The 61,030-nt window shown below is 46.5% G+C and overlaps 3 protein-coding genes across 3 annotated transcripts; 2 read left to right on the top strand and 1 right to left on the bottom strand.

Moving 5' to 3' along the window:
* Window positions 1-6,860: 6,860 nt before the first annotated feature.
* LOC105057006 (exocyst complex component EXO70H1) lies at window positions 6,861-9,085 on the bottom strand. The gene is given in 2 exon segments (XM_010939426.4): window positions 6,861-7,922; window positions 7,925-9,085. Coding segments are annotated over 2 exon segments (1,947 nt in total). The 5' UTR covers window positions 8,982-9,085; the 3' UTR covers window positions 6,861-7,032.
* Window positions 9,086-38,316: 29,231 nt separating this feature from the next.
* Window positions 38,317-40,820, top strand: LOC105041732 (putative NAC domain-containing protein 94). The gene is made up of 3 exons (XM_010918742.4): window positions 38,317-39,173; window positions 39,681-39,982; window positions 40,066-40,820. The coding sequence occupies exons 1-3, from the start codon at window positions 38,993-38,995 to the stop codon at window positions 40,741-40,743; spliced, it is 1,161 nt and encodes a 386-aa protein (XP_010917044.1). The 5' UTR covers window positions 38,317-38,992; the 3' UTR covers window positions 40,744-40,820.
* A 13,475-nt stretch (window positions 40,821-54,295) lies between these two features.
* LOC140853668 (high mobility group B protein 9-like) lies at window positions 54,296-59,729 on the top strand. The gene is made up of 5 exons (XM_073248320.1): window positions 54,296-54,536; window positions 54,689-54,767; window positions 54,880-55,042; window positions 59,349-59,439; window positions 59,606-59,729. The coding sequence occupies exons 1-5, from the start codon at window positions 54,340-54,342 to the stop codon at window positions 59,727-59,729; spliced, it is 654 nt and encodes a 217-aa protein (XP_073104421.1). The 5' UTR covers window positions 54,296-54,339.
* Window positions 59,730-61,030: the final 1,301 nt, after the last annotated feature.

Consider the following 61,030-nt stretch of genomic DNA (forward strand, 5'->3'; position numbering starts at 1 on the left):
ACATCTACAATGGAAAGGACAAGCAGATTAATTGGAAAGACCCTTGGCTCTCAGCCATTCCTCTTTATCCGTGTTTCCCTCATATCTCTCAAGCTCGCCATTGAAATCCAGCACTGCTATCAAATTCTATAATGCCAGAAGCAATGAAATCTCAAGGCAGCTTCTCTCTCTCTCTCTCTGCTGCTGCAGAAGCAGATCTGCCCTTCATCTTAGCTCGGGTCAGGACTCTGTTTGCTGGCAAATAAATCCTAATGGATGTTTCTCTTGCTCTTCACTTTATCTCTTCATCTCATCTAAAGGAATGAGATGGGACCTAGCTTCTAGACTGTGGACCATACAGGCTTGTCTAAAGATTAAGCGCTGCCTTTAGCATCGCTTCTTAACAAAATCAATACCAGAGATAATCTGTTCTGAAAATCTGGTTGATGTTTGATGGCTATATCTTTTGTGGTGACTCTTTAGAATCTGTGACTCATCTATTTTATTAGCTGCACCTTCGCTAATAGCATTTAGAACCTGTTTTGTTCTTGTCTCTCTATGCCTACTTTCCCAAGAAGATTGAGAAAACTCTGCACTAATTGGAAGCAATCCAACTTTCCAAAAGATGTGCATCTTGCCATTCTTATGTTAGTTGCTATCCTAATCGGAGCTGCTAGCAGAAAAGAATGTCTAGATTTTTTTGAGTAGACTTCCTCTCCCACTACCATTGCTTAGGTGATAGCAAATCTATTAAATAACTAGTCTCTGCTGTGTGAGGAGAAGAGTTTGTTTGGTATTATGAGCATTTGGATAGAGCTAAAGTCTGTGTGCTCCTACGGAATTCCAAAATCTCCAGACTAAGGCCCCTTTGCTCCGTGGAAAAGCTTCCTGTGGATATTGCCCTTCCGCTTCTCTCTCTCTGGGTCTTAGCTGGATGGTTTTCTGCTGCTAAATAGTCTACTCCTTTTTTGGTCGCCCATGATATTTTTTTTGAGACAATGACCAAGAATCTTCGCAGCTTGTGAGCCCCTGATCTCTTGATACAATTGTGCTTAACGATTATCTTCTGAGTCTATTTTGGGCCCGCTCCTACTGGCTGTACATTTACTTCTGATGAATAAATTCTGGTGGATAGAGCAATCTGTTAGCCTCCATCTTCCTTAGCGAGAGAGCGAGAGAGAGAGAGAGAGAGAGCGCGCGCGCATCACGCTGCAAAACTTTCTTTTTTTTTTTTTTGTTTTTTGATGTAATGGGATGCTGAAAGCGGCCACCCAGCATTTATTGCGACAAAGAGAGAGTTGTACAATAGAAAGACAGAGATGGGAGGTCGGATTCACAGACGAATAAACGTAAACTGGTGCAGGGTGGTCCGGTTTTATAATTTCAGAAATAACCAGAGGGCAGAAGAAGCACAGAGCACAGATTGAAGTCGGATAATCCCCAATTAACCTCACTAACTTTCCTCAAAAATCTTGCCAAAATCACCAAGCTTGGAAGCATTGCAAAGAATCGATCAATCTTTGATAAGATTAATTTCATTAAGAGATACCAAAGCATGGGAAGAAGTTCTTTGAGAAATTTCTCTATATCCAATCAAAACATAGGAATCTAAAGGAAGACATAGGATGCAGAACCCCCAGGGCCAAACAACAATATTTCCAAAGGTTGGAGAAGAGAATAAAATTTGAGAAGATTGATTGCAAATAACACAATTGCCCAAATTTCGGCCAAGCTTCTTGCTAAGAAGTTCTCTAGTGTTTAGCCTTTTCTTCCAACATAGCCATATAAAATATTTGTCTTTCAAAGGCACGTAAAGATCCCAAGAGAAGCAGAAAACTTACACTTGATACCACTGAATTATTAAACCGATACATTGAAGAAGTGCTGAAGGACCCACAAGTTTCCGCTTTCCAGTAGAGCTTATACTCCTCCTGATCTAATCTCTCCTGTATATTCCTTCTGTAAAGTTAATCTAGCTTTAATAAATGCCCTGTGGCACCTTGACTCCCCTTCTCATCAAAAAAAAATATTTTGCCTATGACTTCATTGTTTCTAGCTATTTTTGTGTTATTTGCAGCAGCCCTTAGAAGATCTCGCTGGACACTGTTAATATTTGTGATAAGATATTTCGTTCAGTCTAACATAAGATAGGATCATTTTTTTTCATGCATTCGTGATTATATTATTCTTCAAGCAGATGCCACTTCTCGATGCATGATAAGACCATGCTTATTGGAGTTGGATTTGGCTAAGTACACCTTTACAACAATTATGAGAAAATATGAGGCATATATGCTGTCTGTGCCAGTGTTGAAGCACAGTTCCTGAGTTTAAATTTGAAGTTTCTTTTTATGCAAAAACCTGTTCTAATTTTCTTCCATAGATATGATAACTTGTCTTTACTTGCATTTTCTGTTCCAGATTGTCTCAATGCAATATATATGAAGCAGGACAGACAAATATGGTTTTTAAATACAAGCCTGCGAAGGTAGGCTTTCTGTTTAGAGAGAATTAGCACATTTTTTTTCGCAATGTTTCTTCATTTGAAAAGGTCTTTTCCAAACAAGTGTACGCAATGTTTTGTTTAAATTTGTATTTGGTGATTGAGATGACTTCAGCCAGAGCTGGGTCACTACAACAATAACGAATGCCTGCTTTTATTAGATCCTTAGTACCAAGGGTCTGACTTTTAGCTCCAAGATGACATGCTCACAGTTCTAGTATAGTCTTAGGACTCCCAGTGCGTTAAGAGTTTCTATAGAACTCTATAAGGATGAGATCAAGCAGTAGTCTGGCTATGCGATGTTTTATTTCTGATGTTCAAACAAGTAATACAGTCTGTTTTTTATGTAAAGGGAGGCTGAAGGGCGGCCAACCAGATTTTATTAAAGATGGAAGAATAGAAGAAAAAATAAGAATTGCAGCACTCCCTTGCATAGATAAAAACTTGAAAGACCAAATTCGTGATCAACCATCTGATCAAATAAGGATTAATCACCTCATAGCACAGCTGGTAGATTTTAACTCTCGTCTGAATTCTTCCAAAAACTGACATGAGATTGGTATCACTGAGAGAAGACCTATCATTAAAAGCATGCAGAACTTCAGCAGCTACCACATTGACTAAGTATTGCCTTTCGAGAATGATTCTTAAATTCTTCTCTCTCCAACATGCCAAAGTTATTGCTGCATGAAGCATGAGAATGACCAGCTAAGCTATTTTGAAAAATTCCTTCTTTCTCCAATCAAGAAGGAAATTTGAAGGAGGACAATGGATGCAGAAGCCATAGTAAGGAGTAATATCCTTTCAGATACTAGAGAAGAAATAACAGTTCGAGAAGAGAGGAGCATGATGGCATCTTAATCCTCCAGGTCATCAATCTTGAATTGAAAAAATCAGCAACACCACCATTTTTCTTTTTCTTTTTTTTTGGGTGGAATACAGGGTTCATAACAACAAAAAAAAAGAAGAGAAGAAAACAGAGTTTTAAACATACACGCCAACACAAAGTATCAGGACCTTTGAAAAGCAACACCATAAGCATCAGCATGTAACAAATTCAAAAGCAACACCACCATTTTTCTTATTACTACACTTTACAACAAGGGAAAGATCAATTGAAGCAGGCATTACAAATTCAACCGTCATAATTTTTCATACCCAAGCAATTTTTTTTACTTCTATATTTCTTCTCCAACAATTTTACTTCTATATTTCTTCTTGTCATAATTGAAGCAGGCATTACAAATCTACAGTTGAGCTGGTAGGCTGAGTCTACGTCATAATTTTTCTTCTAACTGCTGCTACTTGAGTTACCTATGTCTGAAACACGTGGCTTAGACGTACAAGCCCATGTGTTATCATATACCATCGGAAGTTTTTAACTTTCTTAGGGGCTGTTCGGTCTGGAACTCCTGCTACATTGTTTATTTATTAATATTGTATGTTAACGGTATCGGTCCCCCAATGGCCCCATTTAATATGTGATGTTTTTTTTTTTTTTTGGTAGAGATTTAATATGTGATGTTTGCCATGCCGTTCTTTGACTTTTCTTGTTTAACTTTTCTTCCAGATGTTATCTGTTGAATTTCTACATCTCCTATACCTACTGTTTTCTTATAAACTTCTCTCACCTTGGTATTTCATCTCACGGCACTTACACTCCCTAACATCCCCTATGAGAGTTTCTATGCCTTTCGATGAGTAAAATTATTAGGTGAACCAAATCTATCTTGAGTATAGGATGAAATGAATTTATCTATTACAGCAAGCACAAATATAGAGCACACACAGATTCGTACAATCACATAAAATAGAGAAGAGAAGAAAAACAAACACAGGATTTATGTGGTTCGGTTGAAAAGCCTACGTCCACGAACAAGACACCAGAGAAAAATTTCACTACGATGAAAAGAGAGATACAATCATTCAAAACTCTCCAAATCCTAGCCGCAATTTGATTTTTCAAATCTCTCTCACAAAACCTCCGCTACCACCACAGACCTCCCAAAAAATTTCATTCAGGTCGCAACGCGGGCTTTTCGGATCGGATCATAGTTCCAGCCCATAAAAAATATCCAAAAATTCAAACCACATTAATATTATCTAATATTTTTACGAGATGAAATAAATCAATCTATAATGATTTATATATCCTACATCTACATTGGATCAGGTCCATCTAATAATTTCTCATTCACTGACCGTTTATGGTATTGAATTTATAAGAAAGATATATTTACTAAAATCATTTTTTTATAATTTGAAAGAGAGGAGGTGATAAAAGTTCTTACTGGACATTTTATTAATCCATTTATCATGCCATCATGAACGTCTCTAACATGCTTGATATCCCAGATTGGTCTTCTTTCAATGTCTATAGACTTGAGACACTATCCTCAATCAATGAATGTCCTCCGATCGACACTGTGAACATGGTTTAGTATATGAGTAACCAGGCAGACGCACACAAATGAATACACACAAACACATCATGCACTCACGAGCACGGGCGTGCACAGACGGACGGCACTTCCAGACACAACAAGAAACTTTTTACCTGCACCATTAGAACCCTAGTTCTCAACTTAACGGATGGATCGTATCTTTAGAATCCATTTGATTGGAATATATCATATTACAGAATAATTTAATAATTTTTAAAATTTATTTATTTAAAAAAATAATTAGAAAAAAAATAATTTTTATTATATTTGATTGGTGAAAAAATTACTCCAAAAAATAATATTGAAAAGATATTACTATATTTGATTGATTTTAAATTTACATAAGAATATAATCAAATTTATAAATATATTTTTGAACATAAAATATTTTTTTAATATTAAGATAGCACTATCATCTCCGATTAATTTTATATAATAACTATAATCACATGATCTTTTACATAATACTATCTTCATCTTAATTTTTTTTTACATAAGCTCTTTATTAAAAAAATTTGAAAAGACATCAGAATAAATTCAATAATTATATATACAGTTTTATTGAAGATATTTTTGTTAAATATGAATACGATCGTTCGAAAATTTATCAACTATCAATCTTTCATGATATTTATTTTATTTTTTTAAAAAATAAATAAAAAAGTTATTAATTTTTTATTATTATTTTTATATTAAATATGATAAATTGATAAAAAAATTATCTCCTACCAAACGGCCTTTGAGATGAAAGAAAAATTCAACTTCTTTCATGCGAGTCCTACGTGGGAACGGTCCCTTTGAAGTCCATGTAGATGGATGAATAAATGCAATCCAAAAAGCAATCATTTTTTTTTCTGTGCAAAAGATACAACCCAAGGTCCTAGTAAAAATAAAGAGGGAGGCATGGCTTATGATTGGCGATGATTGAAAAAAAGCTGAATGCACTTTTCTACGGAGATATTTTTTAGAAAGGGACATCGAAGAGAGGAAAGTATCTCTGTGTATAGGATAGTGTCGCAAGATTTTAAGCAGGTGGCCCACAGAGATCAACAACACCAGCTTCTTGAATTTTTTTTTAGTTATGGGTTTACCATAACAACACCAGCTTTATTTGCTCTGGGGTCAACCATCGTAAACTATTTAAATATTACAATTTAGTAAGTCTATAAACCATACATAGAATGATATACCACATAGAGTTGTACGATCATATCAATTCAAAATTTAAAATAAATATTTAATAAAAAATATTTATGAAAAATCATATAAAAAAAATAATTGTAGAAGAAAAATTAGAGAAAAAAATAAATCTATTCAAAAAAATAAAAATTAAAACATCACAAAGATATTTCATGAAACTATGAAAAAGTCTTCGCACATACAAATAATCTCTCTTTTTTTTTTTTTTCTACCACAATCTTCTATACAATTTTTTCGTCATCTTTCACACACAAAGAAGACACGAAAGATTTTTTTAAATAAAGCACCATACGGATTGTTTAAAAGTATTTCTAAAAATTTGGAGGAAGAAAAATAATTTACAAAAGTACAATCTTTAGAGAATGCATTTTCACCATCCATTCCGCTAAGATGGTATGAACCTAGAAAAATATTTCCATCCTTTTGAGAATATTAGTCTCTTTAAAGATCTTGCTTGGAGCAAAATCTAACACCGTTTTGAAAAATACAACGATCATTTTCTTTCCATTGCCCTTTTTTTCTCCTTTCTCGTGTTCCAATCACTTTCAGATTATTATCTTCTAGAAAAAGTTACATGAAGAGTTCTGTTCCTTCCGTCTTCCCCCTCCAAACGTTCCGTCGCAAAGAAGACAAACTAAGTGCTCCAAAATTTTACTGGATTCCATTAAATTACACAGTAGCATCTTTAAATTGGGGAGCCTTTTAAGCAGAATTAGAGAAAAAAGTCACAGAGATTCATACATGAACATGGAGTGGATTAACTTCTAAATTTATGAACGAAAACGATGATAAGCAATAATTCACAAGCTGCATTCACGTATGTTCTACTAACAATAAGGAGACGCTAACGGCGGAAAAAAGACAAACACATGAGTAGATTAACGAGAACTAAGCATAGAACCGGACTTATCGCGAGGACCACGAGGACGACTTTGACTCGCCGGAAACAGAGCCATATCCGGTTCGGTTACCGGAATAAGCCTCCGAACCGTCCGAGCCAGAGAAAACCTCCGACAAGCGGCTCCTCACGTCCTCCGGCGAGAACCTCACCACCGCAGAGTCGCCGAGCACCGCCCGGCACTTCTCGTAGAAACCCCGGTACGCTGGCAAGATCATGCCCCGGACCGCTGCCCTCGCCTCCTCCCTCAACCCAGCGTCCGCCACCACCCACTCCGCCTGGTTCCGGCACGCCTCCTCCAGCCCCGCATGGAAGGTCCGCATCCGCTCCCGCATCTCCGCCGGCCCCACCTCCCCCGCCGGGATCGCCGCCGCGACCTTGCTCCAACCCAGCCGCTCGAAGTTGGAAGCGTACTGCCTCGCTTTCGCCGCGTGCTGCGCCGCCCACTCCTCTCCGAGAAGGTGCCTCAGCCGAGTACTCCCCCGAACCTTGTTCACTATATACTGAAGATTATTCGCGAGGAAGAGATAGGATAGCGACACCTCCCGGTAGAGCTCTGCCTTGTCGTTAAGCTTGCAGAGGAGTACAAGAATAAGCCGTGCGAGCCGAACGGCGACCGGATACCCAGGGTTCTCCTCGTAATTGAAGGTGGAGGCGGCGGAGGAGGGAGCCGGCGACGGCGGTGCCGACGCCTGCGACGTGTCCAAGAAAATTTCCGGAAGCGCGGATGGCACGTGAACAGAGGAGTCGGCGAAGATGTCCGCCAAAGCGGCGTCGTAGTCAGCAAGCCAGGCGACGAAGTCCATGGAATGGCGGGTCAACGGATGGATCCCACCACCGGGGATCGGCGATTTCGAGGTGTCCTTCTGCATCGCCGCCTCGAAGTCGGCGATGCTGGCCGGGCCGCTTCGCCGAGTTTGACGAGCGAATTCAGCGCCTGAGTTGGAACCGCCGAGGTGGATTCAAAAGAAAAGACGGGATCGATCTCCGGCCAGAGCTCGGCGATTGCATCGTAGAGCTCCAATATCCGGAACATCTTCTCCGGCGACCGCTTCGATTTTGCCACCAATTCGGGAAAGCTGAGGAATTGGACGGCGGCGTCTCTAGCGATGTCCGCGAAGCATGCCTCCCGGATGGAATCGGACCCGGAGAAGACGTGGTCCAAGAGTTTCCGCTCGCCCGAGAAGAGCGTCTTCACGGCGACCCGAGACGCACCGAGCCAAGTTCGGATTTTTGAGTCGAGCGACTCCCAGTCCAGCTTCTGGATCTGGGACGGGCTAAGCTTCTCGAATCCTAGGCGGTAGAGGCACTCGTCGATGATGGACTTGCGGAGGATCTTGTAGATCCGGAAGCATTCCTTCCCGTACCCGGCCGAGATCATGGTCTCAGCGATTGCGTGGAGGTCAGCCATGGCAACGGTGGCGGCAAGCTCGACATCGCCGATGGACTCCCCGGCGACACGGATGTCATCGTCCGGTGACCCGCCGGCATCGTCTTCGGCGTCGGAGACGCTGGACCCCGACGACCGGGCGGAAACGGACTCCGGGTCGAGGCGGTCGCGGTTGGCGGAGAGGATCTGGTAGAACTCCTTCTCGAGGCGGCGCATGGCGGCTTGCATCAGATTCTGGGCGAGGACCAGCGTGTCGGATCCCGACACCAGGTTCCCCTTGTCGGAGACGAAATCGAGCATGGCGTGATGGAGGTCGGAGACGGCAAGGAGGAAGCGGCGGGCCTCGGCGCGGTCCTCATAGAAGAGGGAGGTGATCTTAGCGAAGGAGGAGGCGTCCGGGTCCCACTTGGTGATGATGGCCTCCACGGCCGTCACCTTGCCCTCCATCATGGTGGCGGAGGAGCTCTGCTGCTGCTGGGGAGGAGAAGGTGGAGCAGGGGATCGGCCATCATGATGACGGAAAGAGAAGTGGGAGGGGAGGAGGCTTCTCATCCCTTTTCTCGGCATCCTTGGTAGGCAAGGGAAGAAGCAAAGCAGCCACCTGAGAGAGAGACGAAGAGAGAGAAGCAGAGGAGCTAGAAGTAGAGAAACAGTCTCTTTTCGGCTCCAAATTCGTTACACTGCAACCACGGTGGAGCCATATATATACACACACATGCAAAGGGGCACCGCAAAATGACGTGGTGGGGGACGTAGCATAATGTAGACAGGGCCCATTTGATGGCGTATCATCTTACAACAAACAACTTCGACTTTTGCACCGTATATCTACGGATGACGACAAACAAATCAGGTCGAATCAGATAGGGGATAGTAATAGAAAACATCAAATTTAAATTTAATTTATTTATTAAATAAATTAAAATTTTAATCTGAATCCAACCTATTTAATAGACAAATCATCAGATTCGATTCTTTTAATCTATTTATTAAATAAATAATTTATTTAATTAATTCTATCTAATCTATTTAATATATTTATTAAATAAATAATATATTTACTAAATCCATCCCGACCAGACCTATTCAATCCGATTGCTGAAGAAAATTGATTGTTTTTGATCCAATACTATTTAAATTTTAATCTGTTTTGTTTAACCTTAACAACAAACTTAAATATTGTTGGATATAAAATACCTCCCAGCCGAAGTTCGTGATAGGGGCAGCCCTCCGGGGATCCTACTGACGTCAGACCTCCGACGACACCTCGCCGAACCTCTCTGGCGGCGAGCCTCTGCAACATTCCCAAGTTCTGCCGATGGATGAACCCCACCAACGTCGACCGGATTCACCATGACGGGCGGATTCCACCCAAGTTCGGCGGTGGTCGACCACCTGCTGGAAGACTTCGTCCGGACTCCTACGGGAGCCGGACTTCATCCCCGACCTCAACTGCTGGAAGGCTTCGTCCGGACTCCTACGGGAGCCGGACTTCGTCCCCGACCTCAACTATTGGAAGGCTTCGCCCGGACTCCTACGGGAGCCGGGCTCCGTCCTCGATCTTAACTGCTGGTAAACTTGTCCGGACTCCTAAAGGAGCCGGACTTCGCCCCTGACTTTAATTGCAGGTAGACTTCGCTCGGACTCCCACGGAAGCCAGATCTCGTCTCCGACTCCGGCCACAGGAAGACTTCGTCCGGACTCCTACAGGAGCCGGACTTCGTCCCCGACCTCAACTGCTGGAAGGCTTCGTCCGGACTCCTACGGGAGCCGGACTTCGTCCCCGACTTCAACTGCTGGAAGGTTTCGCCCGGACTCCTACGGGGGCCAGGCTTCGTCCCCGACCTCAACTGCTGGAAGGCTTCGCCCGGACTCCTACGGGAGCCGGGCTCCATTCCCGACCTCAACTGCTGGTAAACTTCGCCCGGACTCCTACGGGAGCCAGATCTCGTCTCCGACTCCGGCTGCGGGAAGACTCTGTCCAGACTCCCACGGGAGCCGGACCTCATCCCCGACTTCGACTGAAGGAAGACTTCGTCGGACTCCTACAGGAGCCGGACTCCGAGCTTCTCTCAGACGGGTAGCTAGCCACCTCTCTCCTCCAGACACTCCAGCCGAACTTCGGCCGACAAGCCTGGACCCCCTAGCAAGCCGCAGTAACGGCCACGACTCTGCTCCACTTCCTGTAACAGATTCCGCGTGGCTCCATCACTCCCTGGTAGGCCGCAGTAACAGCCACGACTCTGCTCCACTTCCTGCGACGGATTCCGCGTGGCTCCATTACTCCCTGGCAAACTACAATAATGGTCACGATTCTATTCCACTTCCTGCGATGGATACCACGCGGTTCCTCCACCCTCTGGCAAGTCGCGACAACGGACGCCGCTCCACTCCCCGCAACAGACTCCACGTGGCATGTCCCGGTGACGGCCACGATCCCACTCCACTACTCTTCGCAACAAACTCCTCCTGACCCTGGATAGCCCACTACCAGACGGTTACGGATATCGCTATCAGTCTGTTACCCCTCCGCCTATAAAAGGGGGACCCCAGATACGTTACTCTGTAAGTTCTATTTTCTATCCCAAAACTCTGCTAAAATTTCCATTCGAGCACTCCATTCTTGTTGAGGCAGAGAACTGACTTGAGCGTCGGAGAGTCTTGCCGGAGCAACTCCAACTCGATTTAGACTTCTTTTGCAGGTCCCGACGGCGACCGCGACTCCCTCGACTCCAGCTTCTCCGACGCAGGTGGATTTTTATACCAACATGATTGGTGCTAGAGGAAGGACCGTGTCTTCACAGTACCCTTATTCTTAAAGGAGCGCCCAATAGGACCACCTCCGGTCATCTTCTCCGACATCCACTCCTCCTTCCCCCACTAGGTCTTCGCCCGATACCTCCCCACAAAGCATCCACACGGCGATCCACGGCCTCCGCGGCCAAATCTCAGGCTCCGCCTCACCACCAGTCTCCTAGCCTCTACTCCCTCCTCCGCGACAGCGGTTGGTGCGGAGCAATTCGACCTACTGGTGCAGCAGGTCAGAGGCCTCACTGAAGCTGTGCAGGCCTTGCAACAGCAGCAACTGCTGCAGGCATCAGTGCGATCGGAAAGAGCATCGTCAGAACTCCAAAATCCGACGGTGGGACGGGCCACTTGGGCCAGCCGCCCAGTCTTTCCCGGAAAGACGAATCCAAGGGTGGAAAGCCCCCAATCAGACCACGATTCCACCCCTGGAAGATCTCTACCTCCATCCTGCCAGAAGACCCTCGAGACCCGTAGTCGAGAGCATTTTCTGGATCGGAGGCTTCAGGAGATGAACCGGCGGATCGAGGAACTCCGCCACGCTCCCCCGCTTATGGTGAGGACATTTGTACTGACCCTCCCTTTTATCAAATGATCATGCAGGAACCGATCCCGCCAAACTTCAAGCTCCCTCAATTCGAAAGCTACGACTGGACTTCGGACCCGATTGACCACCTGGAGGCCTTCCAGACAATGATGCTACTTCATGGCGCACCTGACGCCATTCTATACCGAGCCTTCCCATCCACCTTGAAGGGAGCGGCGAGAAACTGGTACTCGATGCTGAAGTCGGGTACCACTTTTCCTTTGATCAGATGAGCCACCAATTTGTGGCCCATTTTGTCAGCAGCCGGCATCCCCAGAAGGGCTCGGAGTCCTTCATCAACATCAAGCAGAGGGAGGGGGAGTCCATTCGGGCCTACATCAACCGTTTTAATGTCGCCGCGCTGGAGGTCCGGAACTTGGACCAATCAGTAGCGATGGCCGCTCTGAAGGGCGGCCTTCAGAAGAACGACCTTTTGTTCCCCCTGGAGAAAAAGTATCCCAGAGATTTTGCTGACCTGTTGGCTCGGGCCGATGGATACGCCCGAGCGGAAGAAGCCTTTAAAATGAAGGATGAGGAGACCGCGAGAGAGCGACAGGCGGGAGACTCGAGTAAGCCCACAGTCGAAAAAAGGCCGAGAGAAGCTCGGCCACGTTCTCGAACTCCTTCCGGGCACAAGCGTGTCCAGACTCCTCTCCGGTACGCAGGCAGGGAAGCCCGGATCGTCGGGCTCGGTGGGGTTCTCCCCCAAGAAGATTCCGCAACTATGCCCCCCCTCAACACATCAAAAACTCAGGTACTGATGGAGGTCAGAGAGCTGCTCCCTAGGCTAGAGAGGATACGCACGCACCCAGGGAAGCGCAATCCTAACAAGTTCTGCCTCTACCATCGCGACCACGGCCACGACACGGAGGAATGCATCCAGCTCCGAGACGAGATCGAGGAGCTCATCCGACGAGGTCGGCTCGACAGATTCATTCGATGTCGACCTGAGGGTAGAGAAGATCGGCCAAGGGCCCTGCCGCAGCCTGAGCCACCAAGGAGGGAAGAGCAGCCCAGAGATCGGCCTCCAATCGGGATCATCAACTCTGTCTCTGGAGGACCTCGACAGGGAGCAGACCTTCCACGGTGCTAGAATTTGAAAACTTGCAAATGTATAACGAACGACTCTATTTTAAATCAAGATTCCTTTCAGATCTACACATCTTTTCCTTCTTGGCACGAACTTGTAACGACAGGGGACGACCCCTTCGGGCAACAAAAATAAACCAAAGTCGAAGGCCCGGTTCTCCTTAGATCGGATGGGGGGAGAGGCCCAACAGCGCCCATATGCGCCCCCACAGTCATGTTAGGGACAGGAGGAGAACCTCGCCCTAACATGAGCAAAGTCGAAGGCCCGGTTCCCCTTAGACCGGATGGGGGGAGAGGCCCTGCAACGCCCACATGTGCCCCCACAGCCATGTTAAGGATAGGAGGAAAATCTCGTCCTAACATGAGCAAAATTGAAGGCCCGGTTCTCCTTAGACCGGATGGAGGGAGAGGTCCAACAGCGCCCATATGCGCCCCCACAGCCATGTTAGGGACAGGAGGAGAACCTCGCCCTAACATGAGCAAAGTCGAAGGCCCGATTCTCCTTAGACCGGATGGGGGGAGAGGCCCTGCAATGCCCACATGTGCCCCCACAGCCATGTTAGGGATAGGAGGAAAACCTCATCCTAACATGAGCAAAGTCGAAGGCCCGGTTCCTCTTAGACCGGATGGAGGGAGAGGCCAAATAGCGCCCACATGCGCCCCCACAGCCATGTTAGGGACAGGAGGAGAACCTCGCCCTAACATGAGCAAAGCCAAAGGTCCGGTTCTCCTTAGATCGGATGGGGGGAGAGGCCCTGCAATGCCCATATGTGCCCCCACAGCCATGTTAGGGACAGGAGGAGAATCTCGCCCTAACATGAGCAAAGTCGAAGGCCCGGTTACACTCAGATCGGGTGGGAGGAGAGGCCATACAGTGTCCATATGTGCCCCCGCATCCCCGTTAGGAATCGAAGGAGAACCTCATCCTAACCTGAGCTGAAATCGACCACATCAGAAACAGGGGAAGAACCTCGTCGCGACGCCGACTAAGGTCTAGCAGTTCGAGACCCGACAAGAAAAAGAAAACTTTCGCGACGACCCCTCTACGCCACCATGACCCCCTACCCCAACGAAAAATGGAGGCCGAACTACATTAAAGGCACAAAGGACCTCGTCTCTATGAAGAGGGAGGAAGAGAAAGTAAGATCTACGGTCGCAAACGAAAGGCAAACCGACACGACGATAACCAGGAACCTCCGAACGGCGTCGATGCTGAACCAGAAACTCGACAATGATGACCTAATGCACAGATGAACAAGGAATCCTCGAACAACATCGACATCACGTGAGACAAAAATGAAAGAAGTCCGACGCATGACAGTTCAACACGACATACGGGTAAGATAGCAAAGACCTTTTCATTTCGTTAGCAAAACATGCATTACAGAGCCCTTGAGGCTGAAGAAGAAAGATGATAAGAAAAGCAAGCCGATGCGGCGACGCCTAAAAACCCCCAAACGACATCGACATCAAAAAGAAAAAGAGAAGCTACAACACCAACAAACAAACAAGCTGCAAAAGGAGACATATAGAAGGACGAAAGACAAAAAGAGCCCTAAGGGGGCCCGGCTTCCTCCGACCTCGAACTTTCAGCTTCGACCCTCGTCAGGGAATGCCTTAAACTTTCAACTTCTGCTTTCAATTCCCTCTCTCTCATTAGTATCTCCATGTATCTTCGATGAAATCGCTGGCTTTCGTTCTCTGCCTATCGACACCTCTTTCTCAGGACCTCGGATTCTGCCTCCGCATCTTTGACGGCCTGCTGCTCGCATACCAGCTGGATCTTCAATTGCTGCAGCTCGGCCTTCCCCTCTCCAAGGGCGACAGATAGCTCTTCTACGGTTCTTCTCAGGGATTGGAGTTCTCCAGAATCCAGAGCGGGAGCAAACTGAGCCCCTTCAGCTAGCTGCCTTTGAAGGCGGGCAACCTCGTCGGTCGCCATCCTGAGCCTCCCCTTATATTCGTCCACCTGCTTGCGCCAGCCGGCTCGATACGCGTCATAGCTCGCCTCGGCATCCTGGAGCTGTTGCTGAAGGTCGGAGACCTTCTTTGACCATTCCCAGTCGCTGTCGGCCCGAGTCAAAAGTCGGGATGAGTTTCCTTCCAACTGACTAATCCTCTCTTGCACAGCCGACAACTCCACTCTAAGAGAACTGATTTTGGCAGCTTGAGCCCAAGATCGATCGCTAGCACGCTTCTTGTGTTCCTCGAGCTCCTTCTCGAAGTTTGTCTTTCTCTGACTGTACTCCATGATCCCCTTCACGTGGAGGTTCCGGAAGTGGGTGGCCTCTGCGGTGGCTTCAGAGTGGCTCTTCCTCAACCTGCGAAGCTCGCCTTCCATTTTCTTCGACCTTTTTGTCAAATGAAGAACTTTCTTCTTTAGACGCTGGATCGTGGACTTCAGTGGAATCTCCTGTGGCAGGAGAAGCACTTCGGCAGGACACTGCCATCGGGAGACAAAAGCGTCAAGGCATGTCTCATTACAGAAAGAAAAACAAAAAAGGAGGAGGAAGGAAGAGTGGAGAAGCCCTCCATATGGAGAAATTCAACTTTATTGATTGAATATTTTTTAAAGACAAAAAGGAGAAGAAAAATTACAGTAAAAGAAAAATACAAAGTCAGAGGTTCAGACCTCTGGAGTAGGGGCTGGGGAGCTCGGTGTCCCCGGAAGAGAAGCTGCGGTGGCGGTAGTAGTGGGAGAGGGACCGGCTTCGTCTTCAGACACCTCGCCCAAGAAGCTGAGGTCGAGCTCGAAAAATCTCTGAACCACCTTCTCCTGGCAGAGCTTGAATGCTTTAATGAAGGCCTCTTGGCCGAACTTGACGTTCAGGTCCCTCATCTCCGCAGAGGCCTTGAACTCCTCCACCGCCAGAACCCTGGCCTCCGAGAGCAGGACCGGAATCTGCTCCGCCAAATTGGCGACCTCAGCCTCCACCTTCCTCACCGTCTCCTCCGAGGTCTGCTTCTCTTGCTCCAGGGCCTGCTTTTCTTTCTCCAGGGCCTCTTGGAGGTTGGCTACCTCAGCAACCTTTTCTTGGAGGTGGGCGACTTCGATCCGACGATGCTCCTCCGCTTGGATGGCATCCCTTTTCATCCGGTTCGTCACCTCGATGTTGGCGAGGAGCTGGTGCCCGATCTGCAAGGGCGGCCAGGAGGTCAGAATAAGAGTTGGAGAATTAATTAAACAAAGGTGCGAAAGGAAGGAGGAAGGTGAATCTGTTTACCTCGAGAAAGGACCCTAGGGAGTCTCAAACCCGCTGTTCGGGATCAGCGTGATCAATCCTCTCGACGACCTCGGGCAGGATGCAGCCGTCAATCAACCGCTTTATCAAGTCCCTGTCATTGAAGGGATTCTCCCCCAGCTCTTCTTCGGAACCGTTGGATTCTTCGATGGCGGCCCGACGGCTACTCACCCTGCGGGCCACCGACTTCCTCCTCCTCCCCCTCTCGGCCCCAGGCACCACCTCGATGCGGTCCCCTGAGGCGGGAACCTCAACGGGAGAGCTCCTTGAAGAGGCCCGGGGAGCTGAGGGCTCGACGTCTGAAGGAACGTCGACTGCGGGGGCCGCCTGGACAGGCACGACCGAGCTCATCTCCTCTGTTCTGGCCTTCTTTGCTGATCCGAAGACCGCGGCGCCTTTTCTCTTGTGGGCCTTGAGGCCCCTGGCAAGCATCCGTACCGCTTCGGCGTCCATTCCTAAAAAAAAAAAAGAGAGAGAGAAAAAGAAGGTCAGTGATGGGGTGAAAGAGGAAGAAGCGACATGCAAAAAAAAAATAAAAAAAAAACAAAAAAAAAAAAAAGAGAAGGAGAAAAAGAAAGAGAGAAGAAGAGCGGAAGAAGAGAAAAGGAAAGGAAAGATGGGATACTCGCAGGATCCTGGGGGCTCAAGCCGATGTTGAACAAGAACTGCTCCTTCAGAAGGTTGGGAAGGGAAGGAGCGGAATAGCCAAGAAGCTTCCGGGCGGCCTGAAGGTCATCCTCCCCCAGGCTAGGAGTCCGACGGACAGAGTCCCTCAGAGAGCCCCAAGGGGGCAATCCCAGCCTCAAAGTCGGGCAGTGGACGAAGAGGTACTTCCCCTTTCAGTTGTGGATTGAAGAGGGAGCACCTTTCAGCAACCCCTTCTTGCCAAACTGGGGGGAGAAATATCACCAGTCCTTTACCGAGGGGTGATGCTTGAAGGTGTAGAAATACCTAAACAAAGAAAGGGATGGTTGAACCTCGACTACATGATAAAGGGAGAGGAACCCTATCAAAAACCTAAAGAAGTTTGGTGTAACTGAAGCCTAAGAAATGTCTAAAAAATAGAAAAAGACGATGACAAAGGGCGGAAGCGAAAGCCGGAGTTTGGCATGGAAGGCCTCCTGATACAGGCAGAAGCGGCCAGGAGGAGAGGTGCTAGCCCGGTCAGCGGGACCAGGAAGCTCCAGATCGTACTCTGGAGGAACTCCGTACTGAACCCTTATCAGTAGGAGTTTATCCGGAGTCAGAGAGCAGGGAATGGCGCCCAACACAAAAGCTGGGCGAGGCCCAGCCCCAGATGTGGGTTCGTCTACAGTGTGGGGGTCCTGGGGGGCTGAGCCGGATGAACTCCCGAAACTGCTAGAGGCGGAGGTGTCGGAAGATATTTCAAATAAGGACCCTAAAAATCTCGGAGAAATCGGACGGGACAAGAGGCGAAAGGTTTGCGGGGAACCAAACCAAAAGAAGACGACAGGAGAAAGATGGAGGAAAAGGGGCACCTGAATGGCAAGAAGAGGAACGAAAGTTTCGGGACTAACCTAAGTCACTCCGAAGGATGCAGAAGGTGCGAGGGTAGGGATGACTCGAAGGACGCCTAGGGCCAAGGAAGACGCCAAGGAGGGTCAGGGCTCTCGAAGAGAAGGCGAACACCGACAGAACTTTCAGGCGGAATAGGGACCCTAAAGGCGGAAGGACGGGTTTAAATAGACCCTGGGATCCGGTGCCATAATGATCGCGAATCACCCCAGGCCGACCCGCGCTCGCCACGTGTCCCACTCGCCACGGCAGGCAGCTAAAAGTGGCTGATAGCTGACAGAGCCATTACTGCACCGTACCTGGGCCAGCGCTCCAGCGGGAATTTCGAAAGGTCCCTTCGGATCGCCCCGATTCGAAAAGACTCCAGCACACGCGCATTAAATGCCAGAATATCTGAGGACGATTGTGCATGGGATTCAAGGGGACAACTTTGGCTGTGGAAATTTCTTTGTACTTCCTTCATTCGAAACTCAAACTCGAAAGTAGGGGGACTGGTGTTGGGTATAAAATACCTCCCAGCCGAAGTTCGTGATAGGGGCGGCCCTCTGGGGTTCCTACTGACGTCAGACCTCCGACGACACCTCGCCGAACCTCTCTGGCGGCCGAGCCTCCGCAACATTCTCAAGTTCTGCCGACGGATGAACCCCCACCAACGTCGATCGGACTCACCACGACGGACGGATTCCATCCAAGTTCGGCGGTGGTCGACCACCTGCTGGAAGACTTCGTCCGGACTTCATCCCCGACTTCAACTGCTGGAAGGCTTCGTCCGGACTCCTACGGGAGCCAGACTTCATCCCCAACCTCAACTGCTAGAAGGCTTCGCCCGGACTCCTATGGGAGCCGGGCTCCATCCCCGATCTCAACTGTTGGTAAACTTCGTCCGGACTCCTAAGGGAACCGGACTTCGCCCCTGACTTTAATTGCAGGTAGACTTCACCCGGACTCCCACGGGAGCCAGATCTCATCTCCGACTCCGACCGCAGGAAGACTTCGTTCGAACTCCTACGGGAGTTGGACTTCGTCCCCGACCTCAACTGCTGGAAGGCTTCGCCCGGACTCCTACGGGAGCCGGACTTCGTCCCTGATCTCAACTACTGGAAGGCTTCGTCCGGACTCCTATGGGGGCCGGGCTTCGTCCCCAACCTCAACTACTGGAAGGCTTCACCCGGACTCCTACGGGAGTCGGACTCCATCCCCGACCTCAACTGCTGGTAAACTTCGCCCGGACTCCTATGGGAGCCAGATCTCGTCTCTGACTCCGACTGCGGGAAGACTCCGTCCGGACTCCCACGGGCGCCGGACCTCGTCCCCGACTTCGACTGAAGGAAGACTTCGTCCGGACTCCTACGGGAGCCGGACTCCGAGCTCCTCTCAGACGGGTAGCTAGCCACCTCTCTCCTCCAGACACTCCAGCCGAACTTCGGCCGATAGGCCTGGACCCCCTGGCAGGCCGCAGTAACGGCCACGACTCTGCTCCACTTCCTGCAACAGATTCTGCGCGGCTCCATCACTCCCTGACAGGCCGCAGTAATGGCCACGACTCTGCTCCACTTCCTACGACGGATTCCGCGCGGCTCCATTACTCCCTGACAAACCACAATAATGGTCACGATTCTATTCCACTTCCTGCGACGGATACCACGCAGTTCCTCCACCCTCAGGCAAGTCGCGACAACGGATGCCGCTCCACTCCCCGCAACAGACTCCACGTGGCATGTCCCGGTGACGGCCACGATCCCACTCCACTACTCTTCGCAACAAACTCCTCCTGATCCTGGACAGCCCACTGCCAGACGGTTACGGACATCGCTATCAGTCTGTTGCCCCCTCCGCCTATAAAAGGGGACCCCAGATACGTTATTCTCTAAGCTCTATTTTCTATCCTAAAACTCTGCTAAAATTTTCGTTCGAGCACTCCATTCTTGTTGAGGCAAAGAACTGACTTGAGCATCGGAGGGTCTTGCCGGAGCAACCCCAACTCCGGTTTAGACTTCTTTTGCAGGTCCCGGCGGCGACCGCGACTCCCTCGACTCCAGCTTCTCCGGCGCAGGTGGATTTTTGCACCAACAAATATAAACATCAAAATTAGATAAAAATAAATAATTTTTTTTAGTAGGAAGCTGTAATTTCATTCACTAAATCAAGTATAAATTATATAGAAGCAAACCAAAATATACATAGCAACTCGATTCGATAATACAAAGATCAAAATTGTAAGAAAATATAATATTTTGTATAGTGACAAAAAATGGAGTTCCATGAGTGTAGCAAAAAGTTCTGTAGCAGAATTGAGCCAAACAAGTTGTGACAGTTGAATCTGTTGTTGGGATAAATGTTTAACATGATAAGACACTATAAGAAGCCCAACCATATGAGATAATAAGAATTTGCATCTGTAGCAAAATTTAATCCACAGCAACCATACAACGATAGACTCTTTATCCACCTATATGATATAATGAAAATTTATATTAACCATCAAAAAATTTAAAATAGTTAGAATAACAAAAAAGAGAAGAAGAAGAGGAGGTTTAGATCTAGTATTTAATCTGTAACTAAATCAAAACAACAATAATCGGTTATCCATAGAAGAAGGCCGTCTAAGATTATTATTGTTAGAAACTGTTGAATCAGCAAAAAAATATCCCAAAATCATCATAGTCTCCGTATACAAACCTTAAAGCAAACTTCTATAGTACACATAGGCCAGGGATATAGCGTACGTTTTGATATTCAGCATAGAAAATAGAAATCAAAAAAATACAAAATAGTAACTATTAATCAAAAGACACTATAACAACCAACCCTGTAATACTATAACAGCCAATTATGAAATAAATAAAGAAAAAAATGCTGTAACAACCGACCAAATAACACTGTAATAGCTGACCAATTTCTATCGGGTACCAAGAAAAATGTTCAAAAACCTTAGATTAAGGATTAAAGAAATTATGTATCTATACAAACAGTTTCGAATAGAAAAATGTGAGCAATCAAAACCTTAAAGAACTAAAACCCGAGTAACGATTTGCCATCTATTCCACTCTATATCCTACCTTTCCAATCCATAAAAGACCGCAACTTTCACATCAAAAACCCAAAAAGAGATACTATCCTTCCTCATTACAAAATGCTAATAATTTGACAATCTACAACTAAAATCCAGAAATTTTAATCATGACAACCATTAAACTACATAAAACAACGATCGAAAAAAATAAAAAGACATAAGATGATAAAAAAAATTAAAAAAAAGATCAACAACATGTAAGATTCTTATTTGAAAAGATGCTCATAGTTTTTGGTTGAAAAAAAAATATCAGCCACTGAAAGAGAAAAAGAGGAAAAAAAAACCCTCAATCTTGAGGACTGGTGACGGAGGAAGATCGATGACGGCCAAGTACCGACAAATCCTTCTCTCAAGGATGGGCAACGAAAGAGGAAACCAATCACTATTGGGAAGAAGCTGAGGGCACCAGCTAGACGGCTATCAAAGAAGCCAAAGAGGAGTAGAGAAACCTCGATCATCGTTAAGAGGAAGCTGGAAGCATCGGAAGAGGAGTGGAGCTGTAGAGGAGTGAAGGAAGAAATCAATAAGCCAAATCCTAAAAGATGCATCGGAGGAAGGGAGGAGGAAAGACTGAAAGAGTCGAAAGGTCAAAAAAAAAAATCGTCCGAGAGACTGAGAGATTGAAACTGAAAGAAGAAATACCAAATATATATGGGAGCCTAAAAGATTTAAGCTATATGGGTTTACAGTTTATAATCCAATCCGATCCGATCTGTTCCAACCCATTTATTAAACAGGTTAAACAGGTCAGTCATCTGAAACCTGAACCCGATCTGCTTATTAAACAGATTAACTGGGTCAACTTGTTTACAATCTGAATCCGTTTAATCCAAATTCAAATCTATTTAAAATGGATCGAACACGAATCGGATTGACAGATCGGATCGATTTTTGCCACCCCTACGTATACCATACCGTTATACATGAAAATTTATTGATTGAATCAGATCCAACACGTCATTTTTGGACCAATTCAACCAATAATCAACAAATGTAAGGCCATTAACGAGGGTGGCGAAAATGCTTGCAGTAATTTTTTTTTTTTTTTGGATCTTTAGATGCGGCGAGTTGGTTGGACCGGTCCAAAGCTCGCACAGTGAATTAGGTTCAACCAATAATTTTTTATTATAAATAGTTACTTCTTATTTATTTAATAAATATATTTTTTTTATCATCACTATAAATTATATTTTAAAAATAAATAAAAATTATTTTTTTTTCGAAATAGACGATATGTAGCGATGGACAATGTTGTAAGACTTTATGGTGCAAAATTTATACCGTGGAAGATCCAAATTCTTATAAGAAATCCAATGAGAGCCGGAAAGGCCTCTGCTTCTTACACGTCTCACCTAGCTAATTTTTTAAAATTTTGTAAATACTTATGATATTACTGGTTTCCCTGGTTGGGAGAGAGTAGGTATGACGGATTCCTATGGTGGTGATCTTGACTTGAAGAGCGACCCAGCGAATGGTAGGGAACAAGTCAAATATTTGTAACTAATAAAGTGTTCCGTGGAGTGTGGATCAGGGGATGGCAGGGGGAAGAATGGTCAGGCGGCTGTACAAGAATTGTGGCGGCCAGAATTCTTCCACGCGGTCAATCGCTGGAATATTGCGTGGGAAAGAGAGCGGATGAATCATGTTGAGAAGTGCAGCTGGAGGCGACCGGAGGGCAGGAGGCGGCTATAGATGGTGCGTGAGTCGTGGCAGACCAGTCGCCTAACCACCGTTAGATTCGGAATCATCGGCTCGTCTTGATGTGGTTTTGTTTGGGTTGCCTCGTTTGTGGTGCTTTAACTATACCACTACCATGTTAGACAGGTAAGTGGGCGCAAAGTGGGCAGCTTTGAGTGTAATTTAGCAGTACTTGACCCTCATAAATAGTAAAGCACAATGTAATGGTGCAATTTGCGGCTTGTTTCGGATATAAATAAATGAATAAATAGTGCTTTAGTCATTCATCAATTAGTAAGCTTTTCATGGGCGATGGCTCTTGCCAACTAGGTAGACTTAGATGCATACCAAATTACCATCACGAGATGTATAATTATTGTATTTTGTAGGCTAGAATGTACCTCGAGATACATTGAATAGCATTTGCAATGGATAAAATTGATCTTTTTGCTAAATAATAAATCTTGTTATTCGCACTTGAAGATCAGTGAGCGGTCGAGGAGCTTGCACGATATTTGGACCATATTTAGGAAGGAAAATTTTGATTGTTCAAATGGGAAAGCGGCAGACCAGTTGATGGCAGTCATTTGTCGAGAAGTCTGGCAAAAACTTGAGAATTTTCCTGAAGAAAAGTAGCCCTATCTATATTGTGGTTCAGAGAATCTTGCAATCATTTTCGAATTGGGTTTTGTTTAGTTTGAGCCGTAACTATTTGTGGCAGAGATTGTGGTCGCTGGCTCATCCATCTTAGTTGGCCATAACAATTTGACAATGTTCTCTGGCAGTGAGTTGTAGGGGGCTTTTGGGTAAGAAAGTTCATTTATCATTTATGACGGTTGCCGATTGTCCTATTTTTTTTTGTCCATTAGATGGAGATGGAAGATAAGACCTCTGTTCAACCAATGACTGGCACTCCTCTTTAACTCAGTATATCCCTCTCGTTTGATGAGAGATTGATATGCTTCGATTTTCAGATTTTTTTTTTCCCCTCTCTTGTTGTAATTTCATTTTCTCTACATCTCTTTATGTCTGTAATTAATTTCTCTATTACTAATTTCTTTTGATAAAACTCAGGTGGCTAACCTTTTTAGCCTCATTTTCCATCAAAAAAATATAAATCTTATTATTTTATTGGTAAAAAAAGGATACATTAAATTAAACTAAATATAATTTAATATATCAATAAGAATCAAAAATAAAATATTAACTAAATGAACCCAAAGATCAATCCTAGAAATTCAAAAAATTGATGGCATGCAAGAGAAGATGGGACTTTGAAGTAGTGCTTCAGAGAGGAGACTAGGCAACAGTGAAAAATCAGAGGCTCAGCTTGGGAGAGAGAGAGAGTTAGAGAGCTCAAGAGCTTAGAGGCGCTTCAGAGAGCTTAAGAAAGCTTACCAAAACTGTTGCTTTACCCCGTTTTATAGTAGAATGCGGTATGATCCCGCCATTAATGGTACAGACAACTGGGGAGTTGTCAAATCATCGGAGGCTGTCAAATCGTCGTGGGTTGTCAAGTCACTGAAATTAATCCATGTCCTTGGCAGGACAATGCCCCAGGACGGCCATACCGCATGTCCTTGACAGGACAACTGCCCATAGCGGTTGTACGGCGTTTGGACGGGCTGGCTGACTATATGTTGGTATTCGGCTGTCGGGACGTCGGATGGTGACTCGGAGATACCGTCGGCTGATTGGTGTCTTGTGGAAGTCGGACGTCGGTTGCCACCCCCGACAGTGAGTCGGTGATTTGGGTTCGGCCGTTCGGTCAATTAGAAGTAGTATTGGTCTGTTTGGCCGACATACCTTCGGTCGGATATTGTCGGCAGCCATTGTCGGCAGTCGTTGTCGGAGTCGTCCTTCGGTCCGGTGGATAGAATCGGACGTTGGTCAGATCGGTCCGAGGTAAGTCAGCGTACAGGAGTCGGTCGGTATATCTCAAAAAATTAAATATGATTTAATATATCAATAAGAATCAAAAATAAAATATTAACTAAATGAACTGAAAGATCAATCCTAGAAATTCAAAAAATTGATGGCATGCAAGAGAAGATGGGACTTTGAAGTAGTGCTCAGCCATTTCTTTATCGACTCGGTGCATCTTTGAAATTGATATGGCTGGGTCCTATTCAACTAAATTAGATCAACAACCAACACTAAAGCTAAGGCTGAAAGTGTCATAACGTTAGCCACTATGTCCCGCAATCCAACTAGTCCACCAATTGAATGATTGCCAAATTGGCCATGTCAGCCATGGGAGTTCATTGGACACAAAAATTGCTCTCGCGTGACAAGCTGGTAACATGTCTGAAAGCTCCCATCCACCATGCGCACTCGCGGCAACCCAGACAGTGTTGAGCTCGTGGTAGACCCAACCTTGCGACCCCATCCCTATAAGGATTTGAGTTGTATCCTAATAGGAAAAATTATTCATCTTTTTTGAATAACATATACTGTTGGATTGATCTATGCAAATAAATAAAACAAAAGAATCAAAATACTTTGAGAACTGTGCAAAATATGATCTAACAATTCGTATAGTCTCAAAAAAAAAAAAAAAAAAACTTTTCTGCGAAAGATGCAACTAGAACCATCCCCATAGACTCCATTCTAGCGTCCATAGTACGCACCCACTTACCAGCGACGCATCCGATATTAGAAACGTGCTTGCGATGGGTCAGCAAGCCAGTTGCGACCCGGTCAAAACGTTGTTGGACCGGGGGGGGGGGGTGGGGGGTAAGAAGTGGAGCCACACTGTCGTTTCTTGGTGTCTTGCAGCTGGGCTCTTATCTGTGAGACACAAATGCAGACAAATTTTGAGTCTAATAAGCGGTCCAAGAGTTGAACTGTGAAAAAATTTTGAGTCGAGCTGAACGGTTGAACTCGGATTCCAGAACCTTCAATGATGGGACATCTTCTCTCGTGAACGCTCCAGTGGTTGTCTTCTGTTGCTCCTCTTTATATATATATATATATATATATATATATATTTTTTTTTTTTTTTTTTTATTTTTTGGGGTAATGTCTTCTCCCGCTCTTTCGGTGCGTCTTTCATACGTGGAAATTTGTTTGCAATAGAACTACTAAGTTCTGCTTCAAAACCTTGCCGGCAAAAGTTAAAATAAAAATGGCAGAATGAAATATTATTATGTGCTGACGTTTCAAACTTGGAAAGATATATATATATATATATTTTTTTTTTTGAAACCAAGAGAGACTTTCATTACTACTTCAGTAACTAGTTACATCCAAAAAGCGGTGCCATAAAGCTTTAACGCATACAAAACAAGCAGCAAAAGCCCAAAAAGACAGCTTCATAATATATTGATAGTTACAGAGTAAGGAGCAATAGCTGATGTTGCGGCCAATCGCCTCGTCGTCCGATCATCGAGAAGCATGCACCTGCAAAATGAAGTCCGCACTGATCGGAGGCGCTCCGGTCGGGAACCCTCCGACGGTCAAGTCAGAGAGGTGACTGGGCAACAGTGAAGTCAGACAGAGAGCTCTGAGAGAGAGAGAGAGAGAGGAGTGAGCCTGCATTTTTGGGAGAGACGGAGCGGATCGATCCTTTGCACTGTTGCCTTTCCCGGTTTATATAGTGGAGCACAGTATGGCGCCGTCATTAATGGCGCGGACAAGTGAGGACCTGTCAACTCACTGTGGACTGTCAGAGTCGCCGTGAAAACGTCATGTCGCCGTATGGCCGTCCAATCACCAGGGTTGACCCCGCTCTCGGCGGGACAATGCCCCTAGGTAACTGCGCCGCATGTCCGTGTCAGAGTTGACAACGTCTGGCGGCGGTACGGTGGTTGGAGGAGCCGACCGACCCAAAGTCGGTAGCCAGCTGAGTGGTGTCGGGCCCCTCCATTGGTCGGCGAGCTTCATATGAGTCGGCCATCAGACCTCTGGGTTCAGTCGGTCAGGACGGATACGCCCGACATACCCCCAGTCGGCGATAGGCCGTTGAACGGCCGGCAGTTAGCCGCTGAAGGCATCCGTCAGTCGGTCGCCCCGACCGACGATCGGTCGGTCTATCGGCCAGTCGGAGTCGTCCGTCGGAAGCGGCTGGGCCGCTAGTCGGTCGGTCGGGCCATCGGCAGTCGGTCGGACCGCTAGTCGGTCGGGCCCTCCGGCATCGGTCGGACCGCTAGCCGGTCGGGCGGGCCCTCCGGCAGTCGGTCGGGCCGCTAGTCGGTCGGTCGGACCGCTAGCCGTCGGTCGGTGGGTATCCCCCAACAGTTGCCCCCCTCCACTCCTAAGTCGGGTGGTGAGCTGGCCGATGCTTCTATTCGGGCAGCAATCCCGGACGACTGGGAGTGGATTTGTCGCATGTGTAGATCCGACCGTACCGCCGGGTGATCCGACGTCAGGCGCCTCATGAATGCCAAGCGATCCGGACGTCTAGTCGATGTCAGAAGTCACGTCGGCGTCAGGTGTCAGACGCCACGTCTTATCGTCGCCAGACGTTACGTCGGTGTCAGAAGATCGGGCGCCGGACGATACAGCGTCAGACGATCGGATATTCGGCGCCGATCGCGGGAGAGTGGGCCGCTGTCAGGCGTCCCATCGGGAACGCGAACCGGCGCGGGCGCATGAATGCGGAACCGCGCCCCGCGTGCCGCGTGTCAAGGTGGTTGGCCGGCGCCCCCTCCGGCAATTAATGTGGGCGGTGCGGCCGTCCCGGGACGGGGCGCGCCGAATCGTCCGCCAATCGGCGGGCGCCACGCGTCGCGCATCTGCAGGTCTTCGGTCGGCGCGGGAGCATCTCGGCCGTCGGTCGGCCCTATATATATAGGACCTCCTGGACCCCTGACCCACACTTGCCATTCTACTGGGGAAACTCTGTCCGGGCGATTTCTCAGTCGTCGCGGGCAGAGCTCTTCTTTGCTTCCGGAGGGTCCATCTGGTTCGTGGTCCCCTCTTCTCCTTCTTCCTTCCTTTCTTCTCTTTCTTCTCTTTCGGTTCCTGCATAATGACCAGGAAACCGACCCAGGGAGCTCGGTCGGGGAACCCGACCGACGACTCCCGATCGGCTCCGAAGATGAGGCCTCCTCGCTTTCGGGGCCGAACGTCGATCGGCTTCGGGAGCACTATCGCATCCCGGAGCAGTTTCGGCTCTCCGCTCCAGGAGCCGGTGGTCGGGTCAACAACCCTCCGCCTGGCGATCTGGCGCTGTACGTTGAAGACCTTCGCGCGGGTCTTCGGCTTCCGATTCCGGAGTTCGTCCGGAATCTACTTGATTACTACGGACTCTGTCCGGCGCAACTGGCGCCGAACTCTGTTCGTTTAATCATTTCTTTCGCGCTGTTGTGTCAGCTCTTGCCGACCAACCCCCGTGTTTCACTCTTTCGGGCATTTTTTGTGCTCCGACCCCACCCTAAAGCCCGAGGGTGGTGGCTCTTCAACCCCCGGAAGGGTCTTGCTTTCATCACCGATCTTCCATCGTCCATTCATGGGTGGAAGAACCAATTCTTCTTTGTTTCCTCCTCTTCTCCTTGGGGCTTTCCTTCTCGTTGGGGTGCACCCCGAACCGAGGCCAACGACAACAGTCGGGTGGATGCGGACGACCGGGAGGACTTCCACCGACTGAAAGATATGTCGGTTCCAAAGCAGAGGGAGCTTGTTACCGAACAAGCTCTCTATGATGCCGGCCTGAGTCTGGTCCCCCGAATAGGTATCGCCCGATCCCCCGGCTTTTCTTTTTGTTCGGCTTTTGGCCAGCTTTTGGTACGGCCTTTAACGCTCTTGTCGGTATTGCAGGGACACCACCAAGGATGAGGCCGACGGATGCCGAGATTCGGCAGTTTGCCACGAGGAAGAGGCCAGCGTCGAGGGCCGGCCCTTCGCGCCCTTCAAAGAAACCAACTCCAGCTCCGCCGACCGTCGAGGCGTCGGCGACCGACCAGTCGGAGGCGGTGATAGCCCTCACGGCTCCGACGGTCCAAATAGAAGAGAGGCCGACTGAGGAAGCGGCCGAGGGGACATCGGTGGCTTCGCCGGTGCGGGTGGAGCCGGATGATGTTCGGGAAACCGAACATCGTCCGGCGGCGTCCGTTGGAGCAACGGGGGGCGCCGGGTCGAACTCCAGCGTCCCATCGCTGCCAGTCCCGTCGGTCGGGGCAGCTGATCGGGGGAAAGCCCCGATGGAGCCCGCGGAGGAGGATAGGTCGGGGAGCCGCTCAATGCCTCCCAGCGCATACTACCCCGAGGGTGCGTCGGCGTTGGCCGACCACAACCTTGCGAGGAGGTTGTGCCAAGGGATCCTCCTCCCAGCCGACGTAGAGTCGCTGCGGTCTCGGCAGGTGACCGAGATGCTGTCGCGATTCTACCCGACAATGGTTGAGGTAAGCTTCGCATCACTTTTTCCTTAGAAACTTTTCTTGTTATGCGATTCTGACGAAGCTTTTTTCCCTCGGCAGCTGATCTTCACTATGTCCGAACTGGAGGCCGGGTACCGAAGGTTCGGCAACGTTCGGGCAGCCTTCAAAGAGAGGTCGGCAGCGGCCGAGGCTGAGAGGGCAATGTTGGCCGACCAACTTCAGCAATTGGCCGAACGGGAGGCCAAGTTAGTCGACGAGGTCTCCCGGCTTGGGTCCGAACTCCGGTCGGCCAAGAAGGAGGCCAAGCACAAAGGTCGGGCCGTGCGTCGTCTTCGACGTGAAAGGGATGGTGCCACCGCCGAACTCCAAGGGGAACGCGAGCAACTTCGGGTCAGCCTGGAGAAGCTCGCTGAAGCCGAAGAGGAGCTGTCCATCGCCCAGATCGACGCCGAAATGGCGAGGGTCGAGGCAGAGTCGGCGAGGCAGGAGCTGGCCCGTGCTGAGGACGAGGCAAGGTCGGCGAGGGAGTCGGCCGATCGGGCGGTGGAGGACTTCCGTCCTCCGACCAATACCGGGAGGAGATGCTCGAATCGGGCTTCGCCTCATACCGGGTCGGGTTCGAGGACGGTCGGGACGCCGTCCATGCCTTGTACCCGGAGTTGGACGTCAGCCGCATCATCCCGCCGCTAGCCGAGGAGGAAGGGGCCGAAGGAGAAGGGACCGAGGAGATGGCCGACCAGCCGTCGGGAGGCGTCGTCGTGACGGAGGAAGCCCTCCCGGAGCAGGTGCCGACCGAAGTTCCCTTGCCGACTGAAGCCCATCCTCCGGCCGCCGACCCAGCGACGCTCATGGCCGAGACGCCGATCATTCCCGATCCACCGTCGGTCGAAGAGATCGACTAGGACGGATGATCGGCCCTGCCGACTATCTTTGCCTTTTTTGATTTCTGAAAATACATGTAATCGGGCTCCGACCCGACTTTGTAATTTCTTTTCATCAATGAATGAAACTTTTTCTTTTTCTTCTTGTTTGTAATGCCGATCATTGCTGCGATGTCGAACTTTAGTCGCTAACTTAAGTAAGTTGCCAACTCACGTAAGTCGGTAGGACTTCGATAACTTGTGCAGACCTGAAAGTAGAATGTGTCCCGACTTTAGGTCGGCTTCCAATAGTCGAAGTCGTCAGTCGGGTGCATCTGTTGAGTCGGGAGCCGACCGAACCTGGTAAAGGCTCGGTAGTCGGGCTTCCGTAGATGCGTTTAGTCGGTCGTCGTCCGGCGCAGTGTCGGGGGAACGATAGTAAGTCGGGTCCCCATACTCTTGCGTCGGGTTCTGTGTCTTCCGACAGACGGTAGCAAGCCGAATGTCGTTCAGCCGATCGTAGGTCGGTCGGCAAGTCGTGGATGCGACTAAGGTCGCGTCGTGTGATAGACGGTGGTAAGCCGAATATCCTTCGACCGGCCGTAGCCTGGTCGGAAGTCGCGACGACAGTCGCGTGGGCTTTTAGCCTTTCTTTGGTCGGGGCCCGATCGGCCTGTCGGCCGATGGATCTGCCCGAAAATTCGACCGTGAAGGAGTATGAACTCCCGTCGCAACAGATGCATCGGCCTTTGTCAGGGGCGGATGTGTTGCCGAAAGTCGAAGGAGTGTAACTCCCGTTTATAAGAGTCCGTCGGCCTTTGTGAGGGTCCGACGCATCGTCGAAGGAGTGTTAACTCCCGTCATTGTAGATGCATCGGTCCTCTTAGGGGTCCGATGTGTCGTCGGTGCTAGGTCCACGTCGACACGTTGGGGCTGAGCGCCGATCACTAGTCGAAGATTTTAAGACTCCGAGATTTCAAACTGAACTTGTATTCCGACCATTGAATTACAAAATTCACTGGTAATACAGCTTCAAGTTGTCGGCGTTCCAAGTCCGGGGAATGGGCTTCCCCTCAAGGGTCTCCAGTCGATAGGCTCTCGGCCCGAAGGTGTCTGCAACCTTGTAGGGTCCTTCCCAGTTGGGAGCCAGCTTCCCTTGGTCCAAGGGCTTCGACACTTCTGCCTTCCTCAAGACTAGGTCGCCAGGCCTGAAAAGCTTCGGTCGGACCTTGGCATTGTAGTACCGGGCGACCCTCTGTCGGTATGAAGCCATTCGGATTTGAGCCTCATCTCGCAGCTCGGGGAGGAGGTCTAGGTCGGCCCTCCGACTCTCGAGTTGTCTGGCTCTTGGTACTGCTCGACCCTTGAAGATGGTAGGCCAATTTCGAGCGGGATCATTGCCTCTGTCCCGTAGGCCAAGCTGAACGGCGACTCTCCGGTCGGGACGCGGGGGGTCGTTCGGTAAGCCCACAGAACGGAGCCCAGCTCGTCGACCCAGAGACCTTTGGCTTCGTTGAGTCGGGTCTTGAGTCCATGGAGCAAGGTCCGGTTGGTCACCTCAACCTCACCGTTGGACTGTGGGTGCCCGACTGAAGTCAATCGGTGCCGGATGTGGAACTTGGCGCAGAAGTCTTTGAAGTCTTGGTTGTCGAATTGCCGTCCGTTGTCGGTGATGATGGTGTGCGGCAATCCGAACCTGAAGATGATGGACTTTTGGATGAAGTCCTCCATCTTTCGCTCAGTGATCTGCGCCAAGGGCTCGGCCTCGACCCACTTCGTGAAGTAGTCGATGGCGACAACGATGAACTTCCTTTGGCCCGACGCTGGTGGGAATGGACCGAGAATGTCGACTCCCCACTGAGCGAAGGGCCACGGAGCGACCATGGGAGCGATTTGGCTGGCCGGTTGGTGCTGAATATTGGCATACTTTTGGCATGGCTCGCACCTCCGGACCAACTCGGCCGCATCCTTCTTCATGGTCGGCCAGTAGTAGCCTGTCGCAGGACCTTGAAGGCTAGGGACTTGCCCCCCAAGTGGTTCCCGCAAATTCCTTCGTGAACCTCCCGGAGAGCGTAGTCGGCGTCGGTCGGCCCCAAGCACCTGAGCAAAGGGAGGGAAAATGACCTTTTGTAGAGTCGGCCGTCCATGATCACATATTGCGAAGCCGACCAACGGAGTCGTTTGGCCTCTGCAGGATCTTCGGGACTGATCCCGTCGGCCAGGTACCGGACGATCGGGTCCATCCAACTTGGTTCGGACGTTAGCTGCTGCACTTCTTCGACCCGATCGATGCTCGGCTGCTGGAGGTTTTCGACGAACGTCCGACCCAAAGAGTCGTAGGCCGACGTTGCCAATCTGGAGAGAGCGTCGGCACGGGCGTTCTCCGACCTGGGGATGTGGGAGATCTCAAAATACTCGAGGCGGGCCATGAGGTCCTTCACTTTCTGGAGGTACTTGATCATGGTCCGATCTCGCGCCTCGAAGTCGCCCTTGACCTGCCCCACGATCAGCTGAGAGTCGGAGAATGCCCGGAGGCTGTCGATGCCCAGCTCCCTCGCCATCCTCAAGCCAGCGAGGAGTGCCTCGTATTCGGCTTGATTGTTGGAGGCCTTGAAGTCGAACCGGAGGGCATACTCGGTCGACCACCCCATCCGAGTTCGTGAGCAGGAGCCCGGCCCCGCTTCCCTGAGCGTTGGAGGCTCCGTCGATGTGGAGTACCCAGGTGGAGATCGGGTCTGGCTCACAGACCGCATCTCGTCCCGGGTCTTCAGCTCCCGACCCTTGGTCGGTCGTCGGGCATTCGCGATGAAGTCGGCCAAGACCTGGGCCTTCAGGGCAGGCCTTGGTCGGTACTGAATGTCGAACTCGCTAAGCTTCATCGCCCACTTAGCGAGTCGTCCGGATGTGTCGGGTCGGCGCAGTATGGCCCTCAGGGGCTGGTTGGTGAGTACCACGATGGAGTGGGCCTGGAAGTATGGTCGAAGCCGTTGCGCGGAGACGGTCAGGGCGAAAATCATCTTTTCCGTCTCCGAATATCTGGCTTCGGCCCGTGGAGCACTTTGCTGGCGTAGTAGATGGGCTGATGAGTTCGGCACTCGTTTTTCCGAACAAGCACCGAACTGATCGCCTCGGAAGATGTGGCCAAGTAGAGATACAAGGTCTCCCCGACCTGCGGCTTTACGAGCAGCGGTGGGGAAGCCAAGTACCTTTTCAGGTCTTCGAAGGCCTGTTCGCACTCATCCGACCAAGAGAAACCGTTCGCTTGACGCAGAATCTTGAAGAACGGGAGGCACCTTTCAGCCGACCGGGAAATGAATCGGCTAAGAGCGACGATTCTTCCGTTCAGCTGTTGGACCTCCTTCTTGGTGTTCGGATGACGCATGTCGAGGATTGCCTTATCTTCTCAGGGTTGGCCTCGATCCCTCTCTGAGAAACGAGGAATCCGAGGAACTTCCCTGAGGTCACCCCGAAAGCACACTTGGTCGGGTTGAGCTTCATTCGGTGTCGTCGAAGAGTGCAGAAGGTCTCCTCGAGATCCTGAACATGGTCCGGGATCTGCGTGCTCTTTACCAGCATGTCGTCCACGTACACCTCCATGTTACGCCCGATCTGGTCTTTGAAGACCTTATTGACGAGTCGCTGGTAGGTGGCGCCGGCGTTCTTCAACCCGAAGGGCATCACCCGATAACAGTAGAGGCCCTTGGGAGTTACGAACGCGGTGTGCTCCTCGTCTTCAGGCGCCATCCGGATCTGATTGTACCCGACGAAGGCGTCCATGAAGCTGAGCAGTCGAAATCCGGACGTCGCATCCACCAGCTGGTCGATCTTCGGAAGTGGGAAGCTGTCCTTCGGGCAGGCTCTGTTGAGGTCGGTATAGTCGATGCAGATCCTCCACTTCCCGTTGGCTTTTTTGACCATGACAACATTGGCGAGCCAATCGGGATACGTGGATTCCCGAATGAAGCCTGCTTCGAGCAGCTTGTCCACTTCTTCGTCGATGGCCCTCTGCCTCTCTGGGGCGAAGGACCTTTTCTTCTGCCTCACCGGCTTCATCGTTGGGTCGAGGTTGAGTCGGTGAGTTATTGTTTCTGGAGGGATGCCCGACATATCTGCTGCCGACCAAGCAAATATGTCGGCATTGGCCGTCAGCAGCTCCGCCAGTCGGCGTCGTTCGGCGTCGGGCAATTGAGACCCGACCCAAACTTTTCTGTCGGGATTTTCTCCTATCGGGATCGCCTCGAGCTGCTCGGCGGGCGAACCTCGTTCCTCCTCCTCCCTTTGGTCCAGCTTGTCGATTGTCAGAGGATCCTTCGTCTCGTTGCTTTGAGCGGAGATTTGGAAGCATCGTCGGGCGAGCTGTTGGTCTCCGCGCATCTCTCCGACTCCATTTTTGGTCGGAAACCGAACAAGGAGATGGTACGTCGAGACGATCGCCTTGAGGGCGTTTAGTCCGGGTCGTCCGAGTATGGCGTTGTAGGCCGAAGGAACTTGGACGACCGCGAAAGTGAGGGAGACCGTGCTTTGCCGTGGTTCGGTGCCGACCGTCACGGGCAGGGTAATTTCTCCCTCTGTCGTGACGGTGTCTCCGGCAAAGCCGATCAGGGGCGCAGGGACCCTCCTGAGTCGGTCAGTTGACAGTCGCATTCGGGAGAAGGTCGAGTAAAACAAAACATTTGTCGAACTTCCATTATCAACAAAAATTCGTTTTACATCATAATTGGCTATTGTCGCCGACACAACAACAGCGTCGTCGTGGGGAGTCTGGATGCCCCGAACGTCGTCTTCTGTGAAGGTGATTACGTCGTCCGGGCGTGGCCTTTTCGTCGGCTCCCCTCCTGCAGACGTCCCCGGTCCCAGCCGCTTGGAGATCATGTTGATGACTCCGGCCGTCGGCTGGTTGGTCGGCGCCTCTTCAGTCGGCTGTGGGCGTCGATCGGCAACCGGTTGAGTCGGCGGACCCTTCCGAAATTTGCCGAGGTACCCCCGGCGGATGAGATTTTCAATCTCATCCTTCAACTGGACGCACCGCTCGGTGTCGTGGCCGTGGCTCCGATGGAACCGGCAGTACTTCCGACGGTCGAGGCCTTTTGCCTTCAGAGGCGGAGGCCGTCGTAGGTATTCCTCTCCCTCGATCTCCATCAGAATCTGCGCACGGGGAGCGGAGAGAGGAGTGTAGGAGTCATACCTGGGACGCACCGGCCTCGGAGTCTGTCGCCGGGGCGATTTTTGGATCTGTCGGGGTGGAGAAAGCCGACTATCGTCGGGGGCCTGCTTGGTTCGGCGGGCTCCCGACCTTTTCTCCGCTTCTCCTTCGGGCCTCTGGGCTCGGCCAAGCGTCGGTCGGACGCTCCTTCGTCCGCGCGCATATACTTGTATGCGCGCTCCAGTAGCTCGGCATATGTTCGGGGGAGGGTCTTGTCCAGAGAATAAGTGAATCGGGACGCCCTCAAGCCTCGCTTCATGGCTGAGACAGCCATGTCTTCGTTGAGGTCCCGGACCTCGAGCGTGGCCGCGTTGAATCGCGCCACGAAGTGTCGGAGCGTCTCGTTTTCCCCCTGCTTGAGGGAGAAAAGGCTGTCGGACGTTCGCGGCGGCTTTCGGCTGGTGCTGAAATGGGCCACGAACGAGTGCTCGAGCTGCCCGAAGGAATGGATACTTCCCGATCGGAGACCGGAGTACCAGGCCCTGGCAGCCTTGCGGAGCGTGGCGGGGAAGCCGATGCAGAAAAGAGCGTCGGTTGCCCCTTGAATCGTCATGAGAGCTTTATAGCTCTCGAGGTGGTCGACTGGGTCGGTGGAGCCGTCGTATGGCTCCACGTGCGGCATCTTGAACCGACTGGGAATCGGTTCGTCGAGGACCAGTCGGGAGAGAGGTTGGGCGGTCTGGAAGTCGACGTCGTTCGAAGACTTCTGGCCGTCCGTCTGCAGTTGGGCGAGTCGGCGGTCGATTTCCTCGAACCGTCGCTCGTAGTCGTCCGCTCGTCGATGCTGGGAGACCCCAGGAGTGGAGTCCCCGGAGGATTCTGAAGGGAGGCCGACGGCGTGCGCGGCCGCTTCTCCTTCCTCGCCCGTTCCAACGGGGAGGGAGAGGGCCGCTGGGACCGTCGGTCGTCGCGCCGTGGTCGTCCCTCCTCCTCTCCGTGGGAGCGCTGTTGGGAGCGCTCGCATGGAGGCGACAGGGATCGGCGCGGCCGTCGGCGGCTGCTCCTGGAAGGCATAGGTCGGGCCGCCGGCTGCTGCTGGAGGCTTTTGACTGCATCGGTCAGTACGGTCATCTGCCGTACGATGGCCGCAATCTGGGCCTCCGTGGTCACTGCAGGGCGCGGAGAGCTAGGCTCCGCCGCCGGTGGGGGCGGGGAGGCCTCTTCCCGACGGGAAGAGCGCCTGGCCGACCCAGTGACTCTCGATCGTTGAGCTCTTGTCTTAGTCATGCTGTCCCCTTCCTGGCGCGCCAATCTGTTGCGGCCAATCGCCTCGTCGTCCGATCGTCGGGAAGCGTGCACCTGCAAAAGGAAGTCCGCACTGACCGGAGGCGGCTCCGGTCGGGGACCCTCCGACGGTCAAGTCAGAGAGGTGACTGGGCAACAGTGAAATGTAGACAGAGAGCTCTGAGAGAGGAGAGAGAGAGAGAGGAGCGAGCCTGCGTTTTGGGAGAGACGGAGCGGATCGATCCTTGCACTGTTGCCTTCCCCGGTTTATATAGTGGAGCACAGTATGGCGCCGTCATTAATGGCGCGGACAAGTGAGGACCTGTCAACTCACTGTGGACTGTCAGAGTCGCCGTGAAAACGTCATGTCGCCGTGTGGCCGTCCAATCACCAGGGTTGACCCCGCTCTCGGCGGGACAATGCCCCTAGGTAACTGCGCCGCATGTCCGTGTCAGAGTTGACAACGTCTGGCGGCTGTACGGTGGTTGGAGGAGCCGACCGACCCAAAGTCGGTAGCCAGCTGAGTGGTGTCGGGCCCCTCCATTGGTCGGCGAGCTTCATATGAGTCGGCCATCAGACCTCTGGGTTCAGTCGGTCAGGACGGATACGCCCGACATACCCCCAGTCGGCGATAGGCCGTTGAACGGCCGGCAGTTAGCCGCTGAAGGCATCCGTCAGTCGGTCGCCCCGACCGACGATCGGTCGGTCTATCGGCTAGTCGGAGTCGTCCGTCGGAAGCGGTCGGGCCGCCAGTCGGTCGGACCGCTAGCCGATCGGTCGGGCCGCTAGTCGGTCGGGCCCTCCGGCAGTCGGTCGGTCGGTCGGTGGGTATCCCCCAACAATTCCCATTCTCATTTCAGAATGCAACCCTTCACAACTAAACATATCCTAAGTTTCTTTAACGGAGGGGCAAGTGTGCATGCGGACCAGATTTTCCTCTATGTTACATCCATGTCCTTTTCTGAGTTGAAGTTAAACTTTAGAACAATTTCTCTGGTCTTTTCTGATTCAAGGTCTATATGATTGGAGCTGGCAATAATTTAGGAAACAGTATGCTCTATGAACAGTTCTGCTATTAAATTTTTTTCCTAGATGCCCAAATGACCAATGGGAAAAGAGTACACCAACCGATACAATGCAAACCAGAAAGAACATGCGTACGCTACCAACAGATCCAAATTATTGGAAGTCGGTTTCATGAAACCTTCTTTGCAATTCATACTGCAAATCATGTTTTGGGACATTATTACAGTCTTCAAGGCAAAGTCTCTGTAAACACGAGTCCAAAGCTGTCCTCTATGTCCAAGATTTTTGGTTCAGGAAAGATGCTCCTGCAATTTCTGCAGCATCAACTTGCAGATTAAGAATTGGAAAAATGCCAAGGAAGTGAACAAATGAACATCACTTTCACCTTCACCTCAGCCATGAAGCTCACCCAACACTTAAACATTTGTATTGTTCGCAAGGAAGGCAAGTTACTGCCAAAGTCTTAAATTTAGCAGCTCCCTAGTTCTAGATGCTCGCAGGTTATCAGCTAAGCAAGGATCAATTTAAAATTTTCTCCATTCTATGGTTCATTACTTTCACACTCCACCCTAGTGGTACTGGGTGTGAAAGCTGCAGTATCATTTTAGGGTGGGTTTTTTTAAATTAGTCTGTTGCTGTCATCCATAAAGAAATTATACAGCCTGCCAATTTTGATCCTCTCTTCTTTATCCATTTTCTTTATTGGAGCCGAGGAATATCAATTAGATGCCAAAACATACAATGACAGAAAAAGGGTATAAATCTAAAGTGAATGAGGACTAGAAGACCATCAGCAGGTAAAAAAGTGATATGAACTTTAAGGGGTATATACAGATATCCATGTAAGGATTTCCGAGGAGCTTATATAGAATTTGGGATTGGGTGTATTATATATTTCAAATTCTAAATTTGAGATTGGTTATATTATATATTTCAAATTCTATGTTGTATTGGAGGTTGTTTATAAATTCACGGAAGATTATAAATGAATTTGTTTAGAAGCTGGTATTGTCTTGATCTGCTTAAAGAATTTGTTTCAAGTCCATGAAATAAATTAGGGTGAGTGTGAACAGCGGAGGATTTTAAAATACTAGTGTGCTGCTCATTTTGTAGTTTCTTTGAGGTCCTTTTCCTTGGAATTGGACAAGCTAATTGGTTTCAGAAAGGAGGGAAAGTGATGTTGTGAATTGGGCTTCTTGGTGTTCTTTTAAAAGCCCCGAATGCTGAAGCTTCTACCTCGACCCAAGTGTTCATCCAAGAACCTAAAAGACAAGCCGAATATTCGGAGGTGGAACCTTCAAGAGGAAGCAGATAATGGCAATGGATTAAGTGGTTTATGGGCTTGTGGGAATTTTCTTTTTTTTCCTTGGACTTGTTTTTATTGTTATTGTTTTTCGTAACATTACAAAAAGTTCAGGAAATTGATTTGCTGGAGAGCTTATGCTATTCAGTTATTATTAAGGTTTCCAATGACAGGTCTTGTATTGCATGAAGCTATGTTCTTAGTGTTCTATTCAGCTCTGTTCTTTTCTGCATTCCAAGAAATCTTTGGAGTTCGCCTTAGTCAAGACTAGTTTAGGTCTGAAGAAACCTCTTGATAGGGTGTTATTATCCATTTCGTCTAGTTGAAGAAAGCTTCATATGGTTTTTGGATTTCCCAAGGTCTTGTTGTATTGTTTTACTCCCTTGACTTGACTCAATTGCTTATAGCTCATGTGCTAGTTTATTTTCAGCTCAAGTTGCACCACTGTAAGTTTTCGAGATTTTCGCAGTTGGATCTTGACTAGATTCATAGGGACACCCTCAATGTCAAGTTGAATTAAATCAAGCTTGAGCTCTTGGAAGAACAGGAAGGTCAGTGGCTGTAAGTTGCACAGCTTCACCTTTCTTTCTGTCCTAGGGTCTTCTAGGCTTGATCCAAAAAGAGTGGAAGCAGTATGGATGAGAATGGTGAAATAGATCAGCTAGAAGAAGTGATGTTGCCAGGTTTTCGATTTCATCCGACGGATGAGGAGCTTGTTGGGTTTTATCTGAAGAGGAAGATTGAGCAAAAACCACTTGCCATTCAGCTTATCAGGCAACTGGATATCTACAAATATGATCCATGGGATCTTCCAAGTAAGCCACTCCTTTGTGCTGCAGTCTGAATTATCCATCATTATCTTTCATGAAGAGTATATATGCATGTTTATACATCATAATTTGCCCAAGTTGCTTGGTTTCATAAAATTACTGAAGTTTTCCTTTATATCTAACTAATTTAAACTTTCTGTCATCAAGATTTTTAACTTTAATATAGCTTCTAACCAGTAATATAACATACTCAGCCTGCCATATCCTTTGTTCCTTAAGAATTCTTTTTTAGTGAGAAGATGCAATAGAACCTTACAAAAATAAGTTAAAAGTTTGGTGCTCTAGGTTACTATGGTCTTCTACACTAGGGCTCAGGGCAAGATTAAAAGAACATTACTTATCACAAAAACTTGGAACATCCTAACTACTTACTTGGTATTGAGACCTCCTTATGAGCTTTCAAAGGGGAAAAATCTCAACCTTTTTGATATAGTGAAATATAATGTCTGCTTCTAATTTTTCTCTCATCTTCTTGCTATATCCACTGAGAAGAGCTAGCTATGACTGGAGAGAAGGAATGGTACTTCTACTGCCCAAGGGACCGGAAATATAGGAACAGCCCAAGGCCTAACAGAGTCACAGGTGCTGGATTTTGGAAAGCCACAGGAACAGATAGGCCAATCTACTCCTCTGATGGAACTAAGTGCATAGGCCTAAAGAAATCACTCGTCTTCTACAGGGGCCGAGCTGCCAAAGGGATCAAAACTGACTGGATGATGCATGAGTTCAGGCTGCCATCTTTATTTGATTCATCCCCTGCCAATAGGCCTTTTAGTAAGAACATTCCTGCCAACGTAAGCAATTAACACAAACTTTTCGGCTTTAGGCTAACACATTTTGTTTACATAATATTAACCTCTCTTGGTACTGAAAACAGGACCAATGGGCAATCTGTAGGATCTTTAAGAAAACCAGCTCCGTGGCACGAAAGGCACTGCCTCAGTCCTTGCCATCTTCTTTACCTAAGATCGATGATGCCAACCAATTCGCTTTCGAGAACAGTACTTGCATGAACCAGTTTGGTAGTAACAATGGCTTACAGTTGCAGCAGCAGCAGAGAAACATAACTCATCATCTTGATGCTAGCTCTTATGGAACCAGCAAAAACAGCTACAGACATTCTTTACCTCCTATTTCGAGTGAAGAAATACCTGCTAACTTCATGTTCTCTCCTGTTGAACTATCAGTGCAAAACAAGAGATTACTCAAAGTTGCTTCCATGATTCATAACATCTCACCAACAATGTTTACTGATGTAGAGAAGGCCTCGTTGAATATAGATTTTGGACAGCCCAAAAATTGTGATGGAGTTGGAACAGATTTACCACTTGAGGTAGTTCAGCACTTGGGAAGTGGAGAAGAAGAAGGTAGCATGAAGGTAATCGCAAATACAAGCTTTGCTGCCAATGATCATTTGGAAACCATGCATGCAATCAGTTTTCCCTTGGGCTTGCTACCTAAACTTTCTGATGAGGGGAAAACCAACTTGCAATGGGTTTCCTCGTTGTGCGCAAATGAGATGTTGAGTTACCCTACGAACGAATGTTATACTTGAAAACAAGAACCATATAGAGAGTGAGGTTCATCTTGCTAGTATTGCAACTAGCTTAAACTTAATTTAGAGTTTGTTGCTTCACTCTGTACCAGCAATAAGAAGTGCATCTTGCAAATAATTAACAGAATGAGAAGATTGGTTATATATTCTGATATTATTTTACAGAGAATGAGCCAGAAGGCATAATTGGAAATATTTCATCAGGTCTAAATGATTGATATGGAGACGAGTACAACCTTCTAGCCACAATGTTGCACAATAAGCAGAAAGAACTGAAAAAAAAAAAAAAAATCCTAAGAAAGTAAAACTTTTCAGTACATACTATCCGGCAAGCATCTGATGCAAAGGTCCAAAGGAATCGACATATTTATACTGCTTGATTCCTGACACAACCTATGGTGGTTGCATTCTCCCAAACCATATCGTCGCTAGAAATCTCTCTAACACATATAAAGACCATGGCTTCTTCCTACTTGCAAATAAAACAATTGGTCAAGTGCAAGCACTGTCCATTCGAATGATGAGGTTTGAGGTAGTTGTGCAAGCAGATATCTAATGCCTTAACGGAATCATTCTTAGCAATCCTTGTTTTAAGAGCCCCATCATGATATTATGTCAGGATGTTCCATTAAATGAGCTCCAAGTTGAGGATGAAAGATCATCTGTGGGGTTCTGACCAAAACATGAATCTGAACATTGGAGGTTTGCAAAGGGTGGATAGATCTCCAAGCCTTCACATTAATATTTAGAGTAGGGTTTCTTGCTTCTGACTAAGATATTTACCATTGCCAATATGCATAAACCTTGCCCAGCTCTCATAAAGCTTGCCCAAGTCTTAGAAGTCAGAACTATCTACTCAAAAAAGGTCTTAGAAGTCAGAACTGTAGACAAGTAAGGCTGTCAATATTTTACTTTAGTCAGAACTGGAGAAAATCAAGATAAATTACCAATATTTTACTTTTAAAAATTTTCTTTTTCCTGTCCCAAACTACCAGTTTAAGAACCGGATATCGTGCCCGTTAACTTAAAAGTGATTTTAAATATTGTGACTTAAAAGGAGAAACAGCAACTCTTGGATCATTGGGGGATTCTTCAGCCGACAATATAGAAGGTGGTAGAGTGGATAGAGCCAAGAACCATGGCCCTGGACTTTCCAATGGGGCTTCAAAATTCTGGTGCCATCTTCTCCTTGCTTTCATCTTTTTTCTCCTTCTAAATTATGGGTCTGCTGGGGCTTCCGCCACCAAGATCGAGAAGACCCTCCTAAAAGGAAAGAAAGGATCCCTCAACATGTTGCTCCAATCCCTCTAATAAATTACTTCAAGTTCCCTTGGCCTTGCGGCTGAATAAGGGACGACTCCGTTTTGGAAAAAGGGCTCATGCTAACCCCAAGGAAACCGTAATTTCTCCCCCTTTTCCTTTTAGATCGGAGAGGATCTGATCATGGGCTCGTCCTTTCCAAACGGGCTCAGCCCAAAATGAGATGGGCTCTTCTCCTCATGAGGGACAACCCAACAATCTCCCTCCCCCAACTTATGAGGATGACTTCATCAAACTCAAGACTTGTTTGGCTTTTGTAGAATACAGGGCAATTTTTTTCCATTTTCCCTGAGTTTTGTGGTTCTGGTTGCAGTGAACTGATCATAAGAGGACACAGAGTGGATACATGTGTCATACAAAGTATATTTACAAATCATTGTCAAATTGCACTTCAACTGCATCAGATCAAGGTGATTCTAAAGGGAATGGTGTCGGAATCAAATTGAATCATGTGTATTTTGCTACTTGATGCCTTCTGGACTAAAATTCGAGCATACCACACATTCCATGGGTCTTAGCTACCTAAGGACTAAGGACCACAACCAAAATGGGTGCACCTGTTTCCACATAATATGACTATAAAGCAGATAAATATAATGGCACAATTCAAGGACTAAAATTCAATAATAAGACCAAACCATGAGCCTGAAAATAATGATAAGGCTGGGGCATTCCTTAAACCTTCTCATCATCGCAGTTACATGGAGCCTTTTGGAAGGAGAGAAATAACGGGGTGTTTTTTAAACTGGTCCGGGAACCATAAACTGCACACAATGGTGCCTTCTTCTCATCCTTCTCTTGGCTCCCTTTCGCGCCCAAGCATTTCTCCTCTTCTCTCCTCGGAACTTGTATCACCTCTCGTTCCTTTTCTCAGCTGTTTCTTTCATCTTACATCCATCTTCTTTCTCTGTTTTGTACTAAACTTTGCATGCTTTCTTCATTTTCTGAACAAAGCAGGAGGAGTTTCCCTTCTCTCTTTTATGGAAAAAATAGAAAAATTTTGATGGCATCCCTTGCAATTATTTGAAGCCCAATGGACATATAAAATGCTCTTTTGGGAGAATTCAATATGACATGACCTGAAACAAGTGACACACTAGTGGATCCTGTGAACCCAATGTTGGATTCCGATGGTGTAGGTGTTTAAAATTTTCATTCAAAACATCCGATGCATAGAAAACTCCAATGCCCAGAAATCTTTGAGTATAATAATCAAAGTACAATAAATATAAATTAGGATAAGAAGAATATCTGTAGCGCTAATCTCAATTTTCACAAGACGTCCAAGCGTTCGCCCTACAACGATGATCCACACAAAATTGAATAAAAAACAGTGCTCCTTCTTTACCTTGCTTCAAGAGTTCTAGTCCCTAAAACTTGACTAGCCTTGTATCGGTTAGGTTTCTTCAAGAATCTGACTCCATCATCTCAGAACCTCCTTTGAACTTCTGATTCTCTTTTTTTAAGACCCTCATAACCCTTGTTAGGATAAGATAAGGCTTTGTCTTAAATTTCAAAGCCTTGTCCTAAAACTAAGATAGGTTGTAAGAAAGAAAGGAGAGCAACAGAGACAAAATTGAAAACTCAATCTGAATGCATTGGACACCCATCACCCTGGTCAATTTATAGCCACCAGAGGGATGCCAAAAGAGAGGGACACACCTCATCTAAGAGGTCTATCTGATCTGATTATCAGAGATAAGAATTCTTTCAAACAGAAGGACTCTTATCAATGATACAACGATCAGCACCCTGCTCTACGCATGCGATCAGAGAAGGAATGTTTTCACATCCCTTTTCAAATAAAAAAAATTTCAAAAATTCATTGTGGATAGAAGATTCAATCTTGATTCTAGAACACCGAATGAGTGGATGAAATTTCCCATAAATGGACGTGGTCTTGCATCCTTTCACGTGAAGCCTGATCATCGCATGTGCAGGCGTGAGGAGGAACTTATGGCATCCAGATAACTTTGAAAAAATTCTAAAAAAATCATCCAAAATAGCTTATCAAACTGAAACATTATCACAAAAAATCATTCCATTTTGAAAGTATTTGATTAGGAGAAGGACTCTCCAATCATGAAGAGATGTGATGCTTTTGCACCATGCACGCCAGACATCCTTCTTTTTCTAATTTTTTCTCCAACCCAAAAAATTCAAAAAATACATCTCATACTTTGAGATGTGCACTAGAGGATGGAGGGTGATATGGGCTACCACATGTATCTTAATCCGATACTAGAAGGACTCCTCCTTTTGCCCACGCCAACATGCACGCGCAAAACCTGTTTTGCACCAAGAGTCCTTCACAACTTGGACTCTTCATTATTGATATTAAAACAGAATGTGGCATCCCAATTTAGGCTGCTTCTAGGTGATATGACTTGACCCAAATTTTTATTAAATTGGACTAGCTAATTAGCAAGGGATGAGACCAAATAGATCTCCAAAGGAGCAAGGGTTCACATATGCTAGTATGCTTATTGGAACCTTGATTGAATCCAAAATTTCAATCAACCTTTTTCAAAAGAATTTTGATCAATTTTTATATGTGTGTGAACCCATTGGGTTCCACATCTAACCAATAGTAGGTTCAGGTGTAGTTGACCTAATTTGATTAATTCCAATCTAATTGATTACGATCCAATCGAGCTAACTCGAGCTCAACAATTAGAATCCTTTCTAATTGACGATTGAATTAAACTCTTTAATTCGATAAAAAATCTATAAGTCAAGATTGACGTCTAACAATGTATCATGACTATCCAGAAGATGTGAAATTTGATAAAAATTCAAATATATCTTTCGGTGGTAATTACCATGCAATTTCATCTTTCGATCATCTCTGCATCTTGAATATGTTCATGACTATGAACCATGTTAAACTCAAACACATATTCATATCGATTCTCAATTAACCAATGATGACTCTGATAAAAAAATATTAGAAACTCTTTCTAATCTCCTTTCTGCTTTTGGCCAAAAGACTTTTTTTGAGTTATCTAGGATTAAGAATACACAGGATGTGATCTCTCTTATTAGGAGTGATCGATTATATATTGACTTACTCACAACCTCCATACATACTCCACCATATCCAGACACCCCGTACATTTTTTAATGCCATGCCTGGATATGAATCAAAATATGGGTTCATGTGCACAAAATTCTATGGTGGTCTCAGGTCTAAGGATCACTTACATAACTTTCACTTAGAGAACCATATTTGACATGCAAGTAAGGCTTCCATAAAATGTTCTCTTTCATCGAGTCAATTCAGTGGACTCATTTTTCAATGAGCACCCACATCCTTGTATTAGTATCCCACATAAGTGGCTAGTGAGATCTGCCACTCTCTCCATCGAGCATACATAGGGATGTATCAGTCTATTCGAAATATTGATCCCCGACTTAGAACTCCTACCGATCAGAAATATTTAGATTAGAGTTTTAGGTCTCACTAGCATGACCCATTCATGTCTTCTAAAACTATTGCCCTAATCTTTGAGATTCATCATAATTTTAGACATAATAAGATGCAGCTAATATGATGAATTAATGCCTCAAATAATAAATATCATTTCATGAGTTGAAAAATTATGAAGAAAAATTTCATCGCAACACACTTGCGATTGGCATATAGGGCACTCTTCTTTCAATCTTCCATTTGCACTAAAGACAATCGTCTTTGTATCTCATAGAAATAAGATGGCGATCATATAGCTGCTGTGGTATGGCTTTAGTGAATGTGTTTGCTATATTGTTTCTTCTGTGTACTCGTTCAAGAATAACATCTTGGCTCTAAAGAGATGAAAATGTCTGAGGATATGTTTGGATTTATAATGAGATCTAGGTTCCTTAGCTTGAATAATGGCCCCAGTGTTATCACAATAAAGTGACACTGGTCCTTCAATCTCAGGAACGACTCCTAAATCCATAATGAATTTCTTCATCCAGACAGCTTCCTTAATGGCTTCACTAGCAGCGATGTATTCTGCCTCAGTAATTGAGTCAGATATTATCTGCTGCATGAAACTATTCCAACTCCACTGCCCCACCATTTAGGATAAACATATATCCTGATACTGACTTGCTATCATCTGGATCAGATTGAAAACTAGTTTCAACTCTGATCCTCCACTATATATGAAAAAAATATCTTTAATCCTTCTTAGGTACTTTAGAATATTTTTCACAGCTTTCAATGATCCTCTCCTGGATCAGTCTGAAATCTGTTAGCTATGCCTAAAGCATAAGCTATATTAGGCCTGGTACATTGCATGGCATATATAATTAATCCCATAACCGAAGCATAAGGGATTTCATTCATCCTCTTCCTTTCTTCTCTAGTGTCTTTGGACATATTTTCTTAGAGGACGTATACCATGACTTGTAGGCAGATAACATCTCTTACTTGCCTCCATAATAAACTTCTTTAATATGAGATCTATATACGTGACTGCGATAGCCTAACATCCTATTAGATCTATTTTATAGATCTTTATACCCAGTATATAGGATGCTTCACCTAAGTCTTTCATAGAAAACTTATTCGCTAGCCAAGTCTTGATCAATTGCATCGTTGGGGATATCATTCTCAATGAGCAGTATGTCATCGACATACAAAATTAAGAAGGCAACAGCACTCCCACTTGTCTTCTTGTACATACATGGTTCATCCTTATTTTGATAAATCCCAAACTCTTTGACTATTATATCAAATCGGATGTTCCAACTCCTCGAAACTTACTTCCATCCATAGATGGATCTCATTAGCTTGCATATTTGATTTACCCTTCCACTTGAGATAAATCCCTCTAGCTAAGTCTTATAGACCTCTTCCTCTAAATTACCATTGAGAAAAATGATCTTGACATCCATCTACCAGATCTCATAATCGTAGTATGCCGCTATAGCAAGCAAAATCCTGATGGACTTGAGTATAGCCATTGGTGAGAAGATTTCTTGGCCTTTGACTGAAATCCTCCGCCACTAACCTAGCTTGTAGGTTTCTACTTGGCCATCTGCTCCGATCTTCTTTTTGAAGACCTACTTGCACTCTATTGGGTCACACCCACAGGTGCATCAACCCAAAGTCCACACTTGGTTGGTATATAGCAGTCCATCTCAGATTTCATGACTTCCAGCCATCTGTTGAGTCTCTACTCATGATAGTTTTCGAATAAGTTAGTGGATCATCATCCTGAATGATGATGATCAATTTGTCATTCTCAATGACAAAATCATATTTTAGAAGGCTTGACGCACTCTATCTGACCTTCGGAGAGGAGGTGAGTATGGTGGATGTACTTCATCCTTGGATACTTCTGATTGAGGATCTTCTTGTGGTCCAACCACAGATATTTCTGGATCGATTTGTAGATCCTGAACTTTCATAAGTTCAATATTCCTCCCACTTCTTCCTTTTTGGATGAGTTCATTTTTCAAGAAAGTGGCGTGCCTACTCACAAACATTTTTTGTTCAATAGGATGGTAGAAGTAGTATCCATTAGTTTTCTTAGGATACTCTACAAACCTATACTTGTCTGATCTAGCACTAAGCTTATATCTAAAACTATTTTTGACATAAGCAGGATAGCCTCAAATCTTAAGATGTTTCAGATTAGACTTTCTTCCCTTCCATATCTCATATGGAGTACTTGCAACAGACATTGAAGGCATCCTGTTTAAAATATATGTGGCAGTCTTTAGGGCATATCCATAGAAAAATATTGGGAGATCAGTGAAAGCACATCATGAACCGCACCATATCCATCAAAATGCGATTTCTCCTTCTGCTACACCATTTAACTGGGGTGTATAAGAAGGGGTCCATTCAGAGAGAATACCTTTACTTTTAAGATGATCAAAAAATTCACTCGATAAGTATTCTCTTCTTCGATCAGATTGAAGAATCTTGATACCTTTTTCAGTTTTTTTTGATCATACATTGATACTCCTTGAATTTATCAAAGGCTTCGAATTTATATTTCATAAGATACACATATCTGATCCTGATAAATTTTTCATAAAAATGATAAAATAGGAGTATCCTCCTCTGACTTGAGTTATCATTGGTTCACATACATCTGTATGTACTAGAGCTAACAACTCATCGCCCTCTCTTTATATCCAAAAAATAGAGTCTTGGTTATCTTATCCATGAGACAAGATTTATAAGTTCTCAATGATTCATAATCATATAGGTTAAAAAATTTTTCTTTGTGTAACTTGTTAATTCTTAACTCACTAATATGACCAAGGTGACAATGTCAGAGATATATGATATTTACATCTTTTCTCTTTCTTTTCATATTTCTTTCAATATGAAAAATATTTTCATTGAGTATAAGAATTAAAGATTGTTATCAATATAACCACTGCCATAAAATTCATTAGAAAAGAAAATGGAGCATCTATTTCCATTAGCCTTATTTCATAACCTTGTTTTAACAACAAGATATAGAAATAATATTTCTAATGCCCTTTGGCATGTAATAAAAATTTTTTTAATTCTAAAATTTTGTCTAAAGGTAAATCAAGCATACAGGTTCCACAACCTCTGCACTAATGGACTCTCTACTTGTGCCATAGAGCTCGAGATCACCTTTTTTCAGACTTTTGATATTCTGTAGTAACTGTAATGAATTACAAATATGCGATCTGTAGGTGATATCTAATACCCAAATATCAGAGTCTGAACTACTCAATAAAAAATAGATCTGTATCATATACACACCTTTTGATGCTATACTTGCACCATGCTTTAATCTTGCAAGATAATTCTTGTAATTATACCCCAATGCCAAACTTACCACAATAATATCCTTATAGATATCTATTTTCTTCTTATTATTACTGACCATCCTAAGATCAGAAATATCCAGAACATCGGAGTTCTTCTCCGATGCAAACCTAACTTGCAAGTTCCTCAACCAATCCACATAGTTTAATCGATCAACATACTTTTTTCTATGGTATCATGCAGTGAAAATAAAGAAGCCATAATGTAGACTTAAATCTATATAATAAAAAAGAATAATAGTATAAGCAGACCACTCATGTTTAACATGCATAACTAGATGAGGATTTTTAAACTAGTTATGTCTCTCACTATTTTATCGAATATCATAGCCTTCTCTTATGGTAGACGAAAAATCTTAATCTGATTTTTTAATGGGGTGAGACCCTAATCCCTCAATAAAATCTTGTGGATATCATAACAAACCTCAATGAGTTCAAAGGTAGAAAAATCTATCCAATTGCATCTCATGCAATTCTCAACATAACTTGCCTCTAAAAATACTCATAGCCTTGTGGATGTCACAACAAACTATAGTATTTTTAGTTAAGTCAGATCCTTCATTTTCATACAGTCATATCTGAAAAATACTGCTCTTGTGGATATCACAACAAAGCAACATATCTAAATATACCGTAAAGTATATAATATGCATCAAGATAAATTCACATCAATCTCTATAGCAAGCCTTGTGAATATCACAATAAATCTACTATGGTTTTTGATAGGATATTGACTAGGCATGAAGGAAGGTATATGTAGTGTTCAAAATACTGAGCTATCTTCATTCAAGATTCGAACTAATCCAATTGGCCAAAAAATTTAAGATTGGTGGGGGTCCCTCCGTTGCTTTTTTTAGATACAAATAAAATTGGCCAGGCTAGCAACGGAACCAATTAAATAACCACCGCACTTGCAACACTCCTTAGACACTAATTGATTAATCGATTCAAGAAATAGGTCAGCTACTGTTCACAACACTATGACTTAATATAATTTTTATGAAAGCTTTAATGATTTCAAGTACATCTTAATTCAATCAATCATAATGATGTACTATTATAGTTGTATCTTAATAATCATAACAACTAATCATGGCATCTATTCATATCTCTAAGATATGAAATCATAATCATACAACAAGATTATATATTAAGCATTTCAAGTATATCACATATGCATGAGTTCTAATAGCATGTATGAATATAAAATATTCTTTTCATGGTTCTTCTTCTTGGGACATCACAGTAGCACCCCTACACGCCATAAGAGTATCCTATTGAATAGGAAGAGAGGGTCTTTAAACCCTACTTGCTCTTATGACTGGACGGTCTGGTGATGAACCCCAATTAGAGTACTAAGCTACTAAAAAATATTTTATACATGCATCATACATTTTATATTTAAAATATATCTCTAAGACATGCGAGGATTTGGATGTTCAATCGGGTTCAACCCTTGACCCGACATGAACCAAATCAAAAAATCATGCTTGATCATAATCAAGACAACATTTTAACCTTTGATTATATATATCAAGGTAGACTCTAATACCACTGTTGGATTTCAGTGGTACAGCGGAAGGGTTAGGTGTTTAAAATTTTCATTCAAAATGCCCAATGCACTGGAAACCCCAATGCTCAGAAACCCTTGATTATAAAAATCAAAGTGCAATAAATATAAATTAGGATAAGAAGAATATCTGTAGTGCTAATTTTAATTTTTATAAGACATCCAAATGTTCACCCTTCAATGGTGATCCATACAGAAATTGAACTAAAGACAGCGCTCCTTCTTTACCTTACTTCAAGAGTTCTAGCCCCTAGAACTCGACTAGCCTGTATCGGTCAGGTTTCTTCAAGAACTAACTCTACCCTCTCAAAACCTCCTCTGAACTTCTAATTCACCTTCTTTAGGACCCTCACAACCCTCGTTAGGACCAGATAAGGCTTTGTCTTAAATCCCAAAGCCTTGTCCTAAAACTAAGATAGATTATAAGAAAGAAAAGAGAGCAATGGAGACAAAATTGAAAACTCTTTCTGAATGCATCGGACACCTATCGATCAATTTATAGCCACCAGAGGGATGCCAAAAGAGAGAGACATGCCTCATCCAAGAGGCTTATCTGATATGATTATCAGAGATAAAAGTTCCTTCAAACAGAAAGACTCTTATCAATGATACGTCGATCAGCACCCTGCTCTACGCGCACGATCAGAGAAGAGATATTTTCATGTCCCTTTTTAAATTAAAAAAATTCTCAAAAATCTATGTAAATAGAAGATTCAATCTTGATTCTAAAACACCTAAATGAGTAGATAAAAATTCCCACAAATGGATGTGTTCTCGCATCCTTTCACATGAAGCCTGATCACCACGCGTGCAAGCGTGAGGAGGAACTTATGGCATCCGTTTGGCATCCAGACAAGTCTGAAAAAATTTTAAAAAAATCACCAAAATAGCTTATCAAATGTGAAACTTTATTACAAAAAATTATTTCATTTTGAAAGTATTGGTTTAGGAGAAGGACTCTCCAAATCATAGAGAGACGCGATGCTTCTGCGCACGTGCCAGACATCCTTTTTTTCATTTTTTTTTTTTCACCCCGAAAAATTCAGAAAAAATATATCTCATACTTTGAGATATGCACCAGAGGATGGAGGGTGATATGGGCTATCACATACATCTTAATCCGATGCTAAAAGGACTCCTCCTTCTGCCCATGCCAACATGCATGCGCAAAATCTGTTTTGCGCCAAGAGTCCTTCACAACTCGAACTCCTCATTATTGGCGTTAAAATGGGATGTGGCACCTCAATTTGGGCTGCTTCCAGGTGGCATGATCTAACCCAAATTTTTACTAAATTGGGCTAGCTAATTAGCAATAGATGAGTCCAAATTGATATCAAAAGGAGCAAGAGTTCCACACGTGCAAGCATGCTTACCGGAACTCTGATTGAATCCAAAATTCCAATCAACTTTTTTCAAATGGATCCTTAGCCAATTTCTATATGTCTGTGACCCATTGGGTTCCACATCTAGCTAGCAGTAGGTCCGGATGTAAGTTAACCTAATTTGATTAGATTTCAATCTAATCGATTAAGGTCCAATCGAGCTAATCTGAGCTTAACAATTAGAATCCTTTCTAATTGGCGATCGAATTAAATTCTTTGATTCGATCAAAAATCTATAAGTCAAGATTGACGTCTAGCAGCATATCATGACTACCCAGAAGATATGAAATTTAATAAAAATACTAAATATACCCTTCAATGATAAGTTACCATGCAATTTAATTTTTTGATCATTCCTGCACCTGAATATGTTCATGAGTATGGAACCATGTTAAATTCAAACACATATTCATATCGATTCTCAATTAACCAATGATGACTTTGATAAAAAAGTATTAGAAACTCTTTCTAATTTTCTTTCTGCTTTTGGCCAAAAGACTTTTTTTGAGTTATCTAGGATTAAGAATACACAAGATGCGATCTCCTCTTACTAGGAGTGATCGATTCCATGTTGACCTACTCACAATCTCCATTACACTCCATCATATTCAGAACATCCCGTACATGTCTTAATGCCATGCCTGGGTATGAACCAAAATATGGATTCATGTGTACAAGATTCTATGATGGTTTCAGATCTAAGGATCACTTGCACAACTCTCATTTAGATAATCATCTTTGACATGCAAGTAAAGCTTCCATAAGATGTTCTCTTTCATCGAGTCAATTCAGTGGACTCATTTTCAAATGAGCACCCACATCCTTGTATTAGTATCCCACACAAGTGGCTAGTGAGATCTGTCATTCTCTCCATCGAGCATACATAGGATGTGCCAGTCTATTTGAAATATTGATTTCCAACTTAATGCTCGTACGATCAGGAATGTTTAAGATTAGGGTTTTAGATCTCACTAGTATGACCTATTCGTATCTCCTAAAATCGTTGCTCTAATCTTTGAGGTTTATCATAATTTTAGACATAATAAGATGCAGCTAATACGATGAATCAATCCTCACATAATAAATATCATTTCATGAGTTGAAAATTATAAAGAAAAGTTCCATCGTAACACACTTGCGATTGACTTATAGTGCACTCTTATTTCATCTAATTTCATATTATTGTAGTGTAGAAAGAAGACGTCATTAATCTTACATTATTTGTGAATCAAAAGAAATTCTGATTTATATGAGATGAAATATTATTTTTAATAAAATATTTTTAAAAAAATAAAATTATGAGACCTCACGCTATAACGTTCGGAGACCGAAACAAACAGTACCCATAATTTGATAGGATGAATAATGTACCATGGGTACCTCCAAACGGAGATGAACCATGACAGGACATCGATGCTAACTAAAAAACAACCGTCCGTGGCCCCAAGAGCGTGAGAGAGCCGTTACATTAGCGGTCAAGGGACTCAAGCCCGTCGGACCATCTTTCCTTCTATGTACTAGTCGCACCTCATCAGGAGACATGATACGTTTAGTGTTAGGTCATCCAGGACAAAACTCCTCTCACAGTGCTGTTACAATTCCAGCATGAGAGACACAACGCCCCACCAACCACTTCAGAGTGAAACACTTCTCTGAACAAACTTGAGACTAATCTGGAGTGGGATTTCAAAATGCCAAAGAGCCAACGAATTCACTGTTACAGCTAGCTAAGGAAACGCAACGTTGTCTGGGTTCGGCCACCAGGCTTTGCCCACTGTCACTATAGTACACAGGCTTTAAGGTGGGCCTGGTTTCTCTTTTAACCTGGCTACATATTTGAAACCATGGGTAACTTTTCCAGCGAAGGGGAAAAAAATATGGGTAGCTTTGTCATGTCCTTACATTTGAGAGATCTTATAAGTCAATAAATGATAGGAAAGTAATAGCTGCTTGAAGAGATAAAAATTGATGAATATGGCCAAATATTAATTGCAGCAATTTGGATAAGTCTTGCTGAGCTTCTGATAACAACACTACTGCCATCATAAGATTAGAGATTTATAGTTATTAAAATAATGAAAGACAAATAGGAAATACAGATGTCTAATATAGATAGATATTTAGCCATTTGAGAGCTGGATTAGGTGTAATAATTACCGAAGAGTCGGAAAATATGCTATAAATTTGGTTACTAATTACATACTAAATGACTGATCTACTATTCCAAAGTCTGAAAAAAAAAAAAAAAAAAAACAAAAGTGTTAGCCGTTACAAATCCGCGTGTCTATCAGCAATTGTTGGTGAGAGCGGGGGCGGGTTTCCTACGTTCAATTAACCCGCTCCTCCTTACTTTGCATGGGTTTTTGTTTTATTGCGGGGGTGGAAAGCATTGATTTTGGCCTAAATTAAAACCACCACCTCCACCAGCTAACACCTCACACCATCTCAATCTAATCAGTTCAACATCTGGCATTGCCATTTTTGTCTCCACTCATCTCATCTGGTCCATTTCGTGTGATGGGAGAGGAGAACGGGATGGGAAAGGAGGAGATGAGGATGGGAGAGATGGAGGGGGGAAGGGCCATGGAGGTAGAGATGGCGAGGGAAAACTTCTACCCTCTTCCACTTTACTCCCACGAGGACGTCGTCAAGGACAGGGCTCTTTTCATGGATTCCATGCGACGTTTCCACCACTCCATGGGCACTAAGCTCTCGTACGTAGGACTTGCATGACATGCTTTTGGTTCTCTTTCTTCTTTTTTCTTCTCTCCTCTCTATCTGTTGCGTTTATAGAAATTTTTTTTTTTTTTTTCTTTTGGGATATGTTTATGGACTTGGATGATCTCTTCTTTCTTTGATGGAGAAGGATTCCCGTGTTAGGAGGGAAGGAGATCGATCTGCATCTGTTGTATAAGGAGGTGACTCAAAGGGGTGGTCTTGAAAAGGTCTCTTTCTTCTCTTCTATTGTCTGTTTCACCATGGCATCTTAGACACATCATGCTAAAAAAGACTGATAGTGTTTGATTACAGCATCCTTTATATTATTGTTATTAATAGGTGATTTTGGAGAAAAAGTTAAGGGAAGTCGTGATGGCATTCAGTTTTCCTCCCACTACCACTAGCGCATCCTTCGTACTAAGGAACCACTACTTGAGCCTTCTGCACCACTACGAGCAGGTGTACTTCTTTGGAGCACAGGGGCCTCCTGTCCCTCCTGCCGGTAAGTGGGCTTTAATTCATTCATATAATATACAACTCCACATTATTTTTTGTAAGAGTATCATGGATTTATTTTACCAAAAGAAAATGTATCATGGATATATTGTATAAAAATGGATCATAAATTTAATTATTTTGTCCTCGATATTTTTGGTTAAATGTATTATGTCCTTAATATTAAGAAGAGAAATAAGAATAATGTGGTTGATGGGTGTAGCTTCGTGCCTGACCAAGACCCCAAGATCAAGCTTGAACGTCATCCGGATGCTTCCGACCTGACCACGAAGAAGTCCAGGAGAAGGAAAAGAGAACATGCAGAGCCGCGAAGCAAAGGTGAATCTGGCCCATGTTTGGAGTTGATATTATCACCTGCTAGTTTTTTGGTAGTTTCCCTTTACTCTGTTGTTTAGAACATACGAGGATTTAAAATACAGATTCCATGTTCTTTGTGGCCTAAACTGTGGGTAAAACACTAATTGAGAGCTAGCTTGTCGTATTAAGCATATTGTTAAGATTTGACGCCTCGAGATTTAGCCACATTGAGCCCACAGCGAGGTTCGCGGCGAAAAACGGAGTCCAACGAGACCAAGATCACCTGAAACGGAGCTCGGATGGAGGAGATACGAGCTTTTGAAGTCGGCACGAGAATCGAGGTGGCAGAGGACCGCCAGCGACCGGCGGCGGGCGGCAGCGGCGCGGCCGCAGGCGGCGGCGCGCGGGACGCGCGACCCAGGCCTGTGCGGCCCAGCCGGGCGCAGCCCAGTCGGGGTGCGGCCCAGGCGCGCGCAGGCCCGCACGCAGGCGCGGCCCAGGCCCGCGCGCGGGCCGGCCCAGGCCAGCGGCCTGCTGGCCCCTTGCCCCGGTCCACCGTAGACCGGGTGGTCCACGGCGTGGCCTGTAGACCGCGTGGGCATTTCCCACGCATTTCTCACGGTCCACGGTACTATTTCGTGGACCGGAGCGCGATCCAACGGCCTAGGTGGCTCCCGGTCTTGATCCGACGGTCTGGGACACTGATTTGGCTTGTTTAGGACTCTTAAACCTAATCTAATTAGGTTTTAAGCTCTGTTTAACCCTTTAAAAGGGCCTGAGACGAACAGAGAAGTGGTGTGTTAGGGTTACTCACCGTACGAAGGCCGTACGACCCGATTGAAGAGAGAGAGGCGGACGTGCTGTGAGAGAAGGAGCAGGAGGCTCCTGGACAGCGGTCGCCAGGCACTTCAGGGGTTCAGGGGGGTCTCCAAGAGAGAGAGAGCTTTTGTGAGGGGAACTTCATGTGAGAGAGAATTGGGTGTACAAGGGTTGAGGGTGAGGTCTCCTCTTGTAAAATTTTCTTTTCATAGTGAAGTTTGCATGTCCCATGGAGACGAGCCCTTTTGTGGCTGATCTATGTATTTTGATTGCTTTCTTTTTTGTTTTGTTTCTTCTTTCTTCCTGCTGCATCGCGTGGTACTGAAAGGATCTTGGGAGGTGGTAGCCTGGCTCGACTCCATCCAACAAGTGGTATCAGAGCAAGGCCGTACAAAGGACGCAGATTGCAGTGGTGGTGAGCAAGACTGAAGATGGAAAAACAGGAACAATCAAGATGGAGATCAACAAGTTCTATGGTAAGAGCAATTTCTCCTTGTGGCAGGCAAGGGTGAAGGACGTGCTCATCCAACAGGGGTTGATCGATGCTTCTTGTGCGATGAGAAGCCGACCACCATGGAGGTGCGGGATTGGAAACGGCTACAGATGCAGGCGGTGAGTACATCCGCATGTACCTGGCGGATGAGGTGGTGATCCATGTGCTGAGCGAGACTTCCCCGACGGTGTTGTGGTCGAAGCTCGAGGAGTTGTACATGGTGAAGTCTCTCACCAACACACTTTTCCTCTGGAGTAGTTTTACCAACTGCGGATGACTGAGGGACAGAGCGTGCAGGAGCATCTGAGCCACTTCCAAAAGATCCTCACCGACCTTCTCAGCGTTGGCGAGAACGTTGAGGAGAAGACCAGGGCGCCGGTTTTGCTGGCGTCGCTTCCTCTTCGTACGAGTCCTTGGTGATGCTCTTCTAGTGGAGAAGAGCTATCAAGATGGACGAGGTCACCCGGCAATACTCCAGAACGAGGTTCTCAGGAGGGAGAACCCAGCTTCGAGCTCAGGTGTCGATAGCTCAGCTTTGGTGGCTTCTGGAGGTGCAGGAGGCGGTAGACGGAGCAACAGGAGATCGCATCGAGGGCGGTCTAAGTCAGGAGGGACTTGAGCAAAACCAGGTGTTACCGATGTGAGGAGTTGGGGCATCTAGCCAGAGATTGCCCTCAACTGAAAAATCGGACGGTGGCTGCTGTAGCGACGGCCGGCAGTGATTTATATGGAGATGTCTTTGAGATATCTGACGAGTATCTACTTCTTCCCAGCAGTGGATATTAGATTCTGCATGCCCTATCATGTATGTTGCAGAGAGGAGCAGTTTGACTCCCTGGAGAACAGTGAGGGCACTGTATATCTGCCGGATGGATTGAGCTGTGTGATCAGAGGCATTGGACGGTCAGCTGGGGACACATGATGGTGCAGTGAGGAGATTGGGGGAGGTCCGATACATACCATTTCAGGCGAAATCTTATCTCACTTAGCAGACTGGATTCGAGAGGCTACAGGATGGTAGCTGGTGGAGGAATCCTAAGGGTGCTACGCGGCGATAGGATTGTGCTGGAGGGAAGAAGGGGACAGAGGACATTATTACCTTGCAGGGAGCCCAGTGCGAGGTGGAGCATCGGGAGCCAGGTGGAGCCCAGAGCGAGGTGGAGCTCCAGGAGGCGGATCGGGCACGAGACAAGAGACTCAGGAGGATGAGAGGCGACGTCGCAAGGTAAGATTCCTATTGCCGTAGGATGATGCCCGACAGGTCTCAGGTCAGGAGGAGCACAGCATACGACGGAGATGGGATCGAGCAGCCTGGCCTGACTCCCATGTTTGCCCATCCATGATCAGCAGGCGATTGCCCCAGGGCATGAGGGCGAGGAGATCCAGAAGCTCTCGGAGTTTGGAGGAGGCGAAATATCGAGTCGAGGTGGAGATTGTTAGGATTTGATGCCTCGAGATTCAGCCACATTGAGCCCATAGCGAGGTTTGCGGCGAAAATGGAGTCCAACGAGACCAAGATCACCTGAACGGAGATCGGATGGAGGATATACGAGCTTTCGAAGTCGGCACGAGAATCGAGGCGACAGAGGACCGCGGCGACCGCGGCAGCGGCGCGACCGTAGGCGGCGGCGCGCGGGACGCACAACCCGGCCCGTGCGAGACGCGCGACCCAGGCCTGCGCGCGAAGCGGGGCCGCGGCCAGGCGGGCGCGCAGCCAGGCGGCGTGCGGCCCAGGCGCGCGCGGCGTCGGCCAGGCGCGCGCGGCGCGCGCAGGCCCACGCGCAGGCGCGCCCAGGCCCGGCGCGTGGGCGGCCAGGCCAGCGGCCTGCTGGCCCCTTGCCCCGGTCCACCATGGACCGGGTGGTCCACGGCGCGGCTGTGGACCGCGTGGCGTTTCCACGCGTTTCTCGCGGTCACGACACTATTCCATAGACCGGGCGCGATCCAATGGCCCAGGTGGCTCTGGTCTTGATCCGACGGTCTGGGACGCTGATTTGGCTTGTTTAGGACTTAAACCTAATCTAATTAGGTTTTAAGCTATGTTTAACCCTTTAAAAGGGCCTGAGACGACAGAGAAGTGGTGTGTTCGGGTTTCTCACCGTACGAGGCCGTACGACCCCGATTGAAGAGAGAGAGGCGGACGTGCTGTGAGAGAAGGAGCAGGAGGCTCCTGGATAGCGGTCGCCAGGCACTTCAGGGGTTCAGGGGGGTCTCTAAGAGAGAGAGAGCTTTTGTGAGGGGAACTTCATGTGAGAGAGAATTGGGTGTACAAGGGTGAGGTGAGGTCTCCTCTTGTAAAATTTTTTTTTCATAGTGAAGTTTGCATGCCCCGTGGAGGCGAGCCCTTTTGGTTATCCATGTATTTTGATTGTTTTCTTTTTTGTTTTGTTTCTTCTTTCTTCCTGCTGCATCGCGTGGTACTGAAAGGATCTTGGAGGTGGTAGCCTGGCTCGACTCCACCCAACACTATGTAGAAGAAAAAATTAGATAATAGCTAAAATTGACTGCGGTTATTGTGTAATAGCTATTTATTCCGAAATAATGATCATTATCCATCTATATAATAATAGTATAGCAATACGTGATAAAGAGGCTATATTTTGTGTTGACACCTCAGCTTATAGGGTAATTCTTATAATGTCACATGTTTAGTTTTAGTTTTTTAGTTTTAGTTTGTTATTAGCTTCATTCGACTTCTGCGGATGGGAGGAAGGAGGGGCGGAGGGCGAGGGCATGGCAGCGGAGGATGGAGGAGGATTTTTTTTCCTGCATGGGTGAGGGTGGTGACTGGGGAAGGGGAGAGAGAGCTCGGATGTGGATCACGGAGTGGCAGTGAGGGATGAGAGGAAGGAGGGACGGAGGTCAAGGCATGGCGGTGGAGGATGAAGGAGATTTTTTTTCCTGCAGTATCTTCTCGACTCGCTTCATGCCTTTTGCCAGGGACCCCCTCCATGCTTCGGATGATCGTCGTGTGCTTGGAGGTGGGGACGCCGACGATGCCAGTGAGTTGCTGGAGGCGAAGAGGGCCCCAATCTCAGAAACGATGAAGGTGGCGAGGAGCTAGTGCTAAAGCGAGGACCATGCCACTGGTGACGTACTCGACGGCCTTCACGATGGTGAGCTTCTTGAGGTCGTTCTGGGTGAGGGTGGTGATTGGGGGTGGGGAGGGGAGGGGGGCTCAGATGGAGGTCATGGGTGGCGGTGGGGATGGGAGGAAGGAGGGGAGGAGGGTGAGGGCCGACGGTGGAGGAGGAGGAGGATTTGAGGGTGGAGATGAGAGGGGGAGGAAGAGGAAGAAGAGGGAAGGAGGGTCAAGGTGGCCATGGAAGGGATGGGGGATGGGTGGTGTTGGGGTTAGGGTGGGCAAAAGAGGGTTTTAGAGGGAGGGGAGGGGATAGAATATTAAAATAAATAAATACGTAGATAGAACCCCTCATGCTTCGGTGATCGTTGTGCGCTTGGAGGTGGGGATGTTATGGGATACAAGCATCGGGGCTGGGAGGCATGGGGTGCAAGCATCGGGGCCTGGGAGGAGTGGGGGTCGTGCGGAGCATTGCGGGGGTGGGTGGGGGCGGGGGATGGGGGCGTGGGGTGCAAACATCGGGGTCGAGGAGGGCAAGGGGTCGCACGGAGCCACGGGAGGCATAGGGTTGGGGCTTCACCGAGGCTTGGGGGGAGGGGGCACCGAGTGGGGAGCTTCACCGGAGCCATGGGGGGCATAAGGTGCTGCATGGGGGAGCTGCGAGGGTGTGGGAGGCCACGAAGGAACAACGGGTGGTTTGGGGGCTGCGAGGGATGTAGCATGACGGTGGTGGTCTGGACATTACGAGGGGAGAGGGAGGCGCATGGCGCAAGGACGTCTGGGTGTGGGGCTCAGGGGGGAGGCATGAAGGAGAGGCGACCGGATGAGGTGCTGCAGGTGGCGCATCGGAGGGGGAGTAGGTGCGGATCGACCGTGGGCAGAGGAAGGCGAAGGATTTTGGGGGGGGGAGGGGAGAAGAAGGGAAAGGAGAAACAAAAAGATTTTTTTATTATTTTATTAATAATAAATTTTATATTTTATTAATAATAAAATTTTATTATTTGATCAAAAATAAAATATTACTATTTTTCAAAATAAAATATTATTATTTTATTAAAAATAAATATTATTATTTAAATAATAATAAATAATTTATTTTATTAATAATAAATATAATTATTTTATTAATAATAAATATACATGGCATCTGAGGGATGTGGAGCAGCGGCGGACAGGTGAGGAGCCCAGATAATGCCGGGGGCCTAGCCATGGCGAACAAAAATTTTATTTGAATATATTTATATTTTAATATAATATTTTATTCAAAATAAAATATTATTATT

Source organism: Elaeis guineensis, chromosome 14, assembly GCF_000442705.2.
Source record: "Elaeis guineensis isolate ETL-2024a chromosome 14, EG11, whole genome shotgun sequence".
In the NCBI taxonomy this organism is placed as follows: Eukaryota; Viridiplantae; Streptophyta; class Magnoliopsida; order Arecales; family Arecaceae; genus Elaeis; species Elaeis guineensis.

What these genes read in the sequence shown, in the direction of transcription:
- LOC105041732 (XM_010918742.4), top strand. Translation starts at nt 38,993, where the DNA reads ATGGATGAGAATGGTGAAATAGATCAGCTAGAAGAAGTGATGTTGCCA. An exon ending in TGATCCATGGGATCTTCCAA is followed by an intron (nt 39,174 to 39,680) that starts GTAAGCCACTCC and finishes TCCACTGAGAAG; the next exon opens with AGCTAGCTATGACTGGAGAG. An exon ending in GTAAGAACATTCCTGCCAAC is followed by an intron (nt 39,983 to 40,065) that starts GTAAGCAATTAA and finishes TACTGAAAACAG; the next exon opens with GACCAATGGGCAATCTGTAG.
- LOC140853668 (XM_073248320.1), top strand. Translation starts at nt 54,340, where the DNA reads ATGGGAGAGGAGAACGGGATGGGAAAGGAGGAGATGAGGATGGGAGAG. An exon ending in TCCATGGGCACTAAGCTCTC is followed by an intron (nt 54,537 to 54,688) that starts GTACGTAGGACT and finishes TTGATGGAGAAG; the next exon opens with GATTCCCGTGTTAGGAGGGA. An exon ending in GGATTTTTTTTCCTGCATGG is followed by an intron (nt 59,440 to 59,605) that starts GTGAGGGTGGTG and finishes GCCTTTTGCCAG; the next exon opens with GGACCCCCTCCATGCTTCGG.